We start from the raw sequence: 72,089 nt of genomic DNA, 5'->3' as shown, positions 1-72,089 counted from the left end.
GAAACGGGAGCACAGTGTGATCTGGGGTTGGATACCTGCCCAGAGCTGCTCTTCTCAGCCATCCCCAGCATTGTCCAAGGCAGCTTCCAGGTACTTCTTTCTCCTCTGAGGGTCTTCCGGGTTCGTGCTTCATCCTTGGCAATGGGATACATCTTTGTGTGTGCGTCTTCCCCATGCAGAGGAATGATTGGGTGCAAGCTGTACAGAAGCGGGTGTTTGTTCATTCACTCATGTATTCATTCAGCTGCTGTTACTTCCATTCTTATGTAACTATAAGATCACTACAAATGTGAAAAGAGTAGGTGGGATGCAAGTTGTTCCTTTTGTTATTTTCAGCCATTTTCTTATATATTATAAAAACAGGGCTTCTCTTGTTCGATAGTTAGAACTGTAAATTGTAAGAAATGTTAGGACTGTTTTCCCGGCGCAGCTGTGCAGTCAGGAGCCCCAGCTGTCTATTTCGACATCGAGGCGGTCCTGTAGAACGTACCCGCGGCTGCAGTGCGTGGCGGGCTCCAGCCCAGAACTCCATTCACTGAGGCATTCCCGTCTCTTGGGGAAAAGAAAGTCCTCTGCAGTGCCAAAGACAGTGACTGTCCTGTGGTCTGCTTCCTTTGCAGGATAACAAAAAGATGAAGAAGTCTCTGGAGGAAGAACAGAGAGCGCGCAAAGACCTGGAGAAGCTGGTGAGGAGAGTTCTGAAGAACATGAATGACCCCGCTTGGGACGAGACCAACCTCTGAGGAATGGCCTTGGTTCCTTCTGAAGACCAGTTACAAGACCAAGCCTGGAGCCCCGCAATCCAGGCTGGTGTGACATGCGGGATCACAGGGCAGGGCAGGATGAAAGGCATCTTGCTTTCTGTGCATAGAAAAGCTGGAGATTATCTTGAGAATAGAAACGGTCACACTGCTCCTAAAGAATCCAAGCGTGAGGTGCAGACACCGAGGGCGGGACCGCGTTAATCTCACTCTGGTAACATCTCAATTACCTCATTTTGCAATAAGTGCAGCGAGTGACTACAAATCCTGGTCTTTCAGGCTTTTATTGAATATGTGTAAATAGTATATATACATGTTTCTTGTAAATACTCCATTTTGAATGCATATCCACGATTGTTATTTCTGGGTTGATACCCATGCTAGAATTTCCTTTCCACTAACCTTTCCGGTCCCGTTAACTAGAAGTCATGTTCATGTATGCCTGGAAGGCAGAGCTGTGCAGGGCACCCCGCTGGCTTTTGGTAGATGCCTGACTGTTCTCCACCACTGTAGTCTCCACAGTGCTCTAAAAATACTGGCCACCTCAGTATACCTAATGAATTTAACCTTATTTATACCTTCAAAGATACTTTAACGCCATTTTAAAGTCTTCTGTTAAAGCAGTATTGCAGTCACTGACATACAGTAGTTCCAAGTGCAGTGCTTGGCTGAATGAGGGAGAGTCTGAGCCTCAGCCTTGAAGCCAAGGAAGCACACATGCCACCTTGTCCAGGCACAGGTGTATGTTCTAGCTGCTTCGTGTGAATATTGCGATCATCAGTGTATTCACTGCACTTGGAAAGATCACACAGACTTACACTTAGGCTAGTTTCATAACATGACAAAGTGCACTGTTTTGTCCTCCCCCCAAAACAAAGTTTCACTAAAACCTGTAAATAAAATGTATTATTTATTACATATCACTGCAGCTGGTGAAGATGAATCAAGGTGATGCTGTGAGCTGTCTTCAGTGGGTAGGATTTGTCAGGCCATTTTAGCCCTGAATTCTGTTTTACCATCAGGGTGCAGCAAGCATTACTTCAGTGCTCATGGGGAAAAGAAGTGTTCCCCTCTTTCAATAGGAATAAAGCAATATACATTTTAAATTCCACCTAAGCATTGGAAATTTAAATGTGGGTTCATTCCCTCCCTGTGTCCAAATGGCAGAGCAGGCAGAAGAGGAAGCTGGTTCTAACCCCAGCTCTGTTGACCTCTCTGGACCTGGGATCTAGGCAGCTCAGCCTTGGACCCCACCCAACTTGTCCTTCTGCCTCAGAGATAGGATCACGGTGTTAAAGGAACTGTGCTTTTTTTTGCCCCTCTTCTAAAAGATCAGTTTGGGAGATGACTTCTTCATAGAATAAGGGTTGCATCTTTAAAAACCAAAATAACACTGTGCATTAGACACTTCTCAGAAATACCCATTTGGCATCACATGTGACTTCTTGTGATTTGTGATTTGCCATTCATTTATTTATTGGGCAAGTGGCCCGTTAACTGCATCAGAATCTTCTGATGCCTATGAACTGAGCAGCTCTGGAACTAGTAGGTTTTCTGGTTGTCCATGGTTCTTGTTCCATGTTCTTGCTAATCAGTCCCTGTGCCCATTCATCTACCCCTGCAGTGTGGTCACTTGAGTGTCCCCCTCACTTGCAAGCTCAACAGATGTGTCTGGGGCCCAGCATTGACTTGCACTTGACCTTTCAACTAGAATTGCCAACTTCCTGTATTTAGCATTTTGTTCAGTAGTGCTATGACTAGTAAATATATATATATATATTTTTTTTTGGTTAGCCCTATTTTTTTTTTTTTTTGGTGATGCATAAGACATTGCAGTGAAAAACAGTTAAATTTGAGTGTACTGAAGTTTGCTATCTTAAGCAAATTTTAACTCAGGTACAACATTTATCACCTGATCTCCCTACCACTTTGTGGCGGGTGATGTTGCCGTCAGCATCCTGGGGTGGATCTCTTACAGAACCTGCCTTAACTGTTGATTGAAGCATCAAGTGAGAACACTTGTGTTTTTACATCCCTTCCCCTGATGGTGTGACGGTCGAGATGCTTGTGTAATGCATTACCTTTTCTTCCTGTGGATCCAATATTTTACTAATAAGCTTTTTAAGGAGCAGAGAAAATGTATCTGAGAGCAATTTTTCTACAAACCTGACCTGTTTTGTAAATATACTGCATACATTTATCCATGTGACCTTCTGAGGGATTGGAATTGATGGGAACAGTAGAAAGGGACACTGTTTACCCTAAGGGTTACTTCTCTGCTCTCACCTTTCATGGACGAGGAGACGAAGCCATTCCTATCCTGAGATGTGAAGCACTTTCAGTTCCACACAACGTTGGGATGTGGCATCGGCAGCTCTGTCCATTGTGCTTTGTGGCGTGTACCTGACTCCGTGCGCCAGGCCACCCAGGACGTTGGAAACTGCCTGGCTTTGTCTGGACTTCCTGATGCCTCTCACTTCTTCATTTCTCCAGGACACACACAGTCCTCATTTATAGCAGTTGGGGACACTTGACATAAATGCCACAAACTGTCCTGGCACTGACTACTCATGCTACGTTGTTGTAATTATTAAACTGATTATTTTTCTTATGCTACAAATATGTCATTCTTCCATGATGTCTTTTTTTCATGTGTTACCGTTACACTTCATTTTGACTTTTATTTTAAGTCTAGGTTGAATTCTTGACACTGGAAAATAGCACACTTATCTTTAAAATCTAGGGTTTGGGAATATTTGAAGAAGAGAAAACGGAAAATTTGGGGGAAGGAAAGCAAAAGAAAAGCTGACACCGTTAGGTACGGCTTCCACTTCGAATGCCATTGTGGAATAAAGACTTTCATCCTGGAAAATGCTTGGTAAACCATGTCGTGGGGTCGAATAAGTGAAAGCATTTCTCAAGATTCCTGGGGCAGGGAGGAGGTCCTAACAGGAACATTACGGTAACAGAAAGGTGCTGGTCTGTAGGAGCCCGCCCTTCCTTTAGACTCCCTCAGGGCGGGGCCCTGCCATCCAGTTAAGAGGGGTAGAAAACCGTAGTCGGGGAAGAAAAGCCACACGTTAAACTGCCAAGCTGGGAGCCTGTAGAAAGTTACCTTGGCGTGTCTTCTTCCCTCTCAGAATATCTACCGTTAAACCTAAGGAACTGAGTTGATAGCACAGTCGTCTTCGTCACTATGGTTCTGTTAAGCTTAGTAACCACTACTGTCGTCTTTTAGGGAGACAAATGATGGTATATACATCTTGCAGAAAAAAACAGTCTATCTTGATGTCAGTATAAGTTTCATTCGTGTGGTGGTTCACATTTTCCACAGTCCTCTAATATTCCCTCTTAACCTTAACTCCAGAAGGCAGGCCCCCAAGGTGTTAAGGGCAGATACCGAGGCCACCCCTGCAGCTGTGGACGCTGGTGCATTCCAGTCTAGGGTGCTGACTAGAACAAGGGAGTGTGAAGCTGGAAGCCTGGGTGTCCACACCGAACATCGGGATGGGGTGTCTCTGGAAGGGGATCCCTGAGGACAGGATGAAGTAGCCTCTGCCCAGTGTGTCCATGCACCTGGCTGGGCCCACAGCCTCTCGGTGGAGTGACTTGCACAGGGCACCAGGCCATCAAGAACCCAAATGCAGCTGTTACCTTGAGTGGCTTTCCATTTTTTCAGGCTTAAACAAGTAGGTATTCAAAAAAGCCATGTGTCGAATTGGAATTGCATTGTGAATAGAATGTGTGGTACATTAGACACTTCTAACTTGAATTATAGGGAGAAGTCTGGGCATTTACATTTTTCTTGTTAGTCTTTAATTATAAAATACTTTCTCAGAGAAAATACAGGCTACACAAGGATATAAAGTAAAAAGCAGGTATCTCCTTTCCAAGACCCTCTCCTCCCACAAAAGCAATGTGACATGCTTTACGTATTCTTTGTTCTGGGCAAATGCAAGAATGTGGGGTTCATGTGTGATTGCCCCACAAATGAGATTACACTTCTCAAACTTGCCTTTTAAAAAAAAAAAATCTAGGCGGGAAGAATAATCTCTATACTACATCAAAAACAAAAATTCCAGGTATATTAAAGACCTACATATGAAAAACAACTTGAAAATTTTAGAAATAACAATTTTTATAACCTTTTGCTAGGATTGCCTTCTTTTCATTGTTTAATTTTCACTCATTTTTTTTTAATTTATTTTTATTGTGACATCGGTTAATGAAATCCAATGTTTCAAGTGTACAGTTCAACAGTAAGGCATACATATTGTGTTGTGTTCTTGTTTTTAACATAGATCTTTCCACATAAGCCGGTGTAGATTGACCCATTGTTTTGACAGCTACATAAATACTTTGTTGATTGGATCTTGGTTTATTTTGTTCTCTCCCTAATAGGTATCGGGCAGGGGCTATTGCTCTTGCAAAAACGCTCTGCTGAATATCCTAGTGTGTACAACTGCAACTGTGTGAATGTGTAGCTACATGATTAACTCCTAGGAATGGTCTGTGCGTTATTTAGATTTTGATAGAATTTTCCAAATTCTTGGACTTTTAGAAATGACATCACTGACAATTTTACACTTACAGTGTTTCAAAGAGGAATCAAAGTATAAATGCTGTCTGAAACCTTCATATCTGAAACATTCACGTCAATGCCGTGGACTATAATGAACATGCCATTGGTAGAGAAGGTTGTGGTAGCATATGCCCATTCTCTATGATAAGTGTTATTTTGTCTCCAGTCTCATCAGATTCTTATGCTGCAATAATTTTATAAAGCAAAGAAAAGTACCATCATGACCTCATCTCGAGTCTTGCCCCTCCCCTCTCCAAATTCCTCTGAAACAAAAGTTTTCAGCATATGGAGGTTTGGGTGGGCTCCCTAGCTCCTGGCTGCTGATGAAAAATGCCAGTGCAGGGCCCCAGGCAAGGGGACAATTACTGAGGGTGTGATCCGGACACCACCCAGTGCTCTGCGAGAGCCCAGAGTGGGAACTGGGCACTGGGGAAGGACATGGGCTTTGGGCAGACAGGCTGGCTGATCTGTCCAGGACTTTCACATTGCTCCGTGTAAGTGGGTGGTTTAGTACCCAAGGAAGCATGTGGAAGAGGACCCAACAGCTGGCCTGTGTGTGTGTCCTCATCACTCAGATGCTGTGCCACCGAGGACAGCTGTTGCCCATTGCAATTGCAGAGGGTTGTCAGTTCTCAGTTGTGTTCCAGTTTTCAGGAACGGGGGGAGTGGGGAGATTATGAAATAGAGTGTTTTTCGGTTATTCCATCCCCACCTCTCCTAAATGGCTACTTAAAATTTCTCACTTTCTCAAACGTAACCCCTCACTAGATTTTGGAGTGCTTACAAAAATGCCACCGGCATGATGCTGCCTCTGCGCGTTCACTCCGTTCTCGTTGCAGTAGAAAAGCGAGCCCTCCCTCCGCCAGCGCCGTGTCACGACACCACCTCAGGAAGCTCGCGCTCCCCTTCCCTGAATGAAGCCGCTCGACGCGGTCCTTCTTTTGGCCTCTTTTTTTTTTTTCTTTCATCTTTTTACTGTGGAAAATGTCAAGCATACATAAAAGTGGAATAATGAATGGTCATTGCTCTGCCAAAGTCAACATCCCAGGCAAACATGCGCCGGGTCTGTTCTGGATGGATATCACAGCACCGTCATGGTGACTGCAAGGCTGCTGGGGGGACAGACCAGTGGCCCCCAGGTTCTAGTCCCTCAGGTGCCAGGGAAGCCTTGGTTTCCTTTTTGTAAACAGCAAATGGCCTCCTTTGGCCTTTAAACATGCTTTTACAGAGCCGCTTTAATTTTTCGTTTTCCCCTTGGCCACCAGCGTATTTCTTGTCCCTCAAAGAGACTGCTCTGAAGAGTTGTGTATGCTTTCTGCCTCTATCCCCATCACCTGCTAGGGAAGAGGGGCTGCTGTTCCTCTGCCCATCAGCTGACCTTGCTTGTGCTTAAAAACAACACATCTGTGTACACAGCCAGTCCTCACTGTTTCTTGTTCACTCTGCCGCCCAACCGTGATGGCCTGGCGTTCTCTGAGCCTGCCTTGTTCCACCCTGCCCTTGGGGGTGGTCTGGAAGTCCTCTATGCCTGGTCCACTCGATTCCTTTTTCTCCCAGCTCACTGGCGTCCTCCCAGTGGTGTTTACACATGCCTGCCTGCGGTATTACGGATTCCCTTCTTCCCACCTGAGGTCCGGGTGGCATCTGCTTTTCTCCCTGTCATAGCCCCAGCCCCTGCTTGCCGTACCTCAGTGTTTCTTCACGGCTGCCTGGTAAAGGACTGAGTGAACTAGTGGCAGGTCATCAGAAGCATCTGTACATACCTGCAAATGATGTGCATGTGTCGTATTGCCATCGGGTTCAGCTGGTCTTCCATTTTGAGCTTTCTGATCTTTACAATTGTCATCTCTGTGCTCTGCTCACGTGATGCTGGAATGTGCTCAGCTGTGGCGGTGTCCTTCCTGTCAGGGCGGGGGGCTCTGGCCGGCAGAGGGCAGGCCTTCCGGGATGCCTGGGTGGCTCTGTCTACACCATGGAGGAGTGTTAGCAAGCTCTGTGGAACCAGAACTCCTAAGCCAGGCTCTCTGGTCAGCTTGTCAGCTACACAGCTGGCCAAGGAGCGAGATGATACACAGTGTCTTAAACTACTCCAATGGCGGTACAGAGCAAAATGAGGTGTTGCCCTTCTGAAAAGTTACCTTCTGTACAGATTATGCAAGGACGCCTCTTCCATAACACACTGCTGGATGCTAATCATCTGGGCTCTGCCTAGGCTGAAATGGATGCTATTTTTTTTTTCCTTAGATGCAATATTTAATTGATTTTATTTGTAAACAAAAGGGGTCGGCATTTCATAACTAAAAGGAGATATGCAAGTGGCAGCTCTTCTGAATATGTGAGAACATTGCAAAATTAAAAACTGGCAGCTGCATAATACAAGGAAATTAATTATTCAGGGAAGTCCTGCTCTGTGACAGTGGTGTGTGAGGTCTGTCGACATAAATGGTGATGAGCCGTCACTCGGCATTACGGCTGATGAATTGGGTGCAAGCGTAACTGGCTGTCTTGTGTGTGTGGTTGGCAGCAGCACAGGGAGGGGAGGGCGTGGGGATCGGGCCTAAGACCACACTGGCCTGTGGGCACTAGTGTGAGGTGTGGCCTGCAACGCCTGAGGGGGCCGGGGAATGAAAGGCCCAGGTCTGATGCAGGCCCCCCTTTTTAATCTACACGCTTTGAGTTTCCTGAATAGCCATATTAGGTGTTTCTTACAACTTCGAAGACTATTTCTTCTGTTTATTGTCCCAGCAAATTGTTAACACGGCTTGGTTTCCCGTGGCTGCTGAAACAAAACCGCTGGGCTGTCACGGCAGAACTTTATTCTCTCTCAGTTCCGAAGCCAGAAGTCTGAAACCAAGGCATCGGCAGAGCCGCACCGCCTCCAAGGGCTCCGCCGAGGGTCCTTCCTGCTTCGCCGGCTTCTTGGTTGCAGTCAGTCCCTGGTATTCCTGGCCTGCGGCTTTGAGGCTGCAGTCTCCGCCTGCATGGGCACGTGGCCTTCTCCTCTGCACATGGCCTTCTCCTCTGCATGTCTCGTTTTCTCAATAGGACACCAGGCATATCGAATTAGGGCCCACCCTAACTGAGTGTAAGCTCATCTTAACCTGATGACATCTGCAAAGACCCTATTTCCAAATGAGGTCATGTTCACAGGTGTTCGGAGTCAGGGCTTCAACATATCTTTTTTGGGGGGGGGTGGGGGTGGCAATTCAGCTTATAGCAATAGGGAAAGTGGCATCTCTGGGCATTGGCCTGATCTCGACTTTCACCCGGTTTCTTACCCTGGCGGGAGCTAGGTTGAATATTGTTGCAGGTGGTTCACTAAATCCCCTTGTGGAGTTAGCCGATGAAGCGTTAAGTAGTTGGAAGAGTCCTCAGAGGTGGTAATGGATCCCAACGGTACTTTCCTATTTCAGAAAACCTGACAATATCTACATTTTCCCATGGGAAGACCACAGTCCACAACAGCAGATGTCTTCACAGGCCTGGCCTGGCTGGTCAGCAGGTGGACAGTGGCTCCACGGGGGCTGCGGTGGGGGGCTCAGCAGTACCGGCCATCACCCTGACATGCCTCAGAGGGTCTCCCAAAACAGCGTCACTTCATGGGTTCTGGCTACCCAGGTGGGGGGTGGGCGAAGTGGCCTCTCACCATCCTGTGGTCCCCAGGTGGTTCTGTTGGCGGAGGGGGAGTCAGTCATCACTTCCTTTCTCTTCTTCCGGTCCTACCAACACCGCTGTAACGGCGTTCTCTCCCGAGGGGCTGCCTGACCTCCCTGCCCCAGTGCAGTTGCTCACGCTGTCCCCTTAGCTGCCGTAGCTTCTCTCTCCTCTCGAATGAATCCTTTAGAATCTCAGGCTTCTTTCACCTCTCCCTGGAAGCCGTTGTGAGCACCCTCCTCCCTCCCCAGGGGCTCTCTCAGCCTCCTCGTGCGAACCCCAGCCTTCAAATGCTCACACTCGACTCACTGTCTCCATGAGTTCCCTGGAACCTTGTCGAGAAATGAACCTGAATCTCCTGCCAGGTTTGTGCCTACTATGGGTTAAAATTCCCAGGAGAGGGACCCTGAATGCCTTAGTTTGGGAACATAAAAAGGCGCAGCCACTCTGGGTAATAATGTGGCTGTTCCTCAAAAAATTAGCCTTTGAGTTACCTTGTGACCCAGCAATTCCACTCCTAGGTACATACCCAAGAGAAGTAAAAACACGTCTACAAAACAATGTGTAAGTGAAAGTCCACAGCAGCATTACACTTAGGCAACAAGCGGAAACAACCCAAAAGCCCATGACCAGATAAGTGGATAAACAAAACGTGGTTCATTCACGCGATGAAACAGCCATAAAAAGAATGAAGTTCTGACACGTGCTGCTATGTGGACGAAGCTTGAAAACATGTAAGTGAAAGTTGCCAGACAGAAAAGACCACATATTGTGCGATTCCATTGATATGAAATGTCTGGAGGCAAATTCATGGTGAGAGGAGGTGGATTAGTGGTTGCTTAGGGAGGGGTGATGGGAGGTCACGGGGAGTCACTGCTAATGGGTGCTGGCTTGCTTTCTGGGCTGATGAAAATGCTCTAAAATGGATTGTGATGGTTGCAAACCGTGACTACACTGGACACCAGAGAAATGACACTAAATGGGTGAAGTATATGGTACATGAATTATATGCGGTGGATGACAGCACAGCACAGGGCACTGAGGGACAGTGGGTGACAGGCTAGCCCAGGGCTTTCTGGGCAGTAGACAATAGGCTGCCACAGGGGGCTACTGGAAACCCTTCATGACTCTCAAAGTCCTCTGGACGTGGGCACTACCGTTTATTGGGCATCAGCCATGTGTTTGTCACTGTGCTGGTTCTCATCACCCTTGTGTTACAAGGAAATTGAGGCTCTGAGAGGTTCAGTCACATGGCTAATGAAGAGGGGCCCAAAGCCAACCTCCCTCACATGAGCAGTAGAGGGGCACCAAAGGACCTGTGTGTTCCACCACCAGAAGCCAAAATTTCCAGGTCACGCTCGTGGTTGGTAATTAAATCTCACGGGCTCTGAATGTTCCCTTTGCTGATGCTGCCTCCTGGCCTCCCGCCCTCACCTCCACATGGGAATTCCGTCAGGGTCCTCCAGCTCGTGTTGCCCTCACCCTCTGCTCCACAGCAGCCTGGTTGGGGCCAGTCTGCCCTCCCCGCAGCCCTCCCTTCCATCAGGCCTCCCTGTGGCTCGGGTCCTTGACCCCTCCCTTGGGGTGACCTTGAGTTTCCTGACCTCAGCCATCTGCTCTTTCGGCCACACGAAAACTGAATTCCTACCACGACTTCCGCTTTGAACCTCCCATCCGACCATACTACCTGCAGTGGGCTCAGCCCTCGCCATCGGCGTGAGTCCTTCTACCCCGTCGGGGCGGGTAGTTCCTCTTTCATTCTCTCTGCAACCGCTCCCACAAGTTCATCTTTCCTCTCGTTCTGTCCTCACATCTGCTTCCCGGCTTAAATCCTACCGATACAACCACTGCCTCCTGCAGAAACCTCAACCTTGATTAAGTCCAGCGTCCCTGCTCCTCACCCCGGCATGCTGGCAGGTGCATCAAGGGGCACATCGACTGGCAGCCATGCTACTCCCCCGGGGGGTGGTCCCTGCCATTGCCCCTCCTGCCAATGATATTCCCGCCTCACTGCATCACAGGTAGCTCTCTGCTTCCTCATCCTCACCTGGTCCAGGCCCACATGTCCTCTTCCCGCAGATTAATGCTTCCTTCAGTCATCTATTCTGGGACACCGAGACAGGCTGTGCTTCCCACCACCCGGCCTCCCCGCTAGTCCAGGGCCCCTCCAGTGCGGGCTCCGCAGGGTGCTCTCCCACATGCTGATAGCTCTCCATGTCGGCTGCCCACTGTGCACATGCCACCGGAACCTCAGCCCTGACCAGATGTTCAAACAATATATCTGCTTGGCCTGTCCACTTGGATTTGAGTGCCCATCTTAAAGGTGGCAGCTCCATCCTTCTAGCCTCTCGGGCAAAACCCTTGGGCTCATCACTGACTTGTTCCCTCTCACAAATCTGTCAGCCAATCTCGTTGACTCTAAAATGACATACAAAGAACTTCGACCAGTTGCTACCCCGGGCACACGCTTATTTTTCTCCCGGATCATTACATTATTCCCCAAACTACCTCTCGCCTCTTTATCATCTATTTTCAGGACAGCCAGAATGATGCTGGGAAAATGTAATTTAGTTTTTCCTCCGCACCAAATCCTGCCCTAGTGCCCTGTTCACTTAGCGCCGAAGCCTGAACAGTGACCTGCACACATGCTCATGATTTAGTCTCCGTGATGTCTCTTACTTCACTCCGGCCACGCTGCTCTCCTTCTGGGTGCTCAGATTCACCACACCTGCCTCACTCGGGCGTCATCACACGTGCTGGTCCTTCAGCCTTGCACGTTTCCAGGATGGCCACATAGCGCCCTCCCTCACTTCCTTCCCAACCTGCTCAGATGCCATCTACTACAGAGGCCGTCCGCTTGCCCGCTGTAAAACAAAGCCACTCCCTGCTCCCGGCACTCCCTGATCAGTACTCTCTATTTTTTTCTTTTCTCCGCAGCACGTGTATGATCTGACATGTCTGTTCTGTCTCCTTCCACAGGAATACAATTCTCTGAGGGTGGGGACTTTTGTTTTGCTCACTGTTATGTCCCTGCAGTGCCAGCACGAGTGGGCTCTCCAGGAAGAACCGTGCAGTGAGGATGGGAGTGGCAGGACTCGAACACCTGCTTCTGAAGCCGGGCCAGGCTGGGCAACGGGGCGGGTGCCCCACAGGAATAGGGCCAGGGTGTGGAATCTGGAGGAGGGCAGGGTTTTTGATGCCATGCCTGCCCTTAAAGCTCGCCCACCCTCCTCAGCCCTGTGAGCATCCTGACTGCCCTACAGCAACCAGCGTCGCAGCCCTGCCCTCTGTGTGACATCACAGGGCTGTGTGACATCACAGCAAGCAAGTAGGCCTGCCACTGGCTCCACACTCCACTGGCCAGGAGCAGCTGGAGGGAGGAGGTGGCCAGCTTCTTGTTTGATTCAAAGTTGTCCACTTGGAGCGTGACTGGGAGACGCGTGGCTGGGGCACTCAGCCGGGGTTGTGATTGATAGGTGAGACCTGGTCTGGCCGTCAGCCTGGCTGCCTCCATTCCTGGCACTAACTGTGGCTGCAGACCACTCTTGAGGTCCCGCCCGTGCTAACTGCTCTCTCTCCTAGGTTCCCTTGACCCCTCGGCTGTCTTTCAATTGCTACAATGAGATATGAGCCAGAATTCAAAAAGTCCCCCTCGCATCTCCTGAAGAAATTTGCAGGTAATGAGAAAAGACCACTGGAGGGGCCTGGTTCAACCCAAGGCATTGACAATTACTCTCCAGGTTTAGAAGGGAAGACAAAGAAATTTATTTTTTAAAATAATGTAGGAAAATACTGTAAGGTCTTCATTTTCTTAAGATTTCATTGGAAAAACTCCAGAACCTGAGGCGCAAAACATACACTTCAGCTACTTCATAGTTTTTATTGCAGGAATACTTTTTGTTGTTTTTAAGAAGAAATGTTTCTCAACAGTAAAGTTCACTTTCCCCCACCCCTATCCTGGGTGCTCAGGATGTGAAGTCGGACGCTGTATGCGGGCGTTGAAGGAGACGCTGTGTAAATGTTTAGTGTGTGTATATAGTGTGATTGCAGTCACTTAAAACCACCCAGAGAAAAATTCTAGATGTGTGGGTCCATTGGGGATTGGGTGCACATTTGTATATGTGACTCGAATTTTTTTCCTCAACTGACCTTTTATTTATGCATGACTTTAGTAATAAACAAAAGATAAGAAAATAAAAGGAAAAGAAGAGAAATCTCTTTTTTCTTTTTGTTTGTTTGTTTGGCTTGGAACAGGGGCTGACTAGGGCGGTTCCCGGGCTGGCCAGGGATAGAGATGTGAGAGACTCTTTTGTGTGGACACTTTATAAAGAAACGCAGGAGATACTGCGAGAGAAGAGGCGTAAGAAGGCAGGGGAGGCCCGCGGGTCTCATATGCGGTGGTGGGAAACCGGCTGCTGGTCCAAAATGTTCCATTAAGGCGCCGCTTAATGAATTATTTCCTGCCCATGCTGTTTGCTGAAATAAACATCCATCGTCACCCACCAGCTGTGTGCTCTTAGGTCAACTAGATCTTTCTGGATGAGGTAGCGGAGCCTGAGCAACTCCTGGGGGCAGGTGTTGCTTGCTGTCAATTAGGGGAATCACATGTCCTTATTGCTAAAAGTATGTTAAGTGCTTCGTAGCTGAGCTGTGCTGAGATGGTCACTTGCTGCCTCTTACAGTGTATCACACATTCGTTATCCCCCCCTTTTTTTTTTTTTGATCGAAACTGGCATTAAACTTTGTCTTTTTGATTTAATTTTTAAATTCTGAAATAGTCCTCAGCCTATGTTGATAATTTTAATTCACTGTCTGCTTAAATGTGAATTAATTACACGTTATAACCTGAACTCCCAAATACCCATTGTGCTAGATCTTTGTTTCCCAGTTTCTTTGTAGAGCACCCAGCCTGGTGAGTGCTCCGCTGAGATGTATTATCTCCTTCATCATTAGAGGACCCTGTGTTATTCTGTGTAATTAACTTGACATCATTGTGTTCAGAAAACTAATTCATTCCAGATCTTAGTTTCAAAGTGAGATTTGTACGATGCATAATTAAAAACATAACAAAACCCACAACACAAACCCAGAAGTTTCTCCTCCAAGTCTCGGGTTCTATAGAATTACCAGCGCGTGGCTGTGTTCTCGGCGATAACCGCTTTGTGTGTGTCTGTGCTTGGCAGTGTGCGACATTCCTCTGTACGACATATGTGACTACAACGTCACCAGAGATCGCTGCAAGGAGCTCGGGTGCTGCTTTTACAAAGGAGTCTGCTACGAGAAAGCAGTTCCCTGTAAGTATGGAGGCCACACCTGCTCTGTGCAAACAGAGCCACGGAGGCCCAGGAGTGGCCTGTCTCGTCCCTCTGTCCCTCTGGTCTCTGTTCTGGACATGCCTCTCACATTGTTCCTGGTCTCTCTGCAGTAGAGGAGCAGAGGGCTTTGAGGGGACATGTGACTGAGGCTTGGGCCACCAGAGAAATCCCACTCCCAGATAGGGTAGACATGCTATTGAATGTCTGTTAAGGACTGTTGAATGCTATTGAGGACTGACTGAGACTCTTCCTTCTTGTAAGACTCGGGTCATTCTTGGGGGTGCGGAAGGCTGGATTTGGGGGCGTAGTACTACTACAAGAACAGCTGGTTCAGCTCAGGGCTTGCTGCCAGCTATGCCCAAGGTAGAACCTGACCAGGGCGGGGAGCTGGAGAGTGCAGCTGGGACCATGAGGGTGACTGAGGACAAGGCCCCTAGTGGGAGTGGGTCGGCAGGGATGTGTCTGGGTGGCGGGGGCGGACTCCATAGGCTCATCACGATCAGAATGAAAACACAGATCTGACTCTAAGATCACTCCAGTCTGGGATGTACCTAGGGAGGCAGTACCAGCAGGAAATCTGGGATGGGGAGGGTGTGGGAGCTGAGAGAGAGTTGTCACCCTCAAAACGGGGCCTGCTTCTCTGTCAGGCAGCCAAGGGAGGCACTTGGAGAGAACGTGTCCAGAGGTAAGAGAAGGGTGTAAGCTAGGGTGCTTAGCCCTGAAGGGATGTTCTGAGTACACTTTCTGGATATTTTCTCCCATTTTGGAGCTTTGGCCTTCTGTGCCTTTGGAATTTTCTCAATATTTTCAAACCTCAAAAAATTTAACTTGATGGTCGATGTGTTTTCTTGCTGTTTGTGGCCCTTTTAGAAATCAGGGTGAATGGACTCCGGGACTGTTTGGGAAGGGATAAACAAGTCTGTGGGCCAGGGTGGCCTACACGAGACCTTACCAACGAGGAGGAAAGTGCCCGCAGATGCTAAAGGCTGACCGCTGGCTGGGGCCACTCAACAGCTCTGATACTATGGAAAAATATGTCTTGGGCCCTCCCTGTCCCAGGTTACTCTCCTTCTGTCCTCACCACCCACAGTGGACAAAAGGGGCACTTATGTTCTGGGACCTGGGAGCATTTCTTTCTCCTCCCTCCCTCCTTCCTTCCTTCCTACCTTCCCCCCCTCCCTCCCTTCTAGTTTGGCAGAGCCCCTCAGTAGCACTGAGCCTGCCCTCTCATTCCTGGACACAGTAAGGCCTAGGAAGTCAGAAATATTACTGATCGATGAATGTTACCAATTGTTGGCTCACTGGGGCCACCTGATCCCACAGACTCAAAACCCTAAGCCAGCTCCTTCAAGAAGTAAGTGATATTCTGGGCAAAATGATTCAAGAAGCTGAACTATTGTCAGGATCCTAATTCACCCAAAGGGAGAATGTCTGTCTAGTTTTATGGTGAAAATTTGGCACTTAGGGCAAAAGAAGAGGAAGTTTGGCTTCTCAAAAGGTGGCAGATAAGAAGTTATAATGAATGCCATTCATAGTGGGGGAGATTTTATGATGATAATTTCTTCTTTAGATCTTAAATTAAAAGACTTGGGACCAGATCTCCTTACTTGTCCCACCCTCCAACTCTGGGAGACCCCAACATCCCTACTATCCCACACCTTCGCCTGGACCTGCAGATAAACACACCTGGAAGTTATCTCTTTGTTGGTTATTATTTTTATTGAGATAAAAATCTCATATCATAAAATTTACCCTTTTAAACTGTATAATTCACAGGCTTTTAGTATATTTACAAAGTTGTACAACCATCATTCCTATAAGTTTCAAAACATTTTTATTATTCCAAAAAGAAATCCTGTACCATTCTCTTCTCCCTCTGGCCCCTGGCAACCACTGATCTTTCTCTATGGGTTTACCTAGTCTAGACATGTCATATCAATGCAATTATACAATACGTGGCCTTTTGTGTCTGGCTTCTTTCACTTACATAAGTTCTCAAGAGAGATGAAAGGTTGATAGTATATAAAAATACAATTGACTTTCGTATGTTGGTATTGCATCCTGCAACCTTCTTGGACTCATTTATTAATTTTACTCATCCTTTTTACTTTATTACTTAGGATTTTCTACATACAAAATCATATCATCTGCATATAGAGATAGTTTTACTTCTTCCTTTCTAATCTAGATGATGTTATGTCATTTTCTTACCTAGTTACCCTGGCTAGAGTATCCAGTACAGTGGTGAATAGAAGCAGTGAGAGTAGACATCCTCATCTTATTCCTGATCTTAGGGTATGGGGTCCCAACCCCTGGGCCGTGGACCAGTATGGGTCTGTGGCCTGTCAGGAATCAGGCTGCACAGCAGGAGGTGAGTAGTGGGCAAGTGAGCTAAGCTTAATCTGTATTTGCAGTTGCTCTCCAGTGCTAGCTTCAGCTCTACCTCAGATCATCAGACAATAGATTCTCATAGGAGCACTAGTCCCTGATGCCAAAAATGTTGGGGACCACTGTCTTACGGGGAAGTTTTCAATGTTTTACCATTAAGTATGATGATAGCTATGGCTTTTACTAGATGTCATTTATCAGGCTGAGAAAGTTCCCTTTTCTTTCTGGTTTTTGAATGTTTTTTTTTTATCATGAAAGTATGTTGGATTTTGTGAAATTATTACTCATGTGGATTTGTTATTGTCTAGTGTCCTTTTCTTTTATTCTGAAGGACTCTTTTTAGTATTTTTGCTGCTGTCATCATGAAAGTTAATTCTGGGTTTTAATGAACTTCCAGTTCAGTTGTACACAATCAGGTAGTGAGAGCTGCAACAAGGCATAGTGCTTTTTCCTTAAAGGAGATCATTAAACTCCATCTGTCTTATCATAAAACCTACAACCTTAGCCAGAATCTTACTGGAGAGATCTTTTTGAGTCCCAGGTCTTCCAATATTAAATGGCCTATCATGTTGCTGCATTTCAGTAGCTCATTCTTTGGAGTACGGCTGAGCTGGGTTCATGGCAGTGGGTGGTGATTTGGCCATAACATGCTGTTTTTTGCACTTGTCATCTTTTTGTTGCTATTTTGTGGTATTGGTGGTTCGATACACATGTCTCACTATTTGGAGAGCAGCAGATGGTTACAATTTAGCTCGCTTCATTTCCATTACAGAGTTTTGCTTCTTAGAGGACTCTCCTGTCCTAGGGGCTTATGCAACTTAGTTTTTCTGAGACTTTTACCATTTGGGGGCTCCTAAAAGCAGGAAACATTCAAACTCAAAAAAGATTGTTCTTTCAATCTTCTACATATAAAGATGTAGAAGACATTCAGTTCCCAAGTCAAGTCACAGAACTGGTCCAGCATTTGGCAATCAAGTATTCCAATTTTCTCATATCCCAGTGAAATAGAGACTCAACAGCATGAAGCAGTTTAATAGATCATTCAAGGACGATTGCAGCTAGCAAGGGAATGCAAATCCAAACTGCATTTTTTCCCCTTCTCATCTGTGCCATCCCCTGAGCATTTTCTCTTCAGAATGGAGTTGGTCATTTTGTCAATGTTAATATAAGTAACAAACATTGTACTTATATTTAACAAACATTAAATTAGTATAAACGCCTTATGCCTGTCATTCATTTGAAAAATGAGGTTTATTCTTTATAGCACCTTAACTTTTGGTGTCTTTAAGGACTCCTTCCCTCCACCTGTCCCCAAAACCCTAAAACTCTCAAGATTTTTTCTTTTACTTGAAGAGGGCCCACTGTTTCGCAAGCGGGTATGTCATTTTTGCATGGAGGCAACTATTAATCCTCTTTGCATCCTTTCAATTTTAATAAATGAATTGTGTGGGCTAGGCTTTTTCTTAACTTCTGACTTCTTTCAAGCTTGAGAGGTTGGACCATCTGTGGGAAGAGTCTGGGCAGCAAGCCCTGCATTTGGGTTCTTACTGTGCCCTCAAATTATTTTTCATTTCTTTGACATCTTTCTCATTCAAGACAGCGAATGAACCTTTGTGCTGTGTAAGTTGTAGTATTCAGTGACAGGGTATTATGAGTTCTTTGTGCACATAATTCCATGTTATGAAAACCTTTCACCAACTTCTTAAATTGGCTGGTTTGAAGCGCACATTGTGTTATGGCATAATCTGTATTATTAAGAATATGAACTTGGGGAATTAGCATTAGATCTTTGAGAAAGAATTGGGAATTCAAAGAGAATGACTTGCCTTCATTCTTCAGTCTTGACTTAGGGTACATTACGTAACATGTCATTTCTTATGAGTGTTTGACTTCAGTTACTTCACGGGACTTGCTGAGATGATTTCAAACTTTTGTTTAACTATATTTGGGGGGAAATTTTCCCAAGATAGTCCTTAAAGAAAACAATGCTTTCTTCAATTGCTGCTATTTCTGAGTGATCAATCATTAAATATGGTTTATGATAAACCAAACATATTGTTTATAACAAAGAGTATGTTGGCCAGATACCGTACAGAGAAAAATCACAGAAGTTCAGTCACTATCTCCAGGAGCTTACATTCGGGACCAAAAATACTCGCACATATAAAGAAAGGTATAGAAGAGATGCTGACAACTGGATACTAAAATATTATCTAAATATGGATCTCTCTCTAACAGGACTTTACTTGCATGTAGATTCTGAATTAATTTCATTAACTAAGATACAAGATCACCAAAGGAATGCACAGTCCCTGGAATTCAAGAATTTGAGGTTTACCGTCTTGTCTTTTAAAAGCTCCTAATTCACTCCTTCAAATAGAATAAAATGTTCATTTCACTTTAACATCATTTAAAGTGTACTTTCTCAAGCCCTATGCTACATCCTCTAGGAGAAGACTCAAGGAGGTGAGCCATGCGTAGCTCCTCTTCCCCAGGAGTGGAGAGGGGCTGAGATTTTAAACCAACTGGTATACCTCCATAGGAGAAGCCGGAAATAGAGGCTGCCCCCTAAGAGACATCTTGTAGGCTCTGGCTCTTCTGTTGGGGCTAGGTTTAGAGATGATGTGAGCAATTGGTAACAGTGGAATCCCCTTGTTAATACAGAAAAACTCAATCAATACAAATTGAGATCAGACCAATGAATTCGTCTATCATCAAGAAGGCATTTTTCTTATATTCATTTTAGGAATAACTGACCTGAGTACTGAGGGACCATTTTCAGGGAATGGGGCAGGGTGAGGTGCCCAGATCGAAGGAGGCCCAGTGCTGCTGTTTCCTGGAGAACTGAGGAGGGAGCCCTCCCTGCACTGCTATACTCCGTAGACAGTCCTCAGGTGTAGCCTGGGCAGCCACTGGCTACCGCCTTGAGTGCCTTCTCTCCATCGTCTGTGGGTGACTTAGATCCCAGGGAAGTGTTTCCAGGAGGGAAGTGGTTGTGGAGAGGCTGGTGCTCAGGGATGAGCTAAGCCCCAGAAGGGCGCAGGGACAGGGTGGAGGGCTGCAGCCCCGCTCGGGGGCAGGATTGCCTTTTTGTAATGAACTTGCGTCCAAATGACGATAAACAAAAATTGTTTTTCAGCTTATGTGCAGGTGTTTTCTGCCTTGATCGTGATCATCGCTGGGGCCTTTGTTATCACCATTATTTACAGGTCAGCCATTTCGTTCTTTCATACTCATATTCGGAACTTCGAAGGGAGGGGAATGGCTCAGTTGTCAGCATGCCTGCCACAGACGTGAGCCGGCTTGCCCTGGAGGATCCAGCTGGTCTCCCAGAGCTCAATAACAACACCAGCCAGCATTTAATGAGCACCTAATAGTGTCAGTGTTCTGCTCATCGCATTTCGCTCCACGGCCCTCCCACAGCCAGCAATTTAGGGCTCCTACCCCAGCTGTGCCTGCAGAGCCCTGGCTGACGTTCCTGGTCCAGGCTGACCATGTCCCTCCATCTTGTGACAGAGTCATGTCGTGGATGTGTTCTCAGACATGAGCCTCTTCTTGTTTTAATGGTGAAGACACGCATACCCAGCGAGGCCCCTGCAGCTGGTTGCTGCTCACGGGCAAGACTGGAATGCAGTATTCTTAACTCAGGGGTCTTCCACCCAAAACCTCTCCCTGTGACATGAATAAAAGCCACTGAGATTAGTTGAATCACTTGGTCTAGCAACGAGAAAAACCATCTTCCTACTCTGAGCAGTGCTAGGTGGCATCTTGAGTGACTGACTGGCTGTAACCTGCACACAGTATACACCTTCCCCACTCCTGTTTTTGTTCTGGGAAGTCCAGATGCCATATATAGATCATCCGTTAGTGGCATGTGTAAGAAATTCAAACAGGAACTATTAAGGCAAAGCATTTACCTTGACCGATTTTATACATCCACGATTATGAACCGTATGTTTTTAGGGGGGGACATCCTGGTGGAGGATTTGATGGCCCGCGGTTTCCCATGTTTAATTTCTCTGACTGTGATGAAAACTCTCTTCCCCTCAGAGTTGTTCAAGAGAGTAGGAGAGAAAAGGGAGTTGCTACAGAAACGTCTTTGTCATCCAAGTCCATCGAAAAAGTTGAGGCTTCCTCCTCCCATGAGAAGACAGCGTCGAAGGCAACAACTGCTGGGACATCGCAGAAGAGTGGTGGCACAGAAACGGGAGAGGGTAAGACGGAGGGGTTGGCTCGGCCTTAGCGCACAGGGCACAGCTTCATTCCCTTGGGAGATCTCGTCTGTGAAGGACACTCAGTACCTAGCTATACTGGCCCTTCAACAAAGGTTATGCTTGTTTTTGTTTTTGTTTTTGGACAATATTCTAACGTATCTTTCCTGACTCGGGGGGTCTGGTTTGTAAGGTGGATTCTGCCCGCAGCATGGGTTTCCTGCTCTAAAGGCACATTTCCTTCCACAAATATTGTCTCCTACCTTTTCCTCTCCCTCTCTTTGCCTCTTGTCATCCCACCAGCCAGCCTCTCTAGCTGGGCCAGCTGCAGGGTGAGCAGTGGGTATAAGTGTAAGGGGCAGTCAGTGGTGGTGCTAGGGCATATCTGTGACACTTGCTGATTTAATCAAGGTGCTCCCTGTTGTGGCTCCCTGATAGTCTGGTGGTCATGATTAAAGAGACATGAACAACAGCCAAGTCTTCCAATGCCTCTGGTTTTCAGAAAGCAAAGTTTTTTGTATGTTATTAATTCTCTTAGGAAGCCTTAGCAGCTGCTTGCTGCTTTTTAAAAGTCAGCAACTTGCCAGGTAGAGAAAGAAACATCCCAGATGATCAGCTAAATCTTAGGTGATGTTTGTATGGGAACACTATCTAGGTCTCTTATTATCCATTAGTCACAAAGACTTGGTTTTGCTGGTGCAATCGGGAAAAGAAGGAGGCAGGGGGAAGCAGTATGCCTAAACGTCTCTTAGGATCCGGATGCTCGCCTTTAACCGAGGCTGTGTCTGTGCGACGATCCTTTCTCGCAGGGCATGACATCTACCTTCTCGGTGCTTTCTGCAGAGTAAGGACATGAGAGGTGGACACCCTTCTCCCCACAGGAAGCTGTTTCTCTCTCAGGAATGAATGCAGAGATAGAGCAGCACAGGCACACCTACTAAACTTGTTCTCGAGTAAATCATGGCCCATCGTATGCCACGTAGATGTGTTCACAGATCTTGATGAAATTTCCTTGGCATTGCTGAACATTCCATTAAAAAAAAAAACCAAATGTGTATTTTTGTTTTAAATTCAGCGACAGTGACAATAACGGATGATGAAGAAGATGAGGATTAAAATGCATGATGAAGAAAATGTGAAGATTGGCAGAGATATCCAAATGAAATGGTGCAGCTGGTGAACCACTGTTAAAAATGTGTGATGGAATGACCACCCAATGAGAAAAAAAATAAAGGTATTTTAAATGCTTCTTGTTTCATGTTATCTTATTCAATGCTATATTTTTATCTTAGAAGAGAGAAAGCCTTCGGAGTGAGAACATTAACTAGAAGCTTTGATTTTTCAATGGCATTTTTTGTTATTGATAACTGAAATCAAGGCAGATTACAGCATTGAGATAGGTGGTGTCACCGAGGCCCCCCATCCAGGCTGCACTTTCACAGGGTGGGACTGTCTTCCAGGTTCACAGGAAATTCAGGAATTGCCCACCAGTAAGCTGAGAGGAACAGGTAATGAGAGGAACAGCCCCTTGGTCTGAGAGAATCATTTTTTGTTTTTTAACTTTTCAAATATTTTCATTAGAACCTTCATGAGATATTGCTTTGAATGAGATGACTACAGGAAACCTTTCTAGAGAGGCCTTGTTTTGGGGGTTCAGTCAGCTCTGTAGTCAGAGCTATATAGGCTTTGCCTCCAGCTGATGGACGAAAATAAGATTCATGTTTCTAGACAACTTCCTTTGTTATAATTTTTCTTACGAGCATTTCCATAGGTATAGATTGAAGTATTCTGTATAAGGACAGAGATGGCCAAGGCTAGTTGTAAAATCCCTGGAGAATTCAGTAGGAGCAAAGGAAGTTTCAGTCTTTAAACTTTTTCTTCAATGTAATAATTCTGGTTTATAAAAATACCATTTTAGATAATAATGACCGTTGTAGTTTTAATAAATTTGTGCAACTTTTGATATGGTTACTTGGTGAGTACCCATTCTCAATTTTCAGATGAAAAATTATGGTTTGGATGATGACACCTAATCAAAGATCTTCCTGATTACAAGTCTGATATTTGGAATTATACATTGGCTTCTCTAGGCTAACAGTTTAGTATGCTGTTCATTTTGTCTTTTATTTTTTTCAATTACAGTTGACCTTTGATATTATATTAGTTTCAGGTGGATAGTATAGTGGTTAGACGTTTATATAACTCATGAAGTGATCCTCTGATAAGTCAAGTACCCACCTGGAACTATACATAGTTATTACAATGTTACTGACTATATTCTTTAACCTGTACTTCGCATCCCTGTGATTATTTTGTAACTGCAAATTTGTACCTTAGTCTCTTCACCTTCTCCACCTCAACCCCACTTCTATCTGGCAACCGTCAGTCTATTTTCTCTGTATCTGTGAGTCTGTTTCTGTTTTGTTTGTTCATTTATTTTGTTTAGATTCTACATATAAGTGAAATCATATGGTATTTGTCTTTCTCTGTCTGACTTATGAGAATCTCTGTTTTTTGTTTTTCGTTTTTTTTACCTTGGAAACTTGCATTTTCCAGAGCAGCTGTGTGACTCATATCCACACATTGCAGGTATTTAAATATATATATCCAAATGAAATGGTACAGCTGGTGAACCACTGTTAAAAATGTGTGATGGAATGACCACCCAATGAGAAAAAAAAATAAAGGTATTTTATATATATATATATGCCCCTAGAAGCTCTCATTTATTTTGTAGCTGGTACATTCTATGCATGTGTCCATATGGAAGTTTGTTTGGTCAAGGTCTTCCTTGCCCAGGCTTCCTGGAGGAGGGAGGACGAGGGAAGATGAGGGATAGAGGTCAGCCCTTTCCTTCTCACAAGCTGACCTTAGTCATCAGCCCTTATGTTGGTCTAGGTTAGACGTCAATACATTTTTTGTAAAGGACCAGACAGCAATATTTTAGGCTTCGTGGGTCTTAAGTTTTGACATCTCTTCAAGTCTGCTAGTGTAGCACCAAGGCAGCCACAGAAAATGGCGATGCATGGATATGGCCAGGTTCCAATAAAACTTTATATGAAAACAGATGATGGGCTGGATTTGGCCCTCAAGCTGTGGTTTGTCAACCCTTAATTTTTTTGCACATCTTTTCCTAGAGATTTCACAATTAACCATTTCTATGATCCTTAGTTGAAAACCCCCTGATCGCCAGTTTATCTCTGTAGCTTATTATAACTGAGCCCACCTTGTCTCTGTTAATAACTGATGTGGCTTTCCCATGCTAGGATCCCATATGCCCCTGAGATCAGGAATTACATTATTATTCATCTACATTCTGCACAGTCAGCCCTCAAAGAGCTTTTCTAGGATTCGTTTTTAACGCTGCTGTGGATGGAATACACCCTTGGCTCTCCTCCAGGGGTGCAGTTGAGCAGGTGGTTACAGAAGATCCATTGCAGCATCCCCATCTTTGTTCACCTTGTGGTCCTCAACCCCAGTGATTCTCAACCCCAAGCAATTTTGCCCCCTAATGGGCATTTTGCAATGTCTGGAGTAATATTTGGTTGTCAAAACCGGGGAAAAGTGGTACTGGCATCTCGTATGTGCTAAACTTCCCGCAGTGCACAGGACAGCCCCATGACAGAGAATTATCTGGCTGTCTTAGTGTTGTATTACTGCTCTGACAGGTGTTCAGTTAACAAAACCAGTATTTTTATGAAGAATAGTAACACTTTCGATAAGTCAAAATATGTAAACATACATTTTTAATATTTAAAATCAGTCACAATTTCTTGAGTCAGGCACTGACCTAGGGTACATACAGAGAAGAATGGAAAGGACAAAAAAAATCCTGGACTGCCCGTATCTGAGAAGGAATTAGGGGTAGGATTTACAGTTGCATATCCATCAGGTGACTGATAACCTCAAGCATTTCTAGCACCATTTCTGGTCAGGCCTATGGTCTCAGCTCTCCTTGACACTGCAGGAATTATAACCAAAATGCCTGAAGTGAGTTTCATTTTTCATTGGAGCAAAGTGGAGCTGATTCTGGGATAAGTCTCGTCTCAGAGGATGGTTAGTTGTGGGTCCGGTGGTGGTTTGGACCAATAGGGGAAAAGAAAATAATGACTGTTCGCAGTCACCAGACACTGAGTCCTGTGGCTCGCTCAGTGCAACTCACTGAGAAAGTCTTTTACTTTCTTCACTTCCGTTTCCTATTTTCAAATAAATTCTTTGATCCTTACATCATGTTTCATGTTATGAGCCAAGAGTCAGTGATAATGCTTAACAAATGGTTTAAGACTCTTGAGCGAAAACTATCAGAATCCAGAAGTAGTATTTTAAATTTACTAATTTTTAGTGTCAGTGAAGGTCACATGAGGAGCAGTGACAAGGCACCTCTGCCCCTCCCAGCCAAGGTGGTGTTGACGGAGGTTGAGAGAGGAAGCTGGACTCCCACCCTGGGCCAGTAGCTCCCAAGATCTCCCAATCCATGGTGTCACGGAGTTTGAGAGGGGAAGCTGGATTTCTACCCCCATCTTGCAATGATAAAGTGATGCTCCCAACTTCTGCCAGCAGTGTCAGAAGAAGCTGCTAAAACACATGCTTTAAATAAGATCTAGAGCCTCATAATATGATAGCCACACATTCCAGATTCAATCAAAAATCACTCATCATACCAAGAACCAGGAAAATCTCCCCCTGAATAAGAAAAGGCAATTAACAGACACTAACATGGACATGATACAGATGTTGGGACTATCTAAGATGTTAAGTCTTTCTGACGGAAGAAAGGATTTTAAAGCAGCTATCATACAAAATGAGGAATTATAAGCATGCTCAAAACATATGAAAAATAGAAAGTCTCAGCAAAGAAATGGAAGATATAAAGGAGAACCTAGTGGATAGTTTAGAACCGAAAAATATAATAACCAAAATAAAAAACTCAATGGATGGGCTCAACATCTGAATGGAAAGAACAGAGAAAAGAATCAATGAACTTAAAGATAGAAATGATCCGATATGAATAAGAATAAGGAAATAAAATGAAAAAAGAATCTGTAAGATGTAACAAAAGTTCTAACGTCTGTGTCATTGATGTCCCAGAAGGAGAAGAAAAAGCGTGGGACTGAAAAAGCATTTAAAAAAAACATGGTTGAAAATTTTTTAAATTTGGCACAAGATATAAACCTAGAGATTTAAGAAGCCGAGTGAACCCCAAATTTCTGAAAACTAAAGTTAAAAACATCTTGAAAGCAGTGAGAAATGTCATCTTATCTACAGAGGAAAGATCATTCTAATTACAGTAGATGCCCATACAGAAGGGACACAGCATTCTCCAAATACTGACCACGTGGAGAGCCTGATTTTTATATCCAGAGTTTTATACCCCATGAGAATATTCTTCAGGATAGAAAGGGCAATCAAGACATTCTCAGAGGAAAGAAAACAAAGAGACTTTGTCTCTAGCTTACCTATCCTAAAAGGATGGATAAAGGAAGTTCTAAAAAAAGAAAGGAAGTGATAAAAGAAGGAATCTTGGGACATCAGGGAGGAAGAACATTGTAAAAATAAAAACAGAAAAATGCGATGAATTTTTCTTTTCCTCTTGAGTTTTCTAAATTATGTTCGACAGTTGAAGTGAAAATTATTACACTGTTATAATGTATGGAGAGGAACTATCTAAGACCAGTATATTATAAATGGGTGAGGACAAAGTGACAAAAAGGGAAGTACAGCTTCTATTCTTCACTCAAATTGATACAGCCGCTCTGGAAAATAGTCTGACAGTTTCTTGAAAATTGAAACACACATTTACCATACAATTAGCAATTGTGCTCCTGGGCATTTATTGCAGAGACATGAAAACTTAATGTTTATACAAAAAAAATGTACATGAATGTTCATGGCAACTTTATCTGTAATAGCCCCAAATTAGGAACGCAGTCCCATAAGTGAATGGTTAAACTGTGATATATACACCAGAGAATACTACTCAGCAATAAAAAGAAGAAATGAATGATACACACAATAATTTGGATGGATCTCAAAGGCATTATACTGAGTGAGAAATCAGTCTCAAAAAACTGCATATGATATGATTCCATTCAGTTGATAAAATTCTTGAAATGACAAAATTGTAGAGATGGGGTAAAACTAGTGGTTGCCATAGTTAAGATTGTTGTGTGGTGGTGGTGGAAATGTGTGGGTGTGACTATAAAGGGGCTGCATGAGGGAGGTCTTTGTGGGGCTTGAACGGCTGGTTCTGTGCCTTGATTTCATGGTGGTCCTGTGAATCTACACATGTGATAACATGGCATAGAGCTCTCACTGCAATACCACACACACACACAATACACACACTACCAGAGTCACTTTCCTGGTTTTGATTTTTTACCAGAGTCATGTAAGATGTGACCATCGGGAGAACCTGAGTGAAGAGTACATGGGGCCTCTCTGTAATTTTGAAACTTCCTGTCAACTATGATTATTTCAAAATTAAAAGTTAAAAGATGTTAAGTCTTTCTGACGGAAAAAAGGACAATGACGTGTCCATGATGCTCTAAAAAGTCAACCAGCACCGACCTAGTAGAGATGGCAAACGTGGGTGTGATGTTCATCTTAATAGCAAAAGGAAAGTTCTAATTACTATGCAGTTTGAGAGATAACAGATTAGACAAAAATTAAACTACTATGATAAAATACAGGCCTGCACTATAATTCTAATAAGTTACACAAACACATATGATAGTTATCATATGCCTTTTGTGTTCCCTGAAGCCGAGTTATGATTTTTCATATGATCCTTTACTTTTAAAAAGTCAACAATGAATCTTTAACAAGACACTAAGCTCCCTGCAATAGTTCATGATTCCTTAATTATCTTGCATCTTTTCTTCTGTGTTTTCTTTTCAGTATGATCCAATTTTGCAAAAAAAGAGAAAAAATGTAAAAAGTCTTTGCACATTTATGACTATTGTACCAATTATACTTGAACTATCTTTTCATATCAAGTTTCTTGGGCTGTAAACTGTGAGTTCATAACTGAAATTACTCACTCTAAAGAGTTGGTTCTCTTTAATATGTCTTGAGTCATATTCACTCTAATCCCAATGCAGGTGATTTATATTTCCCTGTTTCCAAAAACTATTCCCAAATATTTCAGAATAAATGAACTTTTATGGTAAATCCTTTGTGAAGAGATTGCTTTAGATATTTTAACCTTACAAATTAAGATCGATAAAGTGATGGCAAAAGTGTATTTGCTTATCCAAAAAAGTAGTCTGTAAAATGGCTTTGTAAATTGGGGAGGCAAAACATTTTTGCAATGACATTTGATTAGTTGGACACACTGGTATAGAAGCTTGCAATGGGGAAACTTATATAATAATGATAAAGGAATTTTTAATAAGGAAATGCACAACTTTCCTTATGGCAACAGGAGAGGAAGTGGGGTAGAATGTACACCAGCCTGAAGACTTATTATCCAAGAAATCCTGGAAGAATGAAAGACACTTTCCAGAGATTCACAAATAGTTGGAAATTCATCATGCTTAAGAGATATTTGATGATTGGAGAAGGAGGCTACTGTGAAGATATACTGTTCATGACAGTTTCTGGGTGTTTGAGGAGTGAGACTCAGAGTTTTGCAAATCTTTAGAATAGAAAACGGAAGTTGGCTTATGTGTTTTTGACAGCAACATGGCTGTGAAGCTGACCTCATAGGTCTCCAGCTTGGGGCCAAGCTCACACCTAATTCTGGAACATTGATCATTGGAAAGTAGCTCCAAGGTCGTTTGAGATCTCCTCTAAGATTGAGAACTGCAGTGATTCCTCCTGGAGGTTGGAAATACCTTGCAGTGTTTTATTGCCTGATTGCTTTGTTTGCAGTGTACTCAAATAAATTCGACAGAGACATCGGCTACACGAAGAATGTGTGGCTTGTTGAAGAGGATGAGCCTTTTGGAAAACAATAGCCCAGAATTCTTGTCTTTCTCTGATGCAAGGGATGGAAACAGGTTGATTTAATTCTAGAATGTGATGTGAGCTCTCACAGGCCACCTTCAGGAAACCTAATATTGCCCTTTCTATAACATGAACACCGAGATCTGAGAGGTGTCAAGATTGGATTACATGGTTGGCCTTGAAAAACTCAAATTCGTAAAACAATATCACATAAAAGACAAGCTGGAAAGAATGACTACAAAATGTTGTGCAACCAGAATACACTCAGTGGGAAAGATGTTTTTGATATAGAAAGGAAGCAGGGTTTTTGACCCGGAATATTTCCCATGATTTGAAGGCAAATTTAATTTTCTAATTAAGTTTAAATTATTATTAAGGCCACATAAATTAGAATTGTTTATATTCAAATTGGCAGTAAGAGGTAGGATAGAGTAAATGGAAAATACCATATTAGACAAGATGAAATTAAGACAAAGTTTTTGTGTTTTTGAACTTATAATCTAAGGAAGAGACAGAAGAATATTTTTTTACATTCCCATGATTTATTAGTTTGTAACTGGAAATTTGTACCTTTTTACCACCTTCACACATTTCACCCCCCCCCCCTCCACCTAGTGCCTTAGGCAACCACGAATCTGTTCTCTATATTCATGAGCTCTTTTTGTTTGTTTTAGGGTCTACATATAAGTGAGATATAATATGATATTTATCTTTTTCGGTCTGACTTATTTCACTTAGCATAATACCCTTGAGAAGAAAAGAAGAAATTTGAAAAATCCAGAAAAGAAGATAAAAATAAGTTGTTCCCATGATCTCCAAATGATCACAGTTAATATTTAATTGTAGATGGTATTTCCTTCTCATTCTTTCCCTAACCACACAGTATTTTTTGAGTCCATCCTGTCCTGTGGGACAATACTAGACATTTGTCTTTCCCCACTGTGATGGTTAGTTTCACTTGTCAACTTGACTGGGCCACAGGCTGCCCCGATATTTAGTTGAACATAATTCTGAGTATTTCTGTAAAGGTATTTCTGGATGAGACTAAGATTTAAATTGGTTCACTTAGTAAAGCAGATTGTTCTACTAACTGTGGGTGGGCCTCATCCAATCAGCCGAAGGCCTGAATAGAAAAAAAGGGGTGATTCTCCCTCGAGTAAAAGGAAACTCCTTCTGTCTGATGGCCTTTGAACTGTGACCTTGGTTTTTTCTTGCCTTTGGATTTGAACTGAAACATGGGCTTGCTTTGGTCTCGAGCCTGCTAGTCTACGGACTGGAACTTACAACATTAGCTCCCCTGGGTCTCCAGTGTGCTAACTGCAGATGTGGGGACTTGGCAGCCTCTTGTATGAGGCAGTTTCTTATAATAAGTAAGTAAATAAGTAAGTAAGTAAGTAGGTAATTAAGTAAAGAGAGAAAGAAGTTTCCTGTTGGTTCCTTTTCTCTGGAGAACACTGACCAATACACCTCCTGTGTAATAAATAAGTTGCCCTCAGCTCAAAGAGAGGTTTGGCTTCGTCCCCCAGGCTTGGAGGTAACCTCTCTAAGCCCTTGGAGTTTCCATGTGATAGAGGTGTCTTTGTGACTCGCAGTTAGCCCTTGGATAAATTATGCTAATGAGATGACTCAAGATGGGGTCTGGTCACACCAGAAAGACCAACTATGTGATACCTGCCCCATCTCTGGGAAGGAAGAGGGCTGGAGATTGAGATCAACCACCCGGGCAATGATTCACTCCGTTATGTCTCTAGAATCACTCTGGACACTGAGGCTGGGCTGAGCACCCCTGGTTTGTGACCTGCATCAACGTGCTAGGAGGGCGATGTGTCCTGAGGACATGCAATCTTCACTTGTGGGGCCCTCCCACTTTACCCTATGTATCTCTTCCTTTGACTGGTTATGATTTGCATTCATCTTTATGATAAAACCATAATCATAATTATAGCACTTCCCTGAGTTCTGTGAATTCTAACAAATTATGGAATACGAGGGTGCTTGTGAAGACCCCTGAATTTGCAGCCAGTCGGTCTGAAGTGTGGGTGGTCTGGCACCTGAAGTGAGAGCACTCTTGTGGAAAGTGGTCCCTTAGATTGTGCAGTTTGGCTAAACTCCCTTGTACCCACTCTCACTGCAGCAATTTTACTGCCTGACCCCATCCACTGACTTACACACTTATGTAAAGATCTGCTCTGGCACTCACACTGGAGTAGAATAGACTCACCTTCTTCTTTATTCTCATCATCCTGTGAGGCTATGAGGGGACAGGCCAGGGTGGAGTCATGTCAGGTTTATAAATGCACAAAAGAAAGAAGAGACTTAGCCAAGGTCATGCAGAAGGTGCGAGAGAACAAAAGTTCTGCACTTGGGGTGCCAGAGCCATTCTGTGCTTGAAGGAAAGCGGCAGTGCTGGCTGAGAATTCCATCTGAAATGCTGACAACTGGTGTTTTCTGTTTTACATACTGAATTTAGGAATCGTTTTTGTTCTTAACTGTTGAAGTCTGCTGTACCTTTACAATGGGAGAAACTACCAGATAACCCTCATCTTGGAGAAACAATACCCTTCCACGACTGGCCTCTACAGTACCTGACACATTATGTAATAATTTTCATTGTCCTCACTTGTCTAAGAATAAAAACATTTTATTCTGAAAGTAAGGCAGCTACACTATAATCTGATCTTTTGATGAAGCAAAGAAAAGCTGATTTATTTTTAGATAATGAACTTGCTGATAAGTCTTAATTTATCCAGTGCATTTAACTGCCTGAGGCAGTTCAGCAAGTTCCCCCATTCTCTGTGTGTACATGTGTATTGACATGTTACCCCATGGGGACACGGCCCTTTTGGGACTAATCCACACAGAGGCTGCTATTGATTCTTCACAAAAAAGAAAAATAAAGTCAAAGCATTTTCTTTGATTCAAAACTCTCCCTTCCCTCCCATGACGATTTCTAAAGTCTTCCTTTTTGCTTGTTTCTAGGTTGCAAGCAAATAGATTTTAAAATATGAATCTCAATGTTTTGCTGTCATAGAGAGGATTTAGAAATTAAGTGTGGGTGTTTAGAATAAAGGTCACCAGAAATCCTTCTGCTGGGAAGGCTTTGCTTCCATCCATGTGAAGGCTTTTTTCTTTCTGGAGAGTGGCTGAAAAGCAGAATGAACACAATGATATCTTCATGTCTATGGAGATATCTTTAAATAAAAAGAGAGACCAAGAGAAAAGGTGAAGACATTGGATGAGTGTGGGTCGTGAGATGTTTAGTGTGGAAACACCTGGTCTGGGATGTTGTTTATGGCTTCACAGTAGGAAGTGAGCAAGGCCTTGGCTGATGTGGGGGTAGAGGTGGGGTGGAGCCTCTACTCTGCCCTGGCTGCAGTGTTTGTTATCAGCCCCTTCGGATGTACCGACGAGCCGGCTTCCAAAAAGCGTCTGTATGTGCCAAGTTCTGGAGGAGATCCACGCGAAACACAGAGCATGCCCAGGCACGCAGACGTGAGAGTGAAACCGCCTAGTTTCCGAGGATGAAGCACTGTCCTTAGCTGTGAGAGAGGACAGACAACAGGAAGAATATTTGCCCCACAGATGTCCACATCCTAATCCCTGGAACCCATGAACATATGAATAACTGCACAGATGTGATGACAATTAGGAACCTTGAGGTGGCGAGATTATCTGGGATCATCTGGGTGGGACCCCGCTAATCACACGAATCTTAAAAAGTGGAGGACTCTCCCGGGGGGTCAGAGGGAGATGTGAACATGGGAGGAAGGCAGAGATGCCATGTTGCAGGCTTTGAAGATAGAGGAAGGGCCAGAAGGCAAGGAATGTGGGCACCTCTAGAAGATGGAAAAAGGCAAGAAGCGATTTTCCCCCAGAGTCTCTGGAAGGAATGCAGCCCTGCTGACACCTTGACTTTGGCTTAGTGAGACTTCTAGCCTGCAGGATGGTAACATAGCACATTTGTGTTGTACCATGCCACTAAGTCTGTGGTAATTTGTTATGACAACAATAGAGACCTGTGATGGTGGTGTTGGAGGTTTGAGGAGAGAGAAGCCAATATGAAGTCTCCATCCAGATCCTTGGCCACCAAGTGTGCTCCTGGGCCCAGCTGCATTATGATCGTGTGGGAGCTTGTTAGAAATGCGGGACCCCGGTGCCCACACCAAACAAACTAGTTCAGAATGTGCGTTTACAAGTGTCTCCAGTGACTACCTCCTTAAAGTAGGGACTGTGTAGATAGAGACAGGTAGGACCTATGATCAGCTCTGAGTACCCATGAGGTAAGCGATTGTGAATTTAAGGACAGTTGCAAGTTTCATCAACCTGTTCGGCCTCACAGTCGAGGTTGTGGACATGAAGGAGAACTGGATTAAGTAGGGTTATAGTTTAGTCACTCAAATATTATGATAGGAGTGGGGGTGGAGGGTTCAGTGTGTATAAAAGAACTTTATAATAAAAAGACCTTGGAAAATAATTTTATAGTTTTGCATTTTACATTTAGGTCTGCGATCCTTTTTGAGCTAATTTTTGTGAAGGTCTGTGTCTAGATTCTTTTTTTTGCATGTGGATGTCCAGTTGCTCCAGCACTATTTATTGAAAAGACTATTTTGTTCCACTGTATTGCCTTTGCTCCTTTGGCAAAGATCAGTTAACTATACTTATGTGGGTCTATTTCTGGGCTCTCTATTCTGTTCCATTGATCTATTTGTCAGTTCTTTTAGCAATACTGCACTGTCTTGATTACTGTTTTATAATAAGTCTTGAAGTCTGGTTGTGTCAGTTCTCCAACTTTGCTCTTCTCCTTCAATATGCTGTTGGCTATTCTGAGTCTTTTGTCTCTCCATAGGAACTTCGCGATCGGTTTGTCAATATCCACAAAATAACTTGTTGGATTTTGATTGGGATTGCACTGAATCTATAAGTCAGGGTGGAAAGAACTGACATCTTAACAATATGGGATCTTCTTATCCATGAACATAGAATATCTCTCCAATTATTTAGTCTGATTTTGTTCATTTGAGTTTTGTAGTTTTCTCCATATACGTTTGTATATATTTTGTTAGATTTAGACCTAAGTATTTCACTTTGAAGAATACTAAAGTAAATGGTATTGTGTTTTTAATTTCCAATTCCATTTGTTCATTGCCAATTGAATTTTATATGTTACCTTTGTATCTTGCAGCCTTGCTAGAATTGGCTATTAGTTCCAGGAATGATTTTGTCAATTCTTTTGGATTTTCTATATAGATGATCATATCATCTGCAAATAAAGACAGCTTATTTCTTCTTTCCCAAACTGTATACCTTTATTTCCTTTTCTTGTTTGGTTGTATTAGCTAAAACTTCCCTCGGATATGGAAAAAAAAGTGGTGAGAGGGGACATTTTTGCCTGTTCCTGATCTTAGTGGGAAAGTTTTGAGTTTTTTTTCTATTAAATATGACGTTAGCTGCAGGTCTTTCATAGATGTTCTTTATGAAATTGAGAAAGTTCTCCTCTATTTTAGTTTACTGAGTTGTTTTTTTTTTTTTATATCACAAATGGATTTTGGATTTGTCCAAAGCTTTCTTTGCGTCTATTGATAAGAACATGCGATTTTCCTGTTTTAGCCTGTTAATACAGTGGATTACATTAATTGATTTTTGAAAGTTAAACTAACAGCCTTGCATACCTGGGATAGATCCCACTTGATCATGGTGTAAAATTCTTTTTATACTTTTTTGGATTCAATTTGCTAATATTTTTTTTGAGGATTTTTGCATCTATGTACATGAGAAATATTATTCTGTACTTTGCTTTTCCAGTAATGTCTTCTCCTGGATTTGGTATTAGGGTAATGCTGGCCTAGGAGGATTTAGGAAGTATTCCCTCCACTTTCATCCTTGAAAGAGGTTGTAGAATTGGTATAATTTCTTTCTCAAAGGTTTGGTAGAATTCACTAGTCAACCCATCTGGGTTTTGGGCTTTCTGTTTTGGAACGTTATTAATTGTTGATTTAATTTCTTTAATAGATATAGGTTATTCAGATTGTCTACTTCTTTTGTGAGTTTTGGCAAATTGTGTCTTTCAAGGAATTGGCCCATTTCATCTAGATTATCAAATTTGTGGGCATAACGTTGTCATGGTGTTCTTTTATGATCCTTTTAATGTTCTTGGGATCTGTAGTGATGTCTTATCTTTTATTTTTGATATTAGAATTTGCCTTCTTTTAAAAAATTATTTTATAAAATACTCTCCAATTTTCAGAGATGTTGCAAATTATGGTACATAATCTTTTTCTCCACTGAACCATTTCAAAATAAATTGCCAACATACTGCCCTTCTCCCAAATATTCTAATGTACATGTACATTTCCAATAAACAAAGGTCTTCTCTTATGTAACCACAATCCAACTATTAATATCAGGAAATTAACACTGATATTTACTACCATCTCATCCTTGGGCCCCATTCAAATATTGTCATTTCTCCCAATAATGTCCTTTGTATCGAAAGGATCTGGTTCGGCACATTGTGCGTTTAGTTGTCAGGTCCCTTTAGTTTTCCTCAGTCTGGAGCATTCTTTGGGCTTCCCTGGGCTCGCACGGAAAGTCATTTTTGAAGATAATAGACCAGTTACTTAGTAGCAGAATGTTCCTTACTTTGGGTTTGTCTGACGTTTTCTTATGAACACATTTAGGCTATGCGTTATTATAGTGCATACCACAGAATAGGTGCTGTGTCTAATCATTGCATCAGCTATCAGGAGTCACTTTTAAATAGCTTCATTGCTGGTAATGATCATTTTAATCACATCTTCCAGGCTTATCCTTTGTACATTACTCTTTTTTCCTTCTTAATTAGTATTTTGTGTGTACAGACTTTGAAGTTGTGTAAGTATCCTCATTAAACTTCCCATTTACATATTCATTCATTCATTCATTCATTCATTTGTATCTGTGTGAACTCATGGTACAATGGCTTAATAGAATATAATCTGTTACTGTCATTATTTATTTGATACTTAAATTGTCTCAAGTTTGGCCAGAGGAAACCCCTGCAAACTGACTCCCATGTCTCTTTGACAACATTCGTTGTGAAGTTTCCTCCTTTCTGACATGACACAATATTTCAGGCTACCTTAGTACCTTCCCTGCCCAGCCTTGAGATCAGCCGTTTTTCCAAAAAGCCCTGGTTCCTTTTTCCTTTAAGAGGTGCCTTCTTTATTCTGAAAGTTGAGGTGCCAGCTCCAGTGAAAGTCAGCTAGAGAGAAGGCAGGAGGCTCTTTCCTCACTTCTCAGGGGGAGGCTGCTGCAGTGTCACTTCTATGAGCCTGCTTGGCCTTTGAGCTTCAGTGAGCCTTTCCTGGGTCCATGAGCAGTTACTCTTTCTTCCTGAGCCGAGGTCCATGCCAGTTGCTGAAGCCCTGCTCATGCAGCACTGCAGAGTTCCTTTTTTTTTTTTTTTGACTTTTTAAAAACCCGCTTATCTCTTCTGCTTCAAATTAATCCCCAAATGTTGCTTTATCAAACCATTTGTTGTTGCAGCGGCTGATGATTACAGATGTACATCATTTTCCCCCAGCCTTTTTAAAGGGCCAATCACTATGGTAACCATATTGAGGAAAATCGCTTTGTCTCCTTAAAATACCCTTCAGAAAAAGGTCATTTGGTATTAACATTTTCCAATTGAAACTAGCAATGTAAGCAGTGTTAAGAACATTGTCACCACACACTGTTCTGTGTGTCTACGTTTTTAATCATATAATTTCAGGGAACTCTCAAAACAGGACTAAACGTTGAGAATGGACAGAGTTCTAATGCTATATATAACATGTATATGTGTATTTTTAAATTTGAAAAATATGTATTTATTTTGGTTCTCGTGATTGCAGGGCATACTTTACTAGCTTTTGATGATGACATTTTGCAGTTTCCTTGATCCCAGTGTGGGCTGGCACCCTGCTCTTGTCAGACCTGGAGGGGCCCTGGAGCAAATGGAAAGATGACCCTGCAGGGTGGCTGCTAGAGGGGCTGACTTCCACAGAGCTGTGCCAACTGAGGGTAGGCAGACCAGCTCACTTTGGGTATTATAATAGAGCCCGTGGTGGGTCAGACAATAGAATGTATTTTTGTTTTTGTTTTCCATTTAACCTCAAGATTTTTATATAATATTTCATTGGCTTTGGGGTTTTGTTTCTCAAAATAAAAACCATTTAAGCTATGTTCTGGTTGCTCAGATTTTTCACTCTTTAATTCTCTAGGGGAGGAAACAGAAGCACGGAGGTGCCTGAGTCTCAGAGCTAATTTCTATCCAGATGGTGTTGGAAGTTGCACCTCTACTCCTGTGCTGCTTTTTCTCAAGAATCATATTTATACACAAGCATAATTTAACAGGTGAGTAGTCCTAAGTAGTTTACAATGAGAAATGGCAGTCCCCTGTCCTGTTCCTTCTCACCCCTGAACCTGCTCCCCAGAGGCAGCCACTGCTAATTGTTTCAGTGGTGACTTCTGGTACTTGTCTCCATATTTCTAGATAATCTCCGTGAGTAGCTATTTAGATCTACTTAAGTAGCTGTTTCAATGGTGCTTACCTTGTGCCAGGCACTCTTCGAAGTGCTTTACATATTCCAACTATTAATTCTCTCAACAACCTAATTAGGTAGGTACTGTCATCAGACTTATGAGAAAATTGAGGTACAGATAGGTTAAGTAGGTGGCCCAAACACAATGAATAAGAGGCGGAGATGGGACTTGAACCTTGACATTCTGGAGCCAGTGTTCTCGATTTATTAGTTTTGTATATTATGTATTGACTTACTATCATGGGAGGTCAAGATTACTCTCATATCCTTCATTCTCATACTTAATTTCTTTCCTATCTAGGACTCTAATTGGTGCACTTTTGTGCACTCTTTCTATCTCTGTATCACTCTGTCTCTGACTGTTTGTGTCTGTCTCTCTGCATCTCTCACACTCACATGTGCACACACAGTTCTTGAATCATTTGAAAGTACTTCAGCATGTTTCTCCTAGGAACAATGATATTTTCCAATCTGACAGTGCTATTCTCATCCCCAACAAATCATAGACACTCCATATTCCAATTTACCTAGTTGTCTCCCAAATGTCTTTTACAAATTTTTCAATCTAGGTATAATTAAAGATCACACATTACAGTTTTTATAATGTCTCTTTAACTTCCTCTAATCTAGAATAGTATCCATGGCCCCTCCCCGCCCCTTTCAAGCCACTAACACCATGGAGTCCAGGTGAGCTGTCTTGATTGATGTCCACAATATGGATTATCTGGTTGTGTCCTCATGATTTGATTCAGGTCAGACGTGACAAGACTGCTACGTAGATGATTCTGTGTATTTTCTGTTTCATTGCATCTGGAGCGTATTACAATTTGTTAAATGTAACTGTTTATTTAAGACGACTACCAGATTTCACTAGTTTAAGAACGTTTTCCTTTTTGCAACTGGTAAGAAATCTGTGAGATGATAAATTGAAGCTCTATGAATATTCTGTTCCCCAATGACCTTTTACCCAGTGATTTTTGCTTATATCAATTATGGTTAAAGAATGGTTATATTCTAATTCTATCATTACTCTCACATTAATTAACTGTCTTTCTTTGGTAAAGAATAACTTTATCTCTCTACTCTTTAAAAAATAATTTACTATAAACTCGATTATTCTTTTTAATTTAATGTATTACAACCTATTATCATCATTATTCTTTTTGATCAAATTGTTCCAAGTTTGGTCAGTAGAAGCCTCTTCAGTCATGTTCCTGTGTCCCTTCGACACATCACATTTATCTTGAAATGCTTCTCCGCTTTCTAACATAAAAGATGGTCCAAACTCAGGTTTCACTTTCTCTGCATAAGGCCTGAAGTGAGCTAATTTTCTAAGGAGACTTGGTTATTTTTCATGGAGCGTGGTTTTATAAACAAAGATCTAGATACTAGGTGTACTAATTGCAACTGAGGTATCATTGCTTCTGGCCCTTTGGGTGGACAGAGTTAGATAGTCACACTGATACTCTAATTCAAGTCCAACACCACAGATTATCCCTTGTTCTGTGTTTGTATTTCTCTTCTCTTATGGTGAGACTCTGAGTTTTCTGAAGCTTAATATATATGCCCTATTTGCTCTATGCAATAACACGCACAAACTCATTTCACAATAAATACAACAACTCCAGTACTAACAACAATGTTGTAAAGAAAAATTCGAGATTTTTTTTTTTTTGCAATAATTTTTGTCCTTAGAATATATAACCGAGTATGAATGGTCGGAGAACTGAGTTAAAAATTTACTTGTATTAATTCTCCTTTTGGTATGATTGTGTTATCAATTAGCTATGCTATTAAATTGATTCGTTTCTATGGGCTTCCAGTTTTAGAGTATGTCATTTATCATCCTATTTGACTTAGTTTTTAAATGTTAAGCTTTTACATGCTCAAAAAACAAAACTATATGAAAAAGTATAGCCAGAGAATTCTTATACTCACCCGCATACCTCTCATTTATTTCCCATCTACCAGCCTCTAGGGTAATAGTTTTTTATTAGTTTCTGGTTTGTCTTCCTGTGCATATATGTGTGTGTATATATATGTATGTGTGTGTAAAAATGTGTAAATATGTGTGTATATATATTATATATTTTTCTTATTTTATCTTCTTTTGTACACAAAAGGCAGCACACCTTTATATATTCTTTTGTATTTTGCTTTTTTAACTTAAAATGTATCCTGAAAATCACTCTGTATTAGTTTATAATATTTTCCTGTTTATCACTGCCTAATCTGGTATATAGGTGTACTATCGTTTGTATAACTTGTTACCTGTAGATGGGTAAGTAGGTTGTTATATATTGCAATCACAAATAATGTCATAGTAAATAACCTTGGGCATGTGTTTGTGAAGATGGATATTTCAAGGCTAGTTCCTAGAAGTAGGATTTCTCAGCCCAAGGGTAAATGCATAGGTTTCTTAGCTGTTGACGAACTCCCCTCCATAGAAGTGGTACCACTTTGCATTCCCACCAGCAATGTATACAAGGGCCTGCTTCCTCTACAGTCTTGCCAACAGGATACATGGTCACACTTTTGAGTTTTTGCCAACATAAATGAGAGATAGTATCTCAGTATTTTTTTAATCTGTATTTGTGAGTGAAGCTGAGCACCGTTTCTTACATTAATGACATTTTTTATGTTGTTTTCTGTGAACTGTTTATGTGTTTTGTCCATTTTTCTATTGAATTTTTGAGCTTTCTTTTCCTCTATTTTTGAAATCATTTTATATATTAGGGAGGTTAGCACTTTATCTGTGAGAGGTAGTGCACAGACTTTCTACCAGTTTATTTCTTGGTATTTGACTTGGTTTATGGTGTTTTTTAAAAGTTAAAAAAAAGTCTTATAGTCAAATTAATCAATCATTTATTTTACTGCATATTAATTATAAGTCACGATTTAAAACCTTTCTTCACATCTTTCATATTTCGATTATAAAAGAAGTCACATGTGTTTTTTTCTAGAAGTTTTTCCATTGAGATCACAGATTCATTTCTGGTATATGGTGTGAGATATGGACCCATTTCTACCTTTTTTCAATCGGCCATCTAAAGATCATGACATTCTTTATTATGCAAAAGTCTATCTTTTCCCAGTGATGTGAGATGTCACCTTTATCACGTACTGTATTTCCATATACACTTGGGTCTATGCTTGGACTTTTCCATCGTCTGTCTATTCATTTGCCAATTCCACGATTTTAATTATTGAGGCTTTTTAGTATGTTTTAATATCTGGTAGGACTAATTCTCCCTCATTGCTCTTCTTTTAGAGTTTTTCTAGCTATAATTGTATGCTTAATTTTTCACTTAAACTTTAGAATCAATTTGTATAAGTCCAGAACAAAAACTTACTGGGGATTTTATTTCAATTTTGTTAAATTTATCTATTATTTCTAGGAAGATTGATGTTCCTATAATATTGAGTAATCCTGCCCAAGAACAAGGGATATTTTTGCATTTGTTCAAGTCATTTTGTGTTTTTTATGATTGGTTTGAAATTATTTTCATGTGGGTTTTTCATACTTCTTGGTAAGTTTATTCCTAAATACTTTATCCTTTCTGTTGCTTTCGTAATAGTGAGTTTCTCTTCCATTATATTGTTAGCTTGTGTGTGTATATATATGTATACATATATATATGTATATATATATGTATACATATATATACACACACACACATATATGTATACATATATATACATGTATATATATACACACACACATATAAACACACTATTGATTTTTGTAGATTCATTTTACATTATTCTATTTTTTCAATTCTTTAATGTTTTTATTTTTATCATTGAATCTCTTTTGTTTTCTAGGTATATTATTACATCATCTGCAAATAAAATTTTATTTCTTTCCAAATTTCTAGTTCTATAATTGTTTTTACTTATAGAATTGTATTCATTATATTTTTAACACATTGTTAAATAGTAGTGCGGATAGTGGTTTTATTTGCCTTGTACTGACTTTAGTGAGAAATACTTTTATTGTTTTTCTATTATAAAAGATGACAACTTAAAGGCTGATTTTATGTATACATACATATATCTATGTATATATAAAATTCGACTTTAAGTATGTACATATGTACATGTGCATATATATGTAGGAATTGATAGATAGATAAATGTGTGTGTGTGTGTGTGTGTATTTAGAGAAGTACCCATGAATTTTTATTGAGTATTTTTTATCAGAAATTATTGTAAAATTTTATCCAAGGTTTTTTTTTTTTTTTTTGTATTTTGGAGAAAATCATATAATCTTTTTCTTACAGCTTTTATTAGTATGGTAAATTATCTAATGGATTTTCTAATATTGATCCAGATTCATAATCCTAAAATAAGTTCTATTTGGACATGATGTACTATTTTTTAATGTGCTTTTAGATTCTATATGCGAATATTTTATTTAGGATTTTTGCATTGATATTTATAAGAAATGTTGGTCTGTAGCTTTATTTTTGAAGCTATCTTTATTGGTTTAGATATCAATGTTATACTTGTTTCAAGAAAGAATTTAGAAGTTTCCTTCTTTGTATACTCTTTGTATATAACATTAAGATAAACTTGTATTTGCTTAGTAGATTCCCTATGAAACCATCTGGTCTGGTCCTTTTTTATGTGACAGTTTTTCCATAATTTTCTGTATTCTGTCTGTGGAAATAGGTCTGTTTAAGTTTTCTATCTTTACATGGGTCAATTTTAGCAAATTATAATCTCCTAGAAGATCATTTATTTCATTTATTTTTTAAATGAATTTGCACAGAGTTGTATAAAATGTTATTGTGAGTTTTTTACATTCATCTTTTTCGTGGTTATTTCTCCCCTGTCATTTTTTTTTCATTAGTTTCTTGATCAGGCAAATTATAAAAGTGTCTATTTGTTAATTTCTTTGGAAAGAAACAGCATTTTGATTTATTTAATAGGTCTATTTAATATTCTACTATGTTCTCTTAATAGTTCTATTTCTTATTTTTTATAAATATTAAGTAAATATTAATTTAGTTTCTATTCTGTGTTTCATTTGTTTTTAGCCTTATTATTTTCTTCCTTCTGCCTTTTTTTGGTTTACTTTATAGTTATTTTTCCAATTTTTTGAGTTGGGAACGTAATTCCTTTATTTTTATTCTTTCATTTTATTAGTCTAATTATTTAAAAGTATAAAATTTCCCCAGATCACTGCATTCTGTAGATTCTGATGTGTAGTGTTTTAATTGCACTGATTTTTAGTAATTCTGCAATTTTTATTTGTAGCTCTGTCTTTATCAATTGCTATTTAATACGAAGTTGGTTTTTTAATTTTCAAAACAAAGGGCCTTTTGGTATTTTGATTCTGAATTAATTTCTAACTTTTTTTTACATTTTTACTTGTTCGTATTTTATTATTGAAATTTCACTTGTGAGTAATATGTGGTAAATTTTTGTGAACATTCCATGAGAAGAACTATGTTCTCTATTTTCACAGGTAAATTTTAATTTGTTATCATAATATCTACCTTATTGATTATTCCCTTTCTTTTCTCATGTTATGGCCCTTTAACCTTTCTTGGACTGAGAGTAGATATTATCTCCTAGAGAGTTAATGTCGTTTCCTATAGTTTAATGGGTTTTTCCTTTTCATTGCATCTCTTGAAGTTTCTGTATGATGAAGATGGTTACTGTGTTATTTGTTACATAGGTATTTATATAACAGAGATGTTATAACAGGATGTCTTCATTATAAATTGTTGCTTTTAGCATTGCAAGTGCCATTTTTTTTTCTATTTTAATGTTTTTCTTTGTATGCTTGAATCTTACATTGACTGTTCACATTCCTGCATTTCTATTGGTTGCATGTTCTGGTAACTGCTGATTTAGCAACAGGAAATACTTTGTATGACATGTCTCTTATATATATAGGGTTGGGTTTTACTTGGCAAACCAATTTGAAAATCTTGAGTTTTCAATGTTATACAGTTAGATCTCAACTGTGTTATATTATTAAATGTTATATTTACTGTGTGTATTATGGTATACTTAACTCTTTGTTTCATTTATATTTTTATATATGTATATATATTTTAATTTTCTTTCAGTAATTAGGAGGCTTGTTTCTTTATGCTAATGGTTACCTCTATACTAATACTTATTATAATGCCTTTAGTCTTTTTCCTTCTTATTTTGGCATCCCCTATTTTTTCTTTAATTAGCTGTAAATAATGTATTTGACTCCTATCTATCTGACTTTCTGGGTGACCTTAGCAGGTCATTTTATGTCCCGGAGCAAGCTCACTCACCCAGTAGATGTTACTTGAACCCCTATCCCCACACCCGGCCCGCTTCCAAAGTGAAATTTTTCCTCTCAGAGAAAATAGTTCTTTGTCCTCCAATCCTCCCAGGGGAATCTTTTTTTCCCTAAGCGCATTGCTGCTTATCTGTTAGGTATGTGGGCTGGCACCTTTACCCCAGCTTTGAGATGAGATACCTGAGGCCCAGAGGGGAAGTTTGGATGCTCAGGGCCATCACTGGCCCCCAGCACAGCCTCACTCTGGCCTGTGGTGGAGAAGCCACAGCCCAGGATGCAACTTCCTGGAACTCACATCCCAGGAGTAACTCAGGCCCTAGTTTTCTGGGACAGGGGGCAACTTCACCACCCCTTTCTCTGCTTTTTTTATTTTTTAAATTTTAAATTAAAAACAGATAGTAAAATTCCTTGATTAATCCTTGAACTTTTTCTCTCTGAATTTCTATGTCTTCGTTTTCCATTATCTGGACGATTTTCTCTTTTTATTCCACCAATCGGCTGGAAAATAAAAGTCATATTTTCTCTTTTGTTTTCTGAATGTCTTTCTATCACATCCTCTTCTCGTTTTATAAAATCAATATCTCTTATCTCTTTGATGTTAATTTGATGTTAATACTTTTTAATGAAGATTTCTTCTGCTTCTTTGATTATTTCTATTTTCTCTGAGTTAATTCTTTTTTTATTCTTTCCTGTCGCCTCTGGGTTTGATGTTGGGGCCTTTTATCCGGTGCCCGGAGATTCTTGGCAATGGATACGTGTCTGGGTGCTCCATTTTCATGGATGAGACATGTCGGCTGGTGACTGGGTGGGGGCCCTGCTGTATTATTAGAGAGATGCCTAAACATATATTGTCTTTTCTCTTTGGCTTGCCAGCTTTCCCAAAGATAACTGTTCTTATAGATGGTGCCCAAAGCCTGGCTGCTAGTATTCTAAGTAATTGGGAAGGACACTGGCATCTCACTGTTTGGTACACACGCCTTTACTCAGTCTGTTTGCATGATGACATCTCACCTTCACACTCAGCTGTTTCTCTAGTCCTTCATTCTAGAGTTTATGGATTCAGCCTCTTTAGAGACTAAACTTTCTGCCTTCTGCTAGAGTGGAGAGGAGTCTGTTTCCTGGCTGTGGAAGCTAGAGAAGAGAATATGGGGGGTCTAAATGTGTCTTATCAGAATTTCAACGAATCTTTGTCATCATCTTCTCACATCACTGCTTTGAGAGAGAGTTGTCTCTAGTTCCTGAGCCTTTTGGTTGTCCTGTAGGTGACTCAGCTGGCTTTTGTTGGCCTTTCCACCCTGTAGGCACTCGGATTTCACCATTATCTATTTTTCGGTGTCAGTCATCATTGTCTATTTGATTTTCATCTTCCAAAAGTGCATTGATACCGTGTATCTGCTATCAATGCCTTTCCATTCTATTTTCCCTTGCAGCGCACATCTTTTCTCTTCTGTTGCGATGAATCTAATGTCGAGGAGCATAGATGAAGGATGTTTCAGTTGCTGTGCTGCTGTCAAGTTTTCCTTATTTTATATGTTTTGTCTTGCTCCTCAACCCTTCTCCCCCCCTTTTTTGGACTGTCTATTTAAGATGTTTAATTTGAAGGGTTGTCATTTGTTGTTACAAAAAATGCTTCCTGCCTGGAAAATTTGAACCTTTCTCAATGAAGGCAAAAATGAGTTAATAGAATTATTTTTCAAGATGTATGTAAGTGTGTTTGTGTGTGTGTGTGTGAAAGAGAGAGAGAGAGACAGACAGACAGACAGACAGACACGTGGGTGGAGGAAGCAGGAGACAGGATGAAAGAATAAGGGCCCAAGTAGAGGAAGACCTGATGAACAAGTTCACAAAATGCCAAAAGCAAGGCTATGGCTGGGATGCTAATTTGCTCCGATGCGTGCGTGTCACTGATAGCAGGTTGTGCCCATGACATTCTGACACAGTCTCTCAGGAAAGAGAAGGACTTAAAGGATGCCCATGTAATTTGAAAGCCAGCTGAGATCTGAAGCAGCTGAGGACAAGGATGCACCCGTTCTCTGCACAATGGCATTGGTTGAAGGTTGTATATAAGGTGGCCTTATTAAAGTGACAAGGCAATTTAATTCTTTTGTGCACAATGATTCTACTTCATTGATTTACAATGGGAAGGATATAATTTTGCTAGTGTTGGCAAAAAGCTCAAATGTCAGCCTTTTCAAATTGCCATACTTGCCTTGTTCAGGATGAATAATGAATAAGTCACCTTTTGTCTACAGTTAAATATTCTTGAATAAATACAAAGAACATAAAAGACATAAATGATTGCCTGATTTATATTTAAAATAAAGATCAACATTGTGATAAATGGTTGAAAATGCTGTGTGTGCAGCAATATGACTCTTCTGATAATTACATTATCAATGAGGATGCAGCCCAGGTGTAGACTGTTGTTGGGGTACACACCCACTTACCTGGGAAACCCTGTCAAGCAATGGGCCTGAGGGGCTTCACGAAGGGGAGCTTGGGTCATCACGGAAGGGCCGGGTCTGCTCGGATTCTCCCATTCCCAAAGCCAGTGAAAGGCAGGGGAGCCATGAACCCAAGGCCCCTCGACATTAGTCAGGGAGGAGCCTTGGCAGAGGCTGATTCACTCCGGGCCCTGGATGGCTTTCCCTTTGTCACCTTTGAAAGGGAATTTGTAAGAAACGTTAGAGAAATGTAGGAAAACAGATTTGTCTGTAAAATAAGCAAAACCTTAGTTCAATAGCTCCGGCATATCCTTACAATTGAATTCTATGCAGCTGTTGGGAATGAGCAAGGTAAAGATAAACTTTCATAAAGAGCAAATATATCTACATTACTCTCAAATGAATGAAGCAAGTTTTACTTCAATAGGAACAATAAGATCCTATTTTTATTAAAAATGTCTATATATATTATATATATGTGTGTGTGTTAGTAAGGAGACTAATTTTCTCTAGTTTTCTGGAGAAACAGAACCAGTAAAATGAGTGTGTGTGTGTGTGTGTGTGTGTGTGTGTCTGTGTATTTGTCCAAAGATATAATTGAGAGAGAGAGAAAGATTGACTGACTGTGGGGATGAGACAGGTCTGAAGTTTTGGGGGCAGGCTGGCGGACTGGGAACCCAGGGAAGAGCTGCTGCCGTAGACCTCCAAAATCCATCTGGAGGCAGAATTCTTTCTTCTTTGGAAGACCTCAGTCTTTTCCTTTTAAGACCTTCAGCTGATTGGCGGAAGCCCGCCCACATTATGGAGGGTGATGTGCTTTACACAAGGTCTACTGATTTTAATATTTATCACATCTAAAAAAATACCTTCATAGAGACCTCCAGACTGATTGACTTTTGACCAAACATCTTGACACTATGGCCTAGTCTATTTGACACAAAATTAACCATCACGATAACTTATGTATAATACATAATAGTATATGCATAGAAAAAAGTTGAGAGAAAATACATCAAAATGCTTATCTCTGTGTGTTTTTCCCCTATACATTTGCATTTTCTAATTGTTTTTGCAATGAATGTATTTTATTTTGCAATGAGAAATAATACAACACTATATATGTTAAAAAATCTTGAGTCTTAAATCTCCTGTGTGAAATCCACTTGACTCTTGGTATTTCCAGGATCATGTTCAACAGTGATTTGAGTGCTTGACGTTTTCCCCCTTGCCAACAGGGAGCTCCTCCTCTCCCCTGATGTTTCCACTGGAGACATTAGCCCGGAGGAACTGGAAGGTTCACAGGAGGTGCTGGGAAGGAAGGCAGATCTGTGTTCCAGTCTTAGCACTGCCACTGAGCAGCTGTGTGTCCCTGGGCAAATCATTAACTTTCTGGGCATCCGTGCCCTCACATGTCAACGATAGGCTTGGGCTACACCTGTAGTTCTTACTGGAGGGGGCGCTTTTGGGAGTCTTAATGATTGTGGGGTGAGGTGAAATAGGATATAGTGGGTTAAATTCAGTGGTGCCAGACTTCTGATAGTGCGTAGAGCAGTGTCAAAAGACAGATTTGTTCTGCGTCCTACACGACTTTAGAATATCCTGCCAGACATTCATGTAGGTGAGAAACAGTCGCTAGTTAGCTGAACTTAAACTTAACCCCACCTTACATATGCATACAAGGGATTTTTGCTGCTTTTAATAGACACTCGGTTTTTTTTTCTAAGAATGTAGCTACAGTAGAAATTGAGGAGCTGTTGTTCTTTGTTTAGTATTTTCCAGGAGTCATTCATCACTATATGACATCGACGGGAGCAGAGAGCGCTGCCCGCACAGCTGTCAGCGCGTCCACACTGATCGAGGTGCCGGGGTCTGGTGCACCTGTTATCTTACTGTGAATTACTTTCATCTCTTATTTCTATTATAGTTACAGTATTGTATATTTTTGAAATTATAGCTGTAGGAAGATACTATATTTATAACTTTTATTTCAAGACAGTAAGAGGCCGTGACCAAATATTATCATAAAAAAGGGGCATTTGATCAGTTGGGTGGAGTACCACTGCTAGATGGTGTTCCATGTGTAAAACGTTAGGGTCGTACAATTCAATTTTAGAACAACTGGAAGCACCTACATACTTGCCTTTAGTTTTATTAGGAGAAAATGTATATTTGACTCCTCTGTCCAGATTTGGAGAATGCAGGGAAGAGGGTCCCAGATGGCTCTGGGGTCTCCTTCTCCCCATCTGTGCTTCCGGCTCCATTACTTGCTGGCATGTTGAAATAGACTTCTGACTGAGTCTCCATTTCTTCTGCTGCCTCCGTCCCTGCCCCCCCACTCCCGGTCCCTCCCCCCCCACCATGGTGGATGGACACATCTCTCTCAAATACAAAGCTGATCACACCCCGTTCTGGCTCCAACCTTCAGTACTGTTCCACTGATCTGAGGATAAAGATCGGCTTGTTTAATTAGGGACCACCAAGTTCTGACCCCAAGCTTGATTTGGGTGTCCTGTTTGACACTTGCCACTGCTTTTAGTTTTTCTTCATAGCATGGATCAAGGGCTGTGGGTACATATTGCTACTTGCGACTGCTGATGCATCCCCCCCACCATAGCTATCTCTCTGCTAGGCTTGCATTCCATCCCCACATCTAGCCCAGGGCCTGTCTGCATGAAGTCTATTTACAGATGAATGGAATGGACCCAGGAATCCAAAATGCTTCTTTTTTCTCTTTCAGCCATAATGCCCCTCACTTAGGGACTCGAAGGGACTCCAACCTCACTCTTGTCCCTCTGTTTAAGCCACCGTGACCTGGAGAGACTGTCCTTCCCTGCTTCCTAAATCTTCTCTATCCACTGTTCTGACATTGCAGACAGAGATGCCATATCTATCCTCTGCTTTGTGAAGAGATCCTTTCATTTTTACACTTAGATGTATGTGAGAAAGAGGATGTGTGTGTGTGTGTGTGTGTGAGTATATGTGTATGTGAATGTCTGTGTATGTATGTGTGAGTATTAATATCTGTGTATATGGCGGTGTGAGTGCATATGTATGTGAGTGTGTGTGTGTGTGTGTGTGTGTGTGTGTGGATGTGTGAAGGATGAGTGTGAGTGTGTGTTAGGGGAGCAGAACACAGGAGTGTGAAGGAACCACCAACACTCAGGGACAGGCCTGGCCCACGTGGGAGCACCAGAATGCAGGATGCGGAGACAGATGACTGGGACATGGAGAGGGAAATCAGTGGCACTTGGTGACCAGCAGAGAGTTGAGGGAGGGGGTGAGAGGGAAGTGGGGAGCATGGTTGGGAGACCTGCTGTGAGCTGGATGGCCCAGCAGCCCTGCACTGCTCACTGAATTCCTCCTCTTCTTGCCTGGTGAAGAGGAGCTATTCTGCTTTCAAGGGAAGTTTTTCTTAATAAAAGGCCTGGGCTTTCTTTCAGGAAGCAAAGCAAACTGGACGAGGCCTGACGTCTGCTGGTGCTGGTGTTTCCGACCCTCTCCCCAGGCCTGGAGTGGAATCTTGGCCCAGACCGTGAACACCCTCAACGGGGGCGCCTGATTTTGAATTAGGAAGAGAGCAGAGGAAGTGTGTGGTGAAGACAGTGCTTAGTTCTCGTTTCCAAAGAAGGTGTGGGGGAGTGACCAGGAGGAAAAGCAGGACACCCGATGTCCAAGGTTCCGCTTATGCCACATTTTCATAGACACGAACCCACATGGCACTGGTCTCTTGTCTTCCGCCTTTGTCCTGGCACTGTTACGGGACAACATGTCGTGAGTGGAGCTCTGATGTATTCCTTGAAGAGCTAGAGATGTGTGGGCTGAGACTGGCATAGGCAGGCGAGGAAGGCCTGTGTGGCTGGCTGGTCCTGGGGGCCTGAGAAGCGTGTGTTCTCTCTGTTGGAGCAGTCCCTGGTGGGATGGGGGCAGCTCAGCCCCTGGGAAAAAGGACAGGTAGCCACTTGGGAATTCTGGAGGGCTGCTTCAGGATCCTCAGCTTCTCAGAGCTGGTGAGGAAGTGAATGTGACCCAGGGCCACTGTAGTTCATGGAAACCTTGTAAGGACCCCATTTTAGTACAGAAAAGGGGGTGGCACTTTAGCCCCCTGAGATGAGCAGAGAAAATAGCTACTAAAACAGCTATCGTGGCAGTCCTGATGTGAGTTCCCTGTGGCGGCCAGAGCACAAGATCAGCCTCGGGGCCTCACAGGCAGGGAGGGCAGTGAGCTCAGCTCTTAAGAAGACAATGGGGGACAGGTTGCCCAGGCCCCAGTAAAGACTCCCTCCATCTCTGAGGGACAGTGCCTGCCAGGCAGCTCCATGGGGACAGGGCAGCTGCTTTGCAGCGAGGTGGGAACATGTCAGCCACCAGTTCGAGAGCCTCTGGCTGCAGGTACAGGGAGAAGCGTTTTCTTGTCTGCTTCCTCCCTTGTCATATTATATTTAGGACAATGGTGTGGCAAAACCAGGGAAGCAGTTTAATGTTCCTATAGTAATGTAATTGGCTGGCTCCTTGCTGATAGATAACATTGCCCAGGAAAGACAAGGTTCCCAGCCAGCTTGTGGTCCCATACCATCTGCTGGGGCGCCAGCAGGCAGGCCCTGACCCTTTGGATCCAGAAACTAAAGTATGCTTATTTCAGCTCTGCAACTATTCTTGGGAGGGATTCTGGAAATCATTTCGATCTTTTATTTATAAAATAATTCTGACCTGACCCAACTCTTAGGGAGGCTTAAAACATTGACAAATAGATTTTTGTTCAAGTATGATTGCATTGCTGTTGCAGTGCAGGGTACTATGGAGATGAATGCTTTATAAATGCAAATGAACAGTTTAAACTTTCCTTGGATACGAGGCCCTGCCTTGGGTGGTCCATGCTGATGAAAAGTGAGGAAAAGACTTTTTGGAGCCTTGCTCATTCTGATGGTGGCCTAGTAACAATGGCTGCCTTCTGTGGTTTCTGCAGGAAGACAGAGAAAGAAATGACAGGTGTCCATAGACAAATGGATGAGATGTCCCCGGAAAGACATTCTGCAGCTCCTAAAATCTGTAAGAAATATAAGAGGATGCTTGGGTTAGGGTAGAGCTCTTAAACTTGAGATCACCTTGCGCTTACTAAAACCCAGTGGCCGGGCTCCAACTGCTCGGCAGGTCTGGGGTGGCCCCTGGAACTTGCATTTCTAACAGGATCCCTCATGGTCCAGATGCTGCTGGTCCAGGCACCTACTGCATTAGGGAAATATTTCGGGCTGAGCTGAGGTCCATTTTAGGAGAAGGTTTTGAGATAGCAGATATTTTCCTGGAAGTAGGAGGAAAGGGCTCCATCATTCTATGTATCGCCAATTACTGAGTGTGGTCTGTGCCAAATATACTACACTCACTCTTTCTCATCCTCAGAACAATCATTTAGGGAAGAGTTCATGACACATTTACAAAGAATTGAACTCCTAGAGCACAGAACAGGGCAGGAAGGGCGGGGTTGCCACTCAGCCCCAGCCTCCCTGTTTCTGTGTCCCCAAGGCACATACTTGGTGAGGGCAGGGCTGAGATTCCTAATGAAGATGAGAAATAACCGCTGTTCCAAAGCACCACTGTGAATAGACTGGTGGTTTGCAAACTGTGCTGCTAGGAAACCCTAAAGGAGATGGGAGGTGAGAGGAAACCCACAGCCTAAGTTGGAGGTCTGGGTGCCCCCTCCTTCAGAGCAGCTCAGCTGTCATGTAGTTTCCTGTTTATTTACATTTCAGGGCAATATCTGTGTGAAAAATAGTGCCCTGGACGCAAGCTTTCAAAAGTCTGCTTCCCAAGCTGGTTGGGATCAGGAACTGCGGTTTGTTCTCCTTTTTATCCTCCATCCCTACCGAGGTGTAGAATGATGTGTTAAGTGAAAAATAAGTAAATAAATCTCTAATGTGCCGGTAAGGGAACCTTAGCCAGAAGTCCTGTAAAACTCAGGGCTTCTGACAAAAACAAAACAAAACAAAACAAAACAATACAAAACAAAACAAAACAAAACAAAACAAAACAGGCTACTCTTAATACACCATGAATTACATTAATGAATGTATTAATTTTCAGAGGGTTAGAACAAAATATGCTCTCAATTAATAGTTTTATTTCCCACCACTACCAAATAGTGTGCTTTTTTGACTAAGAGGTATAAGTAATAAGGGGTGACGGGAACCTAGAAAGGTAAGCATGAAGATCTGCAGGTGAGGGACCTGAGGTGCTCCCAGGAGAGGTGCTCCCAGGGGAGCTGCTACGTCTGCTGCTTATAGCAGTGCCGGGAGGCCCTTTTCAAATCTCCACGTAGGCCCCCGATCTAAGTTCTTATAAGGAATGAATTTATTGGCTATAACAAAAGGAATATACGCTCCTTATTCCTTCTCATTTCCTCCTCTTCGTCCACTTGATTTCTCCTTTCCTATTCCCCCTTTTGTTCATCATTTCATTTATTGAATTTCGCTCAAAGATTCAGTCCAGCTGTCTGGTTATCAGTGGGCGCTCATTCAGTGAAACCAGCTCAGGTTTTGTAAATTCCGGAGACACACTGGAGATTGTGCCTCAAAGGTGCCGGCTCAAATCCTGAGCCATGAATGGTGTGGCTTGAGCAAACCCTTATGCTCTTTCCATAAGTGCTCCTTTATCTTCTTTGAAAGTGATTCCTGGAATAAATCGCCAACCACAAAGCCCCCTCTCACTCCTCCTCCTGAAGTCAGGAGAGACTTGCCTTTCAGAAACGAAAGCGCATGTGGCCCAGACACCCGCTGAGTGAAGGTGGCAGCCTCTGCTTCTGACTGTGTGTTAGAGTAACTCCTGGGATGGCAACCATCGTTTACTCAGTGGCACCATAGTGCATCCCACCAAACACAACGAGTGACGCTCCCCTCGGCCGATGTCGGTGCCGTTCACATTCACTGAATCTGCTCCTCCAAGTGGCAAATATGTGTCCATGAAAAATAGAGACTTCGGGGCTCTGTTACTTTCTGATTAGATTCACAGTGCAAGATAACGAGCAGGGGAGCTATGGGAGAGAGCTTCAGGGGGAGAGGTTAGGGCAACAGTTAGTCTACTTGGCCAATCTTTCAAAAAACAGGTAGTTTTTTCATGATTCTTCATTGACCTTAGGATAATCAGATGACAGATTGGCAAGTAGATTTTAAACTGTAGAGAACTCGTGGGATCTGGCCCACATACCTTTCCATTGCTAGAGAATGAAGGTTACTCACCCTGAATTTTTCTACCTCTTGGAATAGAAATAAGCAATACGCTTACAGAATGTGCAGGAGGAGCCTACGTTGTGTGAAATGTCATGATGTAAGGTCTTGAAATGTCACCATACTGTCTGAGTACGTGTGAAGGTGACATGAAGGGTTGCTGAGAGTAGGGCAGGCATTTTCAACCACATTCTCAATATCATCGATGTCATCTCATGGCCAAGGTTTATGAGAGTAGCTGACCGGAGTCTGGCGCCAGTGTCTAGTCTGTGGGACAGAAGGCACACCCCAGCTTCCATGGATGGAGAGTTCATGAAGAGAGAGACTAGAACTTGGCCCAGGTTCTCCCATGGGGATGAGATGGTAATAAAAAGACTGCCATTCTCAGGGTCTCTGCAGGTTACATCCATGCTGTTAAAAACAAAAAGCCCAAACTCATCTCTCACATACAAACAATACTTTCTGCTTCTGTGGCTCCTTTCGTTCCCAAATGTCAAGCTATTGATCAGACATGTTTCATTCTGGCCCCATCTCTGAGAGGACAGGTATTTGGCAGGAATGATGTTTCTTTCACAGATGGAAAATTTGGGACATAAAGAAGTGAGGATGAATTTCGCTCATCTCAATGGCAGAATCGAAGTTAGAAACAGGGTGTCCAGAATCTGGGTGGACTGAATCTGCCAATGACAGTCCCTTGGGTGCAGCAAAAACTGAATAAGGCAGGATGATCCTAAAAATGCAAGGATGAGATCATGGAGAAAATAAAGGGAAGGTGAGACAGAAGACAAAGAGCTGATACAGCATTAGCGCTATGTGATCTTGAAAGCTATTTCCTCATAAGTAAGTAGTCGTGATGGGAAGTACAATGGTTGGCAATATTCTTCTTGACAAGTGTATCCACCACCAGAACATTTAGGGTGTTCCTCAACACCAGACCCCATCCTAAGCATTCCCTTTTTGTTATTTCATTTAATCCTCACTACAAGTTGATGAGATAAGGTACAGCAATCACCCTCTTCCCAGTAGGAGCATTAAGGAACGGACACTACGGAACTGCCCCACGGCTCAAGATCCGAATCTTGGCTGTCTACAAGATCCACACTCTACACCCCTTTGCCATTCAACTGATGAAATGGACTAGTTGGAAATGCACCTGCAGGTGTGAGGGTAAGTAGAGGGTCCAGGCTCTAAGCCCAGCTGGGGTTCTGGGTGCTGTGGCTGAGCCGAGACTGGGATGGCTGAGGGAAATTGGGCTTGGTGTCCAGTGGGAAAGGCATGCTTGAGAAACTCAGAAGAGGGTCTGAGTAGAGCCCTACCCAGAGAGGCTGGTCAGGGAGGGCTGGGTCCTGGGCAGCCTGTCAGCTGAGAGAGAGTGCTGGGGCTAGCCTGGGAGTCTTCTAAAACCCTGGGATCAGGCACCCTTCCGGGCCATGCTGTGGGTTCAGGAGAATATTGGTTAAGCCTTAAGGTACCAAGGCTGAGGTGGAAGGTCAGGGCTGTTTGTCCGAGTGGGGAGAGGCATGCCCTGGGGTCTTTTCTGGGTGCGGGTGGTCCTGGACAAAGGGACTGGTGGAGTTGTGTAGTACCCTGGGGCACTCGTTCCATTCCCTCTTCCAGTCTTCAGGAGATGCTCTCTCTCTTCCTCTCCCTCCTCTTTTCCTCCCCCTCCCCGTCCCCTCCCTATCTAATGATTTAACAAGACAATGGTCAGAATGGGCATCAACATCCCTGGGAGAAAATTCCTAGAGCAATGGGATTGAGAAGAAGTTCTTTGCCTTTACCTCATCTTATCAAGAATGTGGGCCCAGAGACAGAAAATGACTTATAAACTAAATCGGCAGCTCGTCATTGGCGAAGCTAGAGAACGCGGTTACTCAGATCTGCTGGGAGCTGGTCGGGGGCAGGGTCTCTTCCTGGAGTACGGCTCAGTAATAGCTGCCCTGGGAGCATGCTCGGCTAAGAGCCCCCGTTTCTGGTAGAACACTATCCGTTGACACAGCCAGCCCAGACAGAATTTTGATAGTCACCTCTTGGAACCAAACTGAAAGAAAAAACAAACGTTGCTTAGGGACTTTTTGCTGAAGTGAACTCTGACGGTGTGCTTCGTGCTGGTCATGGAATCTAAGTCTGAGGTCGTCCTAGGGAAGCAGGCAGAGCAGTGACGAGAAGGAAAAGATGCACAGGTCAAGCTTGCACACAACACAGCAGGTACATTCTCTGAGACTTTGAGATTCCTCTGGTTTTTGGTATTTTGCTCTGCAATCTGGGGGTCTTTAATTGGAGGTAATCAATACACTAATAGAAACCTGTTTCCCTGGCAATGCCAACAGGATCCCAGCTGCCTGCAACTTTTTTCAACATGAAATGGTGACTCTTTCGTCATACTAAATGCATTTTTAAAAATTTGATTTATTCAGATTAAATGCAAAACAAATCAATAGAATTTTGCTTTATCTAAGAAAAAAATAGCTTTGTCCACTGTCGAGAATTTCTGGTTTCATTAGGTTAGACAGAGAGCAATAAACCCCTTCCTTTTGCTGTAATGGGCTTAATGCATTTGAAGAACAAACAGAATCCCAGACCTCTTTTGTGCCTCTCTCAGCCTTTCCTACGTGTATTCTTTTCGATCTTTTGTACGCCCAGTCCTTTTTTACTATTTAAAAAACCCTCACCCAAATACCCATCAAATGTGACTGCATTAAATATAAATACATCCTCCCTCAATTGTCTACAAAGCTGTGTGCAGCAGCTCTGCCAAGAAAATGCAAAGCCCAGGGCACAACCCTTTAAAGCCTTATTTGAAAACACAGAGGAAAATTACCCCCGGACTCAGTTGATTTCATAAATAAGTAAAAGAAAAAACAACTTAAATACATTAAACAAAAATCGACTCCACTGGCCTAAGCTTTTATTCTTGGTCTCCAGGCAAAAATATCCAGAAGAACCACCTCTTCCCAACTCCTTTTAATGTTTTAAATTGAAAATTGCATAGCTCTCCAGATCAGACCTTGTCCCCCACCCCCTCTCTGGCCCCACTAAGTGTAGAGGCTGCGGGCATCATTTGTTTCTAGCACTTTGTAGTGGATTGCTAAAATGGCTCTTCTCCTCCCTCTGCAATGCTCCTCCCACAAAATCTCTGTCTGTTTCCCCATCCTGTGAATATGGGCGGAACCTGTGGTTTGCTGTGGCTAACAATATGGTAGGATTGTCCTCATCCCCAAAGTCCTGAGTCCAGTCCTTGAGAAGTCTTCTTCCTCCTCCTGGAAGGCAACTGCCACCCTGTGAACACACCCAGGCTTGCCTGCTGGAGGCTGAAGATGTGGGGCCCAGCCACCTCCTATCCAGCCATGAGGTGGCCAGTCTGCAGAAGAAGCACTAGCTGATGCTGGCTGACCACAGATATGTGATGGAGTCCAGTTGGACAAGATGTACCACCCAGCTGAGCTTGCCCAGATTACTGACTCCCCCTGAACCATAATCTAAAGCAATAGCTGTTGTATAAGCCACTAAGTTTAGGGTGTTTTTTTTTATGCAGCAAAAACTGATCATTATAGATTGTCCTCTGTTTTCCAGGTTTATCCCAGTTTAGTGACAGTTGTTACTAAATATTGAAATGATTGAAATGCTCCTGCAATGGTTGGTAACAGATACTCCCTCAGGCCTCCTGAGTCCCCAGTCCGCTGCCACCATACCACCTGGGACCAGAGGCAGCTAGATGAGTAATGACCAGTGGATTAGGGCTCTCAGGCCCCTGTCTTTGCTCGATGTCTACTTTATTTGATTGGTCAGTGCCCATGCCAGTGGTTGTTATGTGCTTCGATTGTCATTCCTGCCATTAGTGACTGTGGGGCTGGGATGGCGTCTGCATGTGGCTGGCGGTGTCCATGCTTGCGCTGGCCCTCAGCCTGGCTTTCTCTCAAGTCTCCAACTCTTCCTTTTCTCAAGATACTCTCACCCACAATTGAAATGGAACATGTATTGAGCACTTCGCAGGGCCCGGTTTCCCTAAGTCACCCCAATCTCAGATCAGCCACAGCACCCAGAACCCCAGCTGGGGTTAGAGCCGGGACCCTCTGCTTGCCCTCACACCTGGAAGTGCATTTCCAACTCGTCCAAATTCCCATTTTCTTTTGGGCTGAGGCAGCTTGGCTGTGGGTGGGGTCACCACACCACCTGTCACCCAGGCCGGTTCTGGCTCATGCCTGTCACCTGGTGTGATCATTAGCCTTCTATGTTCACTATGTTCTCTAAAGTGTCCCACTTAGAACACAGTCACTATAGTTCTAAAGAAAGCTCCTCAAATTGAGTGGGGCCGGAGGAGAGTGGCAGGCAGGACTCCTTTGGGAGGCCTCTTTTGTTGGGTCTAGAGTTTAGAGATCTGAGTTGTACTCATGTTGTTGGATTGTGGTAGGATCCCTGAGGTTCCTCACCTGTAAAATGGGGACAACGCTTCAGTGCCACGCAGATCAGGTGCTGGTCTCATTTAGTAGCTGCTCGATTGCTGCCAACCAAACAAATGGTACAGAGGAGCATCTGACATTAAACCTGAGGTCAGGTTTTAATATCTCGGTTGAGGCATAGACAATGAGAGGCAAGGCGGCTGACTCATTTGATGATGAATTAGTAGGTGAAATTTGTTTCAGTTACTTGATTGCCCTTCATTCAGCTTTCACTGGATTCCCTGCGCTATGACACCAGTTTTGCCCAAATTATCTTGGAACCGCTCTGCAGGTGGGGCTCAGCTATGCGCTTCTCTCTAACTCTGCTTTGAGGCCTTTGTGAAAGCCAGATAGATCTTCTGTTATTCTCGAAGACACTTTCTACAATACGCATCTGTTTCAGGCCATCACTTACCATAGCCCTCTTTTGAACTAACCTTCCCTTTGCCTTTTTCTTCCCCCCCGTTTTTTTTTTTTTTAGAATAATCCTCCCACTGACAGCTACTCTTTTTCTACATTGTGAAGAGGCTTTGTGCTTCTGCCATTTAACTCTCACTAACAGCTTTGCCTCCCCATTTAAAAACCTTCAGCAATATTTATTTCCTTTCTTTGATTTAGATATACAGGAGAAATTCCAGTACTTTCTTCCTAACCCTCGTGTGTGTGTGTGTGTGTGTGTTCATGAAAATGAACTTGGCATCTACATATTATTTTAGCTACTTCTACACTAGCTAACCACTAACTCATGATTTTTTGTTTTTGTAGTCTTGGGTTACAAGGGTGATTTTGATTTTCGTGGTAATATTTTGATTTCTTAAGAGAAAAGATGTTTTTATATTGGAGTGCTGCCTCCTATGCTTGATGGGATATGTATACGCTCCCTCCATTAAGGGATCGTCACACTGCATTCTCCTCCTCGTCCCTCTGATCCCTCTCCTTGGCCCTCGGTCTCCATGAGCTTCCTAATCTTTCTCTGGTCCTTCACCTCTCACATATCTCCCTTGTCTTCCCATCCCACACCGATGTTTTATATCTGACATTAATTTCCCTTTGCCTCTTCTTTCCAAATCCTTACTTCTGTTTTCCTAGTGTGTTTGTTTGTTTCCCTGGTTTTTATACCTGCTCTAGACTTTTTTTAATCTTTATTTTTTTTTTCTTATAAAAAGGAAATGCCTGTAGCTATTCTTGCTGTACTAGCTGATTATTTTCAGATTGAATTCGTATTCAGATATAAGGTGATTCTGAACTCAGACGTGACCCGCAAGGCCAGGTGTATCCAAGATGAGGTCACAGTAGCAAGCCTATCATGTTCCACGTTTCTGGAGGATGGTGAAGTTCCACTGATCGCATGAACCACGCACAGCTTCTTCCACATGGAAGGCTAGAGGGTGAGTACATTCTGCACTCAAATTGCTCTGGTTGAAGTAAGTGAGAAAAACAGATAACGTGCTGAGTAACATTCCCAGGGCTCCATCCCTGAGACAGGGAAATGCATTGAGCTGTAAGGGAAACACAGCAGATCATTTCACTGTTGAGGACGCCTGGCTTGTGGATATGCAATGGCCATGGAGCCAAATTCAGGCCCAATTCATCTATGCCCAACACCTCTGCCCCCATTCACCATGCTCTGGAAAAGGGTGCACCTGACTGGCCAGCCCAGGGCCTGTTTACACAGGTGAAGCAGATGCCCCTGGTTTGAAGCACAAATTAGACTTGTCAAAGTCACAGGCCTGTGTCTCATCCCCCTGAAGCCTGAGGGCATCTTTGGATGCTTGACCTGACCTTGGGTTGCCCAAGATTGCTTCCTCGCCTCTCAGCCATCACAGCCTCCTATTCTCCTTTTCCATCAAATGCCCTTTTAGTCCTGGTTAGACTGGCTCTTCCTCTGACCTAGCTGTCCACATCAGCAGGGCCCAAGGAGCATCTTGTGCAGCCCTCTCCCATCCTGACTTGGCCCTCACCAGGTGCAGAGAGGGGCACGGGCATAGACTATGCAGGGCCGTAACTCCGGTGAGACTTTAAGGGGCACCCCTCTGAAAGGATGCTGGAGAAAATGTTTCAGGTCACAGGACCTCATCTCCCAGTGCCCTTTAGCTTGTGATAATATGGAGTATCACTTACTTTGCAAAGTTTAAATAGGTGTAAACTTATGAAGGCAAGTTAGGTAGTGCCAGGTCTGGAGGGAGTGCAGGTTCTAGTGTGTGACTCAGTGGCTTTAGGTTCTCACATTTACCAGACAGAGGCCTTGATGAGATTGAACTTGACTGTTGTCCTGTTTGCTTGCCGTGAGAGTGCCATGCAAAGTACCTGGAGACTCTGAGTGATGAGGAGCTGGGCTTTCACTGGGCCCCAGGCCAGGCCCCGGCAGTTGGCTGCTGTGCAGGCTGCTCCCTAACACATGGATATGCAATGGGCTTCCTGGAGCAGGTGCCTCCCTCTTGTCTCTGGAGGTTGCTGAGCACGGCTGCAAGAAACCCCAGTAGAGAGAAGAGCCTCCTTTGTTCAGGTAGTTCCCAGCAATCACGAAAGGCAATGGAAGGCACTGAGGAGAAGAGAGGAGTGAAGTAATACTTGAAAATGGCTGTGAGAGTCGGGAGCACCGGGGCGTGGTGGGGCCTGGGCATCAATGCCTGCGTGGAATTTCCAAGCCAGAGCCTGAACCAGAGCAGTTTGTAGTGGAGCTCTTTTGGGAATCTCACAGTGGCTACTTCTCGGCTACACGACAAACCCCCTGTGCCCAGACTTTTATCTGTAAAACAGGAGGGTAGCAGTCCCTGTTGGACAGTGAGGAACGATGAGTTCAGGCACGCAAAGCATTTATAGCACAGCATAGCACATGGGTCGAGGTTAATTTTACTATCAACCTGACTGGGCCACAGGGTAACTAGATATCTAGTTAGACAAATTCTGGGCGCGTTGATGAGGGTGTTTCTGGATGAGACTAGCGTTTGACTTGTTAGACAATCTGAAGCAATTGGCCCTTCCCAGTGAGGGCAGGCCTCCTCCAGTCTGTAGAGGGCCTGAAGAGAACAGGAGGAGGAAGGTTGAATTCTCTCTCTGCCTGATTGTGGAGCTAGGACACTGTCCTCTCTTGCCCTCAGCATTCCTGGTCCTCAGGCCTTCAGACCCGGACTAGAATCTACACCATTGGTCCTCTGGCTCTCAGGCCGTTGACCTACACCACCGGCCTTCCTGGGTCTCCAGCCTGCAGGTGGCAGGTGGTGGGACTTCTTAGCCTCCATAACTATGTGAATTAATACTTTATAATAAATCTCTGTATACCTATATCTTATTGGTTCTGAAGAACCTTGACTAATACACTACAGGACTCACCCTATATTATTGGTGAGGATTACTATTCTGTGAGTACTTGGTCCTAACTCCAGCTCTCCTGTAATGTCCGCACAGCTCCACTCCATTCTGAGACCATTGGAGAAACATCACTGGACCAAGTTCTGAAGATTTTTGTCGAAATCCAGAAGGATTTTAAGTTGAAATTTCCTAAATTTATACTCTGGGTTGAGTCGGCCTCATTTTCTTACTGTTTTGTATATGGAAATAGAGGCTAAAGTGGATCGTACCCATCTGGATTCTAATTTTTGGATGTGTATTTATTGTAAGAGCTGTGAGCCAACTACATGAGGCCAGATTTGCTATCTTTTGATAATTGGAGGAGAGAGAAAAAGACGAGAATAGAGAGGGGTAAGTATGCGATCAAATCACAGACTTAAAGTGCCTCGATCATAATTTTGAAACATAAAGTGGAATAAGATAAAAGCTAGACAATCAATAAAAAATTGAAAGTAATTTTATCTTGGTGTAATTTTAGAAATTTTTCTTGAGCAGTGGATGAGTAACGAGTTTTACAACAGTTTTGCCTGCTTCTTAAGGGTCTAGTGACTATTGAATGTCTCCTACGACACCATCAGACTTATAGAAAATGTCTTCCCATTATCCTTAGACTCCTTACTTATAATCTGTTGCAGAAGTTGGGTGTTTAGGGGTGCCGGCTTTGCTTAAAGAAATGAAACATGAGGATAGAAAGTAGCAGGACATTCTGAACCTCTCAAAGATCCAATTTGACTTTCTGAAATCCAAATTATTGATTTCAAATAGTTGAAGAACTACTAACAGGAAAAGGCATTTTCTTGTTGATCAGGGCTTCTGTGTCTTTGCTTCCAAATTCTAGAAGTCAGATGAAGGTTTTCAGTTGAATGGGAGTCTAAACATGTATGGATGATGAGGAGGGAGGGAAAAAAACAAGCCAGTGTGATTGAAAGAGTTCTAAATTGTTTGAAAATTAAGTGGGACCTCATAATTTTAAATCGCTGTCTTTTTTTTTTTTTAGGTAAAGAAATTCATAATATTTGAACTCGTGGTCATCTTGTCTTATTATATTAATTTTTAGCATTTGATTGTAGTCTACATATGATGCAATACTCTGGGTTTTATCTTTATTAGGTCTCTAATGCCTAAAGGTATTTCAGTTTAATATTTTTACTGAGCACCTATTGTGTGTTAGGTTCTGTAAATCAAAGACAAATGAGAGGGGCTCCTGGTGCTTGAGGAGTTCATAGTTTAACAAAGAGGCTGAGCAAATTGCCCCAGGAGCAAATTGGAGGGCTGTCTGATGATGAAATGTGATCTTTTATGGCTCTCTAGATACCACAACAACTTGGAAAGAAAGTTTCCTTCCATTCTCATTGTTTCTTTTGTATTTATTTTGAGCATAAAGTCATTGATCAGGGATTGTATTGCCTGCCTATTTTGTGCATTCCTTTGCCCCTTGAAGTTAACACTTGTGAAAGGCTAGGAACATCTTGACTATCAATTAGGACTTCAAGAAGCACAGCTGAGGGCAGTTTTCTGAGATGAGGTTGTTTCTGAGATGAGAGTCTGCAAACACCAGTGAGTCTGGGTCAGGTGAGAGATGAGCTGCAGCTGCTGAGAGGGGGCTCATTTCAAGACCTTGTAGTTTACCTGTTGGGCAGGTTCATTCAAGAGCAGTCAACCTCTCTAGGTAAGTGAACTCTTCTTATCTGCTCAACTGGTAGGAGCATTTTTTTCTAAGTTAAGGAGGATTAGGAGTCGCCTAGGGTGGTGAATTAAATGAACAGACTCCCAGAGCCCTACAACAAGGGGAACACAGAAACTTCTATTTCTCATAAATTCTCAGATGATTGTGATGTCAGGGGTCCAAGGCCCATATTTTGAAAAGTTGCCTGTCTGTTGAATGGGTACCCAGGTCGCACTGGTTGGCTCCCAGTGACTCCTTATCTGCGAACTTGTCTCCTGGTTCCCTGTTCTAGCCAGACCTACCCACCCCCACCCCACCGCCTCTGACCTGGGAAACTGCTGCTCTTTCCTTTCTCAGAGCTGTCTCTCCTTTTTACCAGCCTCAAGTGTCACCTCTCCTCTAAATACAGGCTCAGCATTCCCCAAGGGAAGTTCACATCTCTCTATGACCCTTCAATCAGCTCTTGTCCTGCTCATTGTGGATGCCAGTTGATCAGCTAGTGATTATTGGTTATTACTAGCCATTTGTCTATTCCATTTTTTTGCTTTTGCCTCAGCTTGGGCGTCCGTAACAAAATACCCTAGATTGGGCAATTTGAACAATAGACATTTATTTTCGCAGTTCTGAAGGCTGGATATCCAAGATCAAGGTGCTGGCCAGAGTGGTGTGCAGTGAGGGTTCTCTCCTTGCCTGTAGGTGGCTGTCTTCTCCCTGTCTTCTCACTTGGCCTTTTCTCAATGCATGCCTGCGGAGAGTACCAGAGCTCTCTCTTCCTCTTCTTCTGAGACCACTAATTCTATCCTATCAGGGCCCTGCCCCTACGACCCCATTTCATCTTAGTTACCTCTTAAAAGACCCGTCTCCAAATATAGTCACATTGGGGCTTAGGGCTTTCACATGCGTTTTGGGAGGACACAGTTCAGTCCATAGCAGCTTTCTAGACACAATAGCAAATGGCCTTAAGTAAAAAAAGAATAAAGTTGATCCTTATAAATCATGGATTCTGTATCTGCTAATTTGCCTACTTCCTAAAATTTATTTGCAGCCCTACATCAATACTTGTAGAGCTTTCAAGGGTACTTATGGACATGAAGTGTGGCAAAAATTTTGAGTTGACCATCTTGAAAGTTCCCAGCTGAAGTGAAACAAGATAATACTGCTCCTTGTTTCAGTTCTAGTACTATAAACACGTGTCCTTTTCAACAGTCTTAGTGCTACATTTTTCAAATTTCTGGTTTAGTGGGGGTGGGGGGGGGGGGGGGGGTGGTGGTGGCATTGCTGTTTAAAATGGTCCCCAAGCATAGTGCTGAAGGGTTGTCTGGTGTTCCTAAGAAGGCTGTAATGTGTCTCACGGAGAAAATGTGTGCATGTGTGCGTTAGATAAGCTTCCTTCAGGCATGACTTATAGTGCTGTTGGCTATGATATCAATGTTAATGAATCAACACTGTATATTAAAGTGTCTTTAAATAGAAACATATAAAACAAGGTTACGAAGTGATCGGATGATGAACATGTTGTGACCAGAGTCTTGCAAGAACCTAACCCTGTATTTCCCCAGGGGCCATAGTCAGTATTTGCTAATTCAATGTTAGCTGTGACTTTGTAGAACAAACTACCATGGATATTCGACTGTAGAATCAATTCTATATTAATTGAACAGGCTGTTTGTACAGAATGTCAAGAAACCCAAAGAAAAGTGAAATATGCATTAGTTATTTGGCTTTTTGTTGTTGACCCAATGCTGAACATTTAAATATTTGTAAGCATATGAATACTTGATGGAAGTCTGGCTTTTTGAATATCAGTTTTGACATTACTGACATACAGTGTTAGTGGTTACAACATAGTGGATATTCTGGAGCAATGACAGGGATCAGGGGGCGGGGGGCGTCATTGCAAACAATTTATTACAACTGGAAATCTTCATGTTTCCTACTAAATAGTGAAACTCAGATCGTCTGACTGGCAGAAGTGCAAAAACACCAGCATTTGACTTTTGAATTCAATACCATTTAAAAAATGTAATGGCCAACTGGGATGGTTTTGTTTTTTTTTTTTTATTTGTTTTTAAATATAACTGTTGCTTTGCCAGTATGACCTAGAAGATCGCACATTCTTCACTTATAAATCCCAATTGTGCCGGATATAAAAACAAGTTGAAGAATTGGCCTCTTGGCTAATAAATAGGTTTTAAGAGCATCCTTTCAGTTTTGGTTGGTTCGATCTTGCCTGAGGTGTCTATGTGATCAGGCCATTGGCTGGGGCACCTGGAACACCAAGTTATTACACAGTAGACTCTATTTGCATAATATCAAGTGCAGGTTTCTTTGGCAACCCTGCTAGCTTAGCCATTATTGCTCAAATTTTAATGAAAAGAGAAGTGCTGTACATGTGGAGAAAGCCATTTTAGCGACAACTACCTGTATCATTTAAACATTTATCCCCAAACTGTTCTTTTGGGCAATTGAGTCCTTGCAAACTTGTAATTTCCTTGGGGAATGCAAACAAACAAGACAACAGACAGACACCCTCCAGGGAAGTCCTAGGACTGTCTAGGTGTGAGGCAAGCAAGTCCAGCCTCTGAGATACCAGGTCATTGTTTGCAGCTGCAGATTTTTCCTATTTTAAACTGTGAAGATGGAAAAATATTCTAGTGTATGTGTGTGTGTTGGGGGGTGGGAATTCACCTCCACAGAGTCCAAGTCAAGCCTGGCCCAACATGTCAACAGCAAGTTAAGCCCTGATCATGGACACCCTGACAGCCTCAGCTCTGGCTGCGAGACTGTGCACGGCGATAATGCCTGCGTGAACTTTGTCCCTGGGTGTGTGTTTTTGGAGCGTGCCAGGGTGACATTCAGCCTCTACATTTATTTTTATGATAATTCCGAGTAAATTGTGGTGCAATAAACTCTTCAAGCCTGTCTTTCTTGTGAAAGCCGTGAATCAATCAGCTGTGGGCTTTTTTGGGGGCTTTTCAATGTATAGTGATCATTTAGATTTGACGTGCATTGTGAGACCTGAGCTTGCCTCCTCTCTCTGGTCTGTCATTAATTCCAGCCTTTGCTATTCTGAAGTACAGTGAAGGATGGCTGAGAAATCATTGCCCTCTTCAGCTCTGTTATTGCACAAAATAGCAGCGCAATAATTTTTTGTCAATGTTTTACTCTAAAAGCTTTCTACGTCAGTTTTGAAAAGGAAGCAATAAAGCCCATTCAATGGTATGAATAAAAATCCTTTGAGGGTTAGGAGCAGAGCTTCTTTTCTTCAGCTGGTAATCAAATTGGAGCTAAAATGAAATTGAGTTTTCTTATGAAAATAGCCTTTGTTGCTGGGAAGGCTGGTAATTCATAAACAATAACCTGCTCTTTTGTGTGGATAATAATATATTCATGTTCTTTCAATAGGGTAAAAGCCAGACCTAGTGCATTATGGTACAGTAAAAATAGCAGAAGGAGCTGGCTGGAATGATCTTGAAGAAGAAATGTAGCGTTCGGTGACTTCAGCTTTCAGCATCCCTCAGAAATGGCACTTTGCTTGATTTGTGCGCTGGTTTTCGTTGTTGATTTGTTGCTGCCATAGAATATTTGGTTAATTGTGGATGGTCTCAAGCTGTGCTCATCACTGCCACGGCTGCTGCGGCTGCTGGAGACTAAGCCTGCTGCCACAGGACGTCCGTAATTCGCAGGAGCTGGCTCTCAGCGCCCACGAGGACTAAAGTCCCAGAGCCTTGGACCAGACAGGCAGCCGGACGAGGGCGCAGGAGGTAGGCTGCTGGGTCTCCCGCAGGAGGAGCGGGGCATCCTTAGGCTTCACGGGGAGATGGGTGAAGTTGGGGGGACAATTTACTGAGCCTTTTCACTGGGTTCACAGACGGGGAGAGTGTCTGGTTGTCTGAACTGCTGTGACATCCAACTGGATCACAGGTGAGGCAGGGTGGCTCTGTGGGTGAGATGGTGTGGGGCCTTTTTGAGGGAGCCTGAGGGGCATGTCTGCTGGCCACTGGGGCTGTGCTTAAAGTCCTTGAGGACCTGGTAGTACCTGGGTGCTGGGAACTCTGTGACCTGGAGGCAGAATGGCTGTTTCTTCTGGTGAAATCTGTGTTTGTTGAACTCAGCTCGGAAACCCCCTGTGCAGGAATCCCAACCATGCTGTTGGGATTTAGGTGGGGCTGGAATTGCCACCTATGGATTCATCACTGACTGTTGCTACTTAGGCATCAGCGACTTTTGTTCTCTCTTTCAAGTTGGTAAAAAGTTATGTTCTGATGATTGCAAAATTATGTGCCAACCCTACCTTTATGTTGGATTGTGAAAATAGCTGCGGTGTTCCCGGACCCAGATCTAAGGGCTAGGGCCAGTCAGATAAAGGGCACGTTCTGTGGAGGTCATTTCCTGTTACCATTTAACACAGAGCTATAAGAATAATGAAGCGTTAACTCGTCCATTGAGGTTCCTGATAGAATGTTCTACCTGTTCATCTGGGAATCATTTTCGGCTGTCTTTTAAGTTCTAATTTCTCGGCTGTCTTTTAAGTTCTAATTTCTCGGATCTGAAAATAGTTCAATGGACAAACAGAAAAAGAAAGAAAAAAAAGGAAAAAACGCTTTTGAATGCTGAGAATTTTATAGGATGGTGTAAGCAGTGTTGACGCTGGTCAGAATAATGTCATTCTCGCTGGATTTGATTGTTTGGTGGACAACGGTCCTTTTATGTCCACTGGTAGTTTCACTCAGGATTACCTTTTTATGCGAGGGTCCTGCAAAATAATGGGTATTTTTCTGGCTTAGCCTAAGGGTTCTGCAAAGTCCATTCTTGGTTCAGAACTGAAGAATGGAGAAATTGAAATGAATACCACAGTGTGCAATTTTAAACTACTAAACTTTGACAGTTTCAGGGAAGCTGAATCAATAAACAGTGAATCTACCCTATGGAAACGATTGGAAAACAAAATGAGAGAATAGCAGTGTTTATTTGCACTCAGATGTGGCAGGGATGTGTGCTAGGTTTAATGCTGGCTAACAGGTATTTTTGTGTTGTTCTGGTATTTTAACAATGAAATTGTGTGCTTAACAAAAGGAACTTTTTAAGGCACAGTGGAAGCTGACAGTCGAGGTAATATATGTCATTATCCAATTAGTTTACATGAGTTATGTTTTTATGCTTTACTTAACATACCTCTATGTGTTTTCAACTCTAACAAATATGACTTGCATTGAAGTCTTTCAAAACGAGAATTCTAATTGTATGTATTTTACTCTGCTGCAGTTAGTCTTCTGTGCTTTTCAATATCATGAGCACCTTAATAAATTTTGAGTTTTAAATCTGTTTTCACATTCATTTTGGGGGGTGGGGGAAAGCCAGGATTCTTTTGGCTTTCACTATACACTTTGTCAGAAAACCTCTTGACAAGTTCCTTCTACTTTCTCCCACTGACAGAGCTGCATTGCATGGTGGCTTTATTCTTATGCTAAAGTTGACTCGATGTGAAAGAAAAGATTGCTAATTGTCAAAGAATTAGCTTTCAACTTCACGTAAAGGAAATGACAAAGAAAAGTTCTTGGAGTATTTTTACTGTGGAAAAAAAATGATGAAAAATAGAGTTTATTCATTATGGAAACCATTGATCAAGTATCACAGCCCATTTTCAACCTGAAAGTTATAATTTTCTTCGTTTTAACTATTTGGTGGTCTCGATGAAAAGTTCTCCTTTTAATAATTCCTGTTTTGACATTCATTGGCTTTGCTTTATTACACCTGAGATGTGTGTGGTAAAAGGAGGGTTTCTGTTGGGTGATTATGGGGATTCAACAGTCCCAAGAGGGGAGCCCAGTTGGAGGGCAGATGCTTGGAAAGGAGAACATTGGTGCTTGGGACTCTGGTCTTGTGTCTGATTTTTCTCTCCTGTTATTTAAAAAAGAGAAAAGCAAGTTATACTTACTGTCTCTTACTTCGGACATCCAAGTGCATTTTTTTTTTCCTGCATTTCATTCTCGGTAGTGAATGACGTCATGGCATAAGCTGTTACACGGGATGGCATCCACATTCACAACTGGTCCCAACACAGCCCCTTCCATCAGCCCCACAGCACATGACAGGGTGCATTTGGGAGTGTGGTGGACTTTCCACCGAAGCGGGCTTTTAGACTGGAATCAAAGACTGGGTGTCACCATGGAAAGAAGATCTTCCACTAGTTACGCTGGATGTATAGTGTTGTCCATAAAATTTGTAATGGCTTAGAGAAGAATGCGAAGGCGTTCTCTCCCGCTCTCTGCCGATCACTGAGATCAGTTCTTATTCATCTGCGCTGAGCCCACACTCCTGTCCCTGCTCTGGTTTCAGCCTCGGGTTGGTGATGCAGAGACCCTAGTCCTCCTTACTTAGGCCCCTGTGGCAGCCCCAAACCCCAGAGGTGTTGTCTGTCTCTGTTGGAAGAGGAACGTTCTTTTCTTTCTGAGGATTTGGGTCTCCCAGGGTGGACAGGGTGAGAGAAGTTAGTAAAAATGAATGTCTCAGGGACTCCGGAGGTGTAGACACACCAACAAGGCAGGGTCTTACTCTAGAGCTTTCTCAGATAAGGCACAGAAACCTGTCTCAGTAAACCCTCCAAATGCTCGTTGAGCTCCCTGCTCTAGATTATGCCAGCTCCACCAGGATCACCCCAGCTCATGTATCATAGCAACACTGTGTTCATCTCACCTTGTATGGTGACACCAAGTTTTTGGTTTCCAGCCTATAGGCCCATTAGGGCTGAGTGAGTGTCCACCGCCACCTCAAGGCTCCTGACTCGTGCCTGCTGTTGAGACCAATGTAGGTGTCAGCAGCTTCTTTGGTTTCCACGAAGAGAGGGAGGCTGACTCCCCGCCACAGCAAGCTTGTAGAACGCAGGCAGTTACTCTCCTCTCACCCCGTGCAGGCGACCTAGATCAGCACCCATGGATTTGAGTAAGTGCTTCTCCTGGTGTGTGACACCATACTTGAGTGGATCAAATCATGGAGCTTCTGGTAGATGTGAGATTGACTTAGTTTTCTCTGATGATTTTTATTTGAAATGTAGAATTGACTCTCAAGGAAGAGGAGGGAGGAATAAACAAAAAGGGGTAAAAAACTGCAGAGGGAAACATTAAACTGTTCCACTGCAACTCATCTTATCTTACTAATGTTGCCTAACACAAGGTGAACTGATCCTGTAAATGAGAAGGCAAATAACGTGGATTTGTGCTAAGGTGAATGTCAATGAAGTCTAAAGGCGTTTCATTATTTATTTTTACGGGCCTCTATTTTCCCAGTAACATTATTTAAACCTTTTAATACTTGATTATCAACTGATTTGTGGTTACCTTGGCCAGACTTGCTTTTCTACAAGACAAGGAAGTTTGTTAAGTATGTAACAGGGATGTTTGAATGAGTATTTTTATTTTTATTTTTTAAAGAATCAGAATGTAGATTAAAACTAATGACTTTGACTATTAGAAAAGGGTTAGATATAAAAATTGGGTACAAAATACGTAGTTTTTTTTTTTTTTTTAATGCCAACAGCCAATGTCAGCAATTTCAAAGAACATTATGCAGTAATTATCTGTCAAAAATTGCATGATGGTGTTTCTTTCATTTTTCTTTTTCTGTTTTAATCTGCACTTCTTGACCTTTTCATCTCTGAAACTTTAAGGGCTTAGGTTAAATACTTTTCTATTGCTCTATGCAAATTATATCTCTAAAGGTCAAAGATCTGGTACAAAGCCTGTCATGACTTTGAAGATTTCCTTGTGCTGTTGAAAATTAAGAGCTTATTTACAGATGGTTGCTTCTTATACACTGCTGACACATAAGATCTACAAATCTCACTTTATTTTGTGTTCTCACCTCAAGCACACATTTCATGAACCTAATGGCTGAATCTTCCTCCAGCTATTTCTGAAAAATTACAAACTACTGAAAGACAAACCTGAAAATATGCAATTATCTATTTTATCCCAGTTTTAGTTTTGCCTCGGTGAAGGATATCTACTAAGAATGATATCCTTCAGGTTTCTTGGATGTTTTATCTCAAAAGTGAAAAAAAAATGACTAGCATTTTTTGGAAGGTAGTGGATCAATTCTCAAAATATTGTTTCTTTTTTTTTTTTGGAAAAGTTAAATATTTCAGGATATAATTGTTATATCAAAATTCCTGGTCCCTGGGAGAAAGCATTCAATTAGAAGATTTTTAAAAATCATTCTAGAAATATCTAGTGTGCATTTCCAACATGGATAATATTTATTTTCTACATCATGGTTTCAATATCTTTTATAACTGATGTTTAGGGACTTATAAGTGTGCTTATTTCTGGAGACAATGGTTAGGATTATTATTAGAGTTAATTTTCATTCTTTTCTCAATATTATCAATATTGACGAAGATGGATACATTTTGTAGCACGTACCATCTATCCAATTGGTTTTATTGAAATAATTATAGTTGAGTCCTGCTAGGAAACATTTTTGCTATTAAGCTTTAATTTGAAATGAAGATTTGAAAATATAAATTTAAAGGAAAAATAATTAAGGGAAACTTAACAGTGTCCACAATTAACAACATTGGGCATTAAGTGAATATAGTGCAGTATGCAGTATCTGGAGGCATAATAGTCCCTTACCCTGGGTCATTTTAATTCTTTAAAACTGGTTTATTACTTTTGCATATAAATGTATCATTTTCCTTCTTTGGGAGTTTTTGATTATTTGACCTCCCCTCCCCATCTTTTCCGTTCCTGACACTAGCTACTTCTCCGGGCCATATGTCCTTCAGCTGAAAACAAAGGGGTTATTTATACTGGTTCCTGGGGGCATCTAAATCCTCACATTGTTATTTTCAAGGAACACACACCCAACATACAAACAGTCAAACTCCAAATCATGCAGATTTGCATTCTCATCCCTAATATGTGTAAGCCCAGAGCAAGAGTATAAATAGAGACCCAAGTATCAATATTTCAGTTACAAATCAAACTAACAAATGTAGGTGCTGCCTCCTATCTAGATGAAAGTGTCTCCATGATAATGTAGAAGCCTAATTTAAATGTAGAATTCACACCTTTGGGGACTTGGCCCTGGAACCTGGTAGGTTCAGACAAATTGGCTCCAGAGCTACTGCCACTACCCATTCCTGTCTCGTGAATCTCAGCTATGTCTGCACCCCATGAGCAGCTGTGTCTTAATCCCTCTTTGGGGAGGGAGATGAGTCGCTGAAAGAGTCCATGTAGGCCCAGGAAGGGAGCTTGCATCCAT

General features: G+C 42.5%; 2 protein-coding genes across 6 annotated transcripts in view; both read left to right on the top strand.

Moving 5' to 3' along the window:
- Positions 1-3,381, top strand: part of ARHGEF7 (Rho guanine nucleotide exchange factor 7) — a 128,815-nt gene extending 125,434 nt beyond the window's left edge. For 4 of the 5 annotated variants that reach the window (XM_039866261.1, XM_039866266.1, XM_039866263.1 and 1 more), the window contains one exon: positions 621-3,381. In XM_039866261.1, coding sequence (XP_039722195.1) covers positions 621-743 — 123 coding nt within the window. In that variant the 3' untranslated portion in view covers positions 744-3,381. The remainder of the gene's footprint in view (positions 1-620) is intronic. The other variant, XM_039866262.1, reaches the window with a different exon arrangement.
- Positions 3,382-12,616: 9,235 nt separating this feature from the next.
- Positions 12,617-28,869, top strand: TEX29 (testis expressed 29). The gene is made up of 5 exons (XM_039866322.1): positions 12,617-12,674; positions 14,181-14,291; positions 19,840-19,909; positions 20,751-20,914; positions 28,784-28,869. Exons 1-5 carry the CDS (start codon positions 12,617-12,619, stop codon positions 28,867-28,869), a joined length of 489 nt encoding a protein of 162 aa, XP_039722256.1.
- The last annotated feature ends 43,220 nt before the right edge of the window (positions 28,870-72,089 follow it).

The sequence above is a fragment of the Pteropus medius genome, unplaced genomic scaffold, assembly GCF_902729225.1.
Source record: "Pteropus medius unplaced genomic scaffold, Ma_sr-lr_union100, whole genome shotgun sequence".
NCBI lineage: Eukaryota > Metazoa > Chordata > Mammalia > Chiroptera > Pteropodidae > Pteropus > Pteropus medius.
The sequence above is the reverse complement of the archived record's forward strand: the minus strand, read 5'-3'. Positions and strand labels throughout refer to the sequence as shown.

Bases quoted from the DNA above. Each gene is read 5' to 3' on its own strand.
- TEX29 (XM_039866322.1), top strand. From the start codon at position 12,617: ATGAGATATGAGCCAGAATTCAAAAAGTCCCCCTCGCATCTCCTGAAG. The intron at 14,292-19,839 runs GTAAGTATGGAG...ATTGTTTTTCAG, and splicing joins CTACGAGAAAGCAGTTCCCT to CTTATGTGCAGGTGTTTTCT. The intron at 19,910-20,750 runs GTCAGCCATTTC...TCTTCCCCTCAG, and splicing joins GTTATCACCATTATTTACAG to AGTTGTTCAAGAGAGTAGGA.